General features: G+C 33.7%; 1 long non-coding RNA gene across 1 annotated transcript; it reads left to right on the plus strand.

The window, feature by feature from the left end:
• The first annotated feature begins 567 nt into the window (after positions 1-567).
• LOC144322565 (uncharacterized) lies at positions 568-28,775 on the plus strand. Its single transcript, XR_013388179.1, has 4 exons — positions 568-705; positions 6,217-6,266; positions 25,681-25,829; positions 28,434-28,775. It is a non-coding gene; the product is annotated as an uncharacterized LOC144322565 (long non-coding RNA).
• The last annotated feature ends 43,314 nt before the right edge of the window (positions 28,776-72,089 follow it).

Below are 72,089 nucleotides of genomic sequence, written 5' to 3' on the forward strand. Positions count from 1 at the left end.
ACGAAAACAATGGGAAAATGTGTCATTTATCCCTATTAGTTCTTAAATGTGATACAACCAAAAAAATCACCTGAAATAGTACCAAACAATTTACAGTACTGTCCCCAGATCCTCCTTTTTATATATTAAAATTCTATCACTAGATCTAACATTATGTAGCTCTAAATATGCATATATAATTATACAATACAATATACATTTCTAATTACAGACATTTAAAATAATGTCAAATAGTTTTTATATTTAGTTTTTAGTAATCTTCATGATGCTTCAGGACTATAAAAAATGTAGTTCGTTTTTTAAGTTTCTAAAAATGTATTTATTTTAGTAATCTCTATACCCAACCTGGGGCTCAAACCCATAATCAAGAGATCAAGAGTCACATACTCCTCTGGCTGGGCTAGCCAGGTACCCCCAAATACAGTTCTTAAGCAGAGTTTTTGAAGGATAACAGTAAAGTGCTAGAAATCTTACAATTTAATCAGAATCTTTATGATTATATTATAATGTATAATTGTGATATCAGAACAAAAATTTGGGCACCATCTCTTAGCTAAGTCACTTTACCCAGGAGAGAAAAAACTTCTTGTGTCTTTATTTCCAGAGGTAGTTTTACAACTTGAAGCATGGTGTCTACCGAAGTTAGGCTTGGGCCTTGTTGCAGAAACTGTGAGATAGGTGTGCTATCTCCCTTGATGTTTACAGGTAAAAAATAACGTAAAGATATTTACATTCAAAGAAGTAGTTCTTAGGCCCTGAGAAAGACATTTCTGGGTCATAAAGCTGACAAAATGCCTATTTGGTTTTCAAAGGGACTTATATTGATTTTGAAGAGGGAAAAGTACTAGAATTATAAGTTTTCTACAGTAAATGGTCTAAGAAAATGGGTGGGGGAAAATCTCCTTTCTTTTTCAACAGGGAAATTTAACTTATTTTTAATTTATAAAAGCTGAAGGCGATGCTAAACCACTGAGCCACCGGGGCTGCCCTCACATCTTCTCTTCTACTGTCGACATCAATATATATATATATATATATATATATATATATATATATATATATAATTTCCTTTGCTTTAAATGAAATGTGCTGACTTAAGTGATTCAGCTTATTAAGTCACATATTAATAAAGTCGATGAATAAATTTTACACATGCTATCATAAATAAATATTTAGGGATTTTATTTTTTTTAATTTTTATTTATTTATGATAGTCACAGAGAGAGAGAGAGAGAGGCAGAGACACAGGCAGAGGGAGAAGCAGGCTCCATGCACCGGGAGCCCGAAGTGGGATTCGATCCCGGGTCTCCAGGATCACGCCCTGGGCCAAAGGCAGGCGCTAAACCGCTGCACCACCCAGGGATCCCGGATTTTATTTTTTTAATTAAAGATTTATTTATATTAGAGAGCATGAATGAGGGGAGGGGCAGAGAGAGAAAATCTTCAAGCCAACTCACTGCTGAGCCCAGAGCCACACTGACGGCTTGAGTTTATGACCCATGAGGTCAGGACCTGAGACGAAACCAAGAATCAGAGGCTTACCCGACTGAGTCATCCAGGTGCCCCATAAATACTTAGAAATTTAAAAAACATCTTAAAATAAACCCTTTTATTGCCATTATCTGAAGTTTATACATGATCTTGTTGAGTTCAGGGATCCTGTCTCTCCTAAAAATCTGGCTAGGAATAAATCCACATTTAGCAGTATTTATGTGTAATCACATGCTGTTAATTAATGAGAAGACAATCACCTCCTACAAACTAACTTCTTATGCTTCTCAAAATGTAATTTTCCATCCCAGAGTAAGTACAGAAGGCTGAGGTAAAAAACAAACAGACAAACAAAAAACAAAAACAACAACAACAAAAAACTAGAGCCAATTATCCAATTATCCTTACCTTTAGGAATCCTACCTTTCCTTTGCTAGAGGTTTTATTCCTTATTGCTTTGTCAGTTTTTTGTGGATCTTTCCTCTATCAAATATTATATTTGTTTGAAAATTAACAGAATAACACATCTCATATATTAATAACGAATATATTTTAAGGTCATTTTGTAATTCGGGTCTGATACGTGATTAGAACTCCTAAACTAGGGCTTACCTGAGTGACTCAGTGGTTAAGTGTCTGCCTTTGGCTCAGGTCATAAACCCAGGGTCCTGGGATGGAGTCCCACATTTGGCTCCCTGTGGGGAGCCAGCTTCTCCCTCTGCCTATGTCTCTGCCTCTCTGTGTTTCACGTGAATAAATAAAATTTAAAAAAAAGAATTCCTAAATTATACACTCCCCAATCAAATATAGTTGAAATAGAAATTTTGCGATTTAAGTTTATTTCCCTATTATTAGTCCTGAAGCAGAACAGGCATTCCATAAATATATTGACTAAAAGAATGATGATAATACCTCAAATCTAAAATGTCATAACATTTTTCAGCCCTATAACATAAAATTACCAGAATATTTCCAGCCTAGCAGCTATAATATTTATATTAATAGAAGATCAAAAACAAATGCCAATTTTATACTAAGAGATTTGAAATAACAACCATGTTTTCCAATGTTTAAAAATTATATAATTTTTAAGTGTATACTTTTAAGAAGACTAAGCATGAGATTGTCTGAATGTCTAAATATCTTCACATACCAAAAACAACTTAAGACCAAGGACAAGGATGTTTTAGTTAAGATTATGACTAGTTCCTCATTGCTTGGTAAACTCCCTAAGTAATCAGGTTCTCTGATGCCTCTCATTTGGTTGTTTACCAAGATGCTTAAAGAGAGCGGATTCTTCAAAGTCAATTACTTCCTGTCCTGAGTATCAACTCCCTAATACCATTAACTCCTCCTAATTCTTTCAAGAAGTAGAGAGAGACTATTGAGCTAATTGAACCATATTTCTAATGGTTGCTAATGATTTAATGTGCTCATCCTCCCAGATAATATATTTGCATTTTAACAGGAAAATAAAATGTCTAAGTGGAAGGAATGACTACTGTGACGATTTCCAGATAGATTATGAATATTAATGTACTTTAAGTGAAGTTCCCTGGAAAGATGATTGTGTTTGTTGAACAGGAAAATGTAACTGAAAACTATTTCAAAAATATGTTTGGGGAAATCAATTCCTTTGTTCAGCCATTTTAATAAAAAATGTAGTCCAAACAAGTAGGCAAAGATTGTCCATTTAAAATCTGGGTGAAATAATATACAGTAAGTAAAAATTGGGGGGAATAAAACTTTAAACAATTACTATTGAGATGAAATTATGAGTTATACGGTTAAATCTTTAGCTCTTTGAGTTTTATCAGCTCCTTAGTTTTACTTTTTATAGATTTATGAGGAGTATAACTAACATAATAAATTTCACATATTTAGGGATCTCTGGGTGGCGCAGCGGTTTAGCGCCTGCCTTTGGCCCAGGGCGTGATCCTGGAGACCCGGGATCGAGTCCCACGTCGGGCTCCCGGTGCATGGAGCCTGCTTCTCCCTCTGCCTGTGTCTCTGCCTCTCTCTCTCTCTCTGTGACTATCATAAATAAAATAAAAATGAAAAAAATAAAAAAATAAAATAATTAAGACTATGGAAGGGTACCAGTCAGATATTTTGCAGCATGCCCTCTATTGGGATTTTTCTTACGCTATCTCATAACTAGCCTGGGTTTTATATTTTGAGAAGGAAAAGCAGATAATTAAACTGCTGTTTAAAAACATATCAGAAGCACATTCCGTCACCATGATTTATCTTTACGCTGACCCTAATCACCTGATTGAGGTAATGTCTGTCTGTGAGGTTACACTTTCTTCCCTTTCCCTACTGCACTCTTTAGAACAAAGTCAGTAGAGATGCCTGGGTAGCTCAGTGGTTGAGCATCTGCCTTCAGCTCAGGAATGAATCTGGGGTTCTGAGATCAAGTTATGCAGGGAGCCCACTTCTCCCTCTGTCTATTTCTTGGCCTCTCTCTCTCTCTTTCTGTGTGTATGTGTGTGTGTTTCATGAATAAATAAGAAAATCATAAAAAAATAGAATGAAGTCAATATAGTACTACCCACATTTGAGGAATGGGGAATTAAATTCCGCCTCTCTGAGGAAGAGATATCAACAAATTATTTAGGATTCTTTGCATGGAGATTTGTCTGTTTCCCTCTATTTTGAATAAGCAGCAAATCATAGATTTATATTAGCACAGACTCAAAGATATGTATTTTCTATTTTGAGGTCCTTACATATTCTCAATGCAAATCATTTGTAAGATACATGATTTGTAAATATTTTCTCCTAGTCTGTTGTTTGTCTTGCATTCTCTAATGGTGACTTACAAAGAGCAGAAGATTTTAATCTTGATGAAATTCTGTTTATCATTGTATTTCTCTTGTACGGTACATGGAGTTGGTATCATATCTAAGAAATCTTTGCCTATCCAAGGTCTCAATGATTTATTTCTGTGATTTCTTTTACAATGGATATCTTTAATATTTAGATCTATGAACCATTTTGAGCTAATCTTAGTATATGCTGCATGGTGTGGTCGAAGTTCAGTTTTATCTTAGAGTAGGCATTAGAGTGTGATGTACAATTCTGGCAATCCCCTAAGAGATTGCAATGACAAAGAAACCTTATCCTTGTATATTGCCAAGCAGATACAACTCATTACACACATATTCAAAAAGTACATGATAGCTAGTCCTCAGGTAAGAGAACTTGACAGCTCTGTTTTGTTACATAGAGTTTATCCTAATTTCATCTGGCAATTGGGGTGGTCATGTATGTTTGCTAATTGACTCTCCAAAGGAAAAATAAACTTCTCATATCTTTAGGATAAGATGTAGTTTTGCAAGTTCTGGTGAAGTACCTACCTAATTAGATTCCTTGTCTTTCACAGAAACTGAGAGATAGGGGCACTATCTTTTTGATGATTACATTTCAAAGAGATGGTTCTCTGGTCCTACAGAAAGACATTATGGGGCTGTTAAAATGCTACCAACCTTCCAGCAGGAAGAGATCAAGCTGAGGACCTTTTCCCTAGACAGGGGCTCACTGTGGTTTGGTAGTGAAATCTAGAGTCTCTGGCAAAAGGCTTATTTAGCCTTTAAAAAGATTTATATACATTTCAAAAATCAAAGAGTTTGCAAGTTTTCTAAAATAGATGTTCTAAGAAAAGGAAAGAGGCAGGGAATCTTTTCCCTTATTTTTAACAGTGAGAATTAAACCTCTCATTTTTAATTTGTATTTTCCCTTACAAACCTTATTGATATTCTGTCCCCAGTTCTATATTTTTTCAAGAGGAATGCTGAAATCTACAATGGTGATGGATTTGTCTATTGCTCTTTGAAATCAGTTTTGTTACACGTATATTGAAATTCTCTGATGAGGTGCATTAATGCTTAGGAGTTTTATGTCGTCTTCATGAATTGACCTTTTTTTCAATAAGAAATGACCTTGGTAATAATCTTTCTCTTAAATCTACTTTAATCTATTGTTAATATAGCCACCTTAGCTTTCATTTGATTAATATCAGCATGGTACAGTTAAAAAATCTATTTCCTTTAATTCATTTGTTTCTTTATATTTAATAAAGGTTTTTTGTAAGCACCATTTATTTGGAGCTTGCACTTTTACTCAACCCAATATAATCTCTTTTTCAGTTATGATGTTTGGTCCATTGACCTTTTTAATATGATCAGTGACATATTTTAAAATTCCCTAAATTGCCAACTTTTCTATTTGTTCCATCTGATCTTGTTACCTTCCTCTTTTTTTGTTTACCTCTTCTAAAAAACTAATTATATTTTTAAAAAAATACTTTATCTCCTTTGTTATCTATTAGCTAGTTTTTTTGTTTTTTTTTTTTTTTTTTTTGATTCTTTGTTTTTACTCAGTTTACGGCAAACACCTTTAACCTACTTTAGGACATTTTGAGTCACCTTATACTACTTTATGTGTTATATACAAAACTTAAAATAATATACTTCTACACTAAAACTCCTGGCCCTTTCTTGGCCTTTGATCTATTATTTTCATTTATTTTATTTCTATTTTTTCATTTATTTTATTTCTAGATAAATAACAGAACCCCACATTATATTGTTATTGATTTTGCTTTAAGTAGTTTAAGTAGCTAATTATCTTCAAAAGATTTTTAAAATTGGAAAAATAGATTGCTAGAAAACATTTCCACAGATATTCATCATTTTTCCTCTTCTTCATTCCTTTGTGTAGATCCAGATGTCCCTACATTATTTGCCTAAAAGACTTCTTTTCACATATCTGTAAGTGAGAGGCTGCTGGAGATAAAATCTTTTAGCCTTCTTATCCCTGATGTATATTCTCATTAATATTTAAAGATCTTTTGAAACAAATTTAAATAGTATTCTTGTTTATTTTTGGTTGGAGTATTTTGACCTTTGTATACCTGTAGATTTATGCCTTTAATAAAATTGGGAAAAATTTTTCATTAGTTATTCAAATAGTTTTTCCCTGTCTTCCCTTTCCTAAAGGAACTCCAGTAACACTTATGTTAGACAATTTGAAATTGCCTCACAATTTACTGATACTCAGTTCACTTTTTTGTTGTTGGAGTTCTTTTCCCTCGGTGTGTTTCATTTTGGATAGGTTCCATTGCAATGCCTTCAAATTAACTTTTCCTGCTGCAATGTCCAATCTCTTAGTTCCATCTAGCATGTTTTTTATCTCAAATATTTTTGTTTTCATCTCTAGGTGTTTATTTGGGCCTTTTTATTTCTCCCATATTTCTACTTGATATACAATCCTCTCTCAACCTTTGTGAACATAGAAACTATATTTTTATAACATTCTGGTGCCTTGTGAACTAGTTATATTATGAATGCACTTGAAGGATTATTAATATAGTTTTTTTACCCATAATGCATCCAACTTTCCTGTATCTTTGAATTCCTGATATTTTTCTTAATTTCTTAATATTTGATACTAAGAATTTTATCTTCTTGGAAGCTAGTTATATTGTATTTTTATAAATAATCTTTACCTTTAGTTTGAAGTTAAGTTAAATTGCTTAGAAATTCCTTTTCTGGTTTTACTGTTGAGACCAATGGTCTTTGGATAATTTTAGGTAAAATTGGCCAATTATTCTACTCAATGTCCCATGAATAATGATATTTTCCACTCTAATTAGTGGGAAATGAAGTTCTCCTATCTCTGTTTGAGCTTTGGGATTGTTCTCTGTTCCTTTTGCCCACTTCTTTTCCCAGTCTCAGAAAGTTTTCCTACTTCTATCCATTGATTAATACTCAGCTGAAAAATAGGATGGGGCCCTTGCAGGTCTCTGAAGTTCTCTCTGAGGAGGTTTCTCCTCTCAGGTATTCTGTTTTGCAATCTCTAACTGCCATGGATCACTGCATTCCCAACCATTACCTTAACTCAACAAGTCCTGGATTTCGCCAGATTTTTCTATCTCTATAATGTAGCTTAGGAATCCCCTCCAATCAGGAAGCCTATACAGTCCTAAAGATGTGAACACATGATTTTCTGGTAAAGGTAAAACCGATTCAATTCCACCCCAACCACCCTGGAATTTTTATCAACAAATTTATTTCAGCATTTGTGACTGTCCATGTATGTGTCTATTTCTTGGATTCCCCTCTGAATTATTTTTTTAAATATTTTATTTATTTATTCATGAGAGAAACAGAGAGAGAGGCAGAGACACAGGCAGAGGGAGAAGCAGGCTCCATCCAGCAAGCCTGGTATGGGACTCAATCCCTGAACCCAGGATCACACCCTGAGCCGAAGGCAGATGCTCAGCCACTGAGCCACCCAGGCATCCCTCCTCTGAATTATTTTTTAACCCATTATTGCCTCCTTTATTAATTAATAGGTCAAATCAAATAACTAGCACTTGTTCATTTTGTATTTGAGAACTAACGATTATACTTATTTTAAAAATTACTTTTTAAAAAAGTAGGTATAATAGTGCATTAGGCGGGATTTTCTTAATGCCCAGTTGATGGATATTTGGATATTTTTTTATATTTACCAATGTAAGTTTATCAATTAATACCACACATATAGCTCATTTATTCTTCTATTTAAAAACTCTTAAGAAAAATCCAAAGTATACACAGATAAGTCAAACAGGACTACCGTTTTCAAAGACGATGATACAAATCACTTAATTGGGACTTTAGTTGTGACTAGTCACCTACAGGTATGCATGGCCATCTCTAATTAGATTGTTAGTAGCAGCAATTTTGACTAGAAAAATTCAGTAACCCTGTTATTGGGCTTCTGAGATAAAACTTTAAGATGCATAGCAGGATTTTTATTATGTTTTTGTTGATAATACCTGATAATAATTAGAAAAATGAAGTTCAAGTTTTGCAGTTTAAGATGTTTAAAGTTGGTCCTTCTGTAGACCCTACAAGCACTAATTTATAGTCTCCTGCTGTAGGCACTTTCTTTCTTTATAACCTCATTTAAGATGATGTAAAGTCACCAAGGGCATGTATAGCATAAAGACTCATTTCTGAGGTTAAAAATAAATAGTAAGTACTGCCAAGTGAGTTCCTGTGCATATATGTTTTAGTGTGTGCATTTTTCATTTAGTAATGCTTCTTTAAATAAGAAGTAATTCTTTAACTTTTATTCCTAATAGTAGGTCAGAGAAGTTCATGAGAAAAAAAATTATCTTCAGTGTCTTTCATTTCACCTATTGATGTGAAATAATACAAGTCAGACACTAATCCCCTCTCACAATATTTTAAATGTACTTTTACTAATATTTCTAAGAATGTGTTTAAGTCTAATTGAAGCCTCATGATTGCAGTATTGTCATTTTTACTAGGCTGAAACCCAAATCAAGTTGAGCAGAACTGATAATCAGGCTCTTAATATAAACTTTAAAAATTGAGGCTTGAACTTTGCCAAAATTTACAAATGGGGAGTATAACATTGGATTGTAGTCTAATGCTTGAAAACAGATTTACCTATAAACCTGAGAAGGGACAGCTAAATTATGTATTTATGTATTTGAGAGTGAGAGAGAGAGAGAGGGGGTTTATGTGAGTCAGAGGGAGGGGCAGAGGAAGAGAATCCTCAAGCAAGCTCCCTGCTGAACATGGAGCTGATGTAGGCTGGATCTCATGACCCATGAGATCGTGACCTGATTGAAATCAAGAGTTGGACACTTACCCACCTGAGCCACCCAAGCACCCCTCCATTTGTTTACCCTTATGTTTACATTACTCTCATTGAGACAATTATTGGGTAACTGTTTTGTGTCAAGCTAAATATTGGAATGTGGAAATAAAAATAAAAGTAATATGTTGTCCCTGCTTTGAAGATAGTTTAGAAATGCTGTGCAAAACAGTCTCACAGAATCAGAAGATGGAGGGATGGGATCCAACTCTCTGGAGGCATCAGAGAAAGATTCATTAAGTAAGCATATATTTTAGTTGGCCTGAAAAATGCGTAGATTAACATTTCTGAAGAGAGGGAATGAATGCCAAGCAAAAGAAATATGCAGTAGTGGAAAATTTTACCCTATGGTTAGAGAAGAATTCCAGGCACAGTCTATATGAGTTGTGGAGAAATAAGTACAGAGGGATAGAATTTATGGAGGAGAATTAAGTTGGAATCAAATAATGCAAGATTAGTATAGATATTACAGTATTTTGACCTTTTCAAATTAGGGAAGTTTAGAGTATTGAAGGAAAATAATTATATCTGCAGGACTGAGTGCAAGAAGAAGCTAAATCAGATCAATTAGAAGGATCTTAAAACAATCTTTTTAAAAATTATTTATTTATTTATTTATTTATTTATTTTTTTTTTTTTTTTTAAGATCTATTTATTTATTCAGGAGAGACATAGATTGGCAGAGATACAAGAAGAGGGAGATGTGGGAGTCTATCCCAGGACTCCAGGATCACAACCTGAACCAAAGGTAGACACTCGCCCACTGAGCCACCCAGGTGCCCCTCTTAAAATAATCTTAATAAATACTGGAGTAGTTAGAATTAAAATAACCAGATGGCTCAAAGAACTTTCACAGAGAGAATTTTAGAATAAAGGGGAAGAATAATTCTCCAAAAGTTTGGTAATGACTGCCAGGTCCTGATTTTCATATTGCTTTATCAAGTACACCTCCATAAAATTTTTAATTCCAACTCTAATTATTATTATTATTATTATTATTATTATTATTATAGTATTGTGATAGATGAGACTCCTATTTAAAGCATTTCAACCTTTCTATTTTGAAGGTTCAAAATACTTGTAATAGCTAATGTTAGACATTGAAATGGTCTTTCTCAAATTCTCATATAGCATCTAGTTGAGATTTTAGAAAATTACAAACCACACTTCCCAGATTCCTTTGCAACTATTAATCTGAATATTCTGCTAATAGAAAAACTCTTTTGAAACTTACAGAGAAGAAATGAGAAGCAAATAATGTTGCTGTTTTCTGGTTATTATTACTGGTTACAGAGGTTTTAGCAATGTGTTCTAGTGTTTCTTGGTGGCCAGGGATGTTAGTAATATTACTCCTATATCATGATAAATCTAATGGTTGCCCAGAGTTAGTAGCTTCCTCAAATCTCAGGATCTGTTTGTTTAGGGAGTCATATGATAAGCTTACAGCATAATTTGGTTCTTAACATATTAATACACATTAACATGGACAGTGTAGATTTTTTAGTATATTCACAAAGTTGCACAACCATCACCACTAATTCCAGAATACCATCACCCCAAAAAGAAACCCTGCACCCATTAAAAGTCACTTCCCATTTCCCTCTTTCTTCGTATCTTGCTAATAACCAATAATCTAGTTTCTGTCTCCATGAATTTATTTAATATGAAGATTTTATATGATTGGAATCGTACAATAAGTGACCTGGTTTATTATACTTAACATAATTTTTTCAAAGTTCATTCATGTATAACATCAGTTTTTTACTCCTTTTTATGTCTAATATTCCATTAAACATATATATCATGTTTATCCATTCATGAGATGATTAGCATTTGGGTTATTTCCGTACTTTGGCATTTACAAATCATGCTACAATGAACATGTTTTTCTGAGGACATATTTTTTCATTCTTTTGGTAATATATCTAAGAGTGGAATCACTGGGTCGTATGGTAACTCAGTTGTTTAACATTTGAAGAGCTACCAAACTGTTTTCCATAGCAGCTGTATCATTTTACATTCCCATCAGTAATGCATGAAGTTTCCAATTTCTCCACATCTTTACCATCACTTGCTATTAGCCATTTCCATACAGAAACTTTGTGGCAGACGTGAACTTTAATTCTAACAGAAGGAGCTTTGTGATAGATTGATGGGTATTTGATAAAAGTGAAGAATGATGACTGAAAGGCAATGACATAAAATAGAGTATAGAAAAGCCAGACTTAGAACACTAGAAATTGTGGATTCCTAGTAGTAATTGATTAGGTAATTACTATTATATTACATTTGCCTCCCAATTTGGTAAGCATATTTTCCAAACACAAAGATAATTTGAAAAAATTTACTTTTTTCAATGAATAAAATTATAAAAATCTAAACACTATAAAAACATTTAGGTTATATTTTTATACTTGGATTTTTCTCAGAAATAATCATACACAGAGAAGAAAGAATTAGTTATACTCTTCCTAGGATCCTTTTTTCTCTATTTATTAACTACCATGTCAGTATAGAAATTTCATAGTGTTTGCTTACAAAAATCTTTAAATTTCTCTTAATAGCACAACCTAGAAGCAGACATTGTAATTATTTTAATTAACATTTTTAAGAACATGGAGTTTGGAGTCAAAAAGGATTAAATACTGACTCTGGCACTTAAAGCCATGATTTGGACATTAACTTATATTTATTTAATATCCAAATTGTAAATAGAAATCCAATTTCTAAATATGGGATATTATATTTTATATACAAATGATTACTTGAGACAAAAAAGAAATATTGGAAATGACATGGGCTTTAGAATAAAAGCTAGAAAATATGAAGTCCATAATACATTATGGCTATTGTACATATCATCCATTTATCTAAAAAGGGTTTTAATCCTATACTTATTTCAGCATGTGTTACATACTTAATATTGCAGTAAAATTATTCTTTACTTAACATTTCATCATAGATACATTCCTGAATCATTAAAAACTTCCTTAAACACAATTTGGTTATCTGGCTAACAGTCTCTACTGGGTAAATAATATCACTAAATATATAAATGATGGTGTGCATTTAACTTATCCATTAAAATTATATAATAAATATTTCTGATTTTTTTTCATTTTTTTTGAACTTTTTTCTAAAAAAGAGGAATTCACCAGAAGTTGACTTGCCATAAAGCATACAGATGCATTCAATGTTCTTCCTATATATCATCAAATTTAAACATAAAGATTTTAAACAATCATTTTTAAATAAATTAATATATTTGTATTTAGAACAGTTTTAAATTTACAGAAAAACTTAGTAAATAGTACAGAGATTGCTATGTATTGTTCTTCCCTCATATACATTTCCCCTAGTAACAACATCTTGTATTTGACTAATACATTTTGTATTAATACTATTAATACCTTATATTTGATACAATTAATGAACTACTGTTGTTTTAATCTTGTCAACTGCAGTTCATTCCTACTATTGATTTGTACATTAGAATATTTTAAAAAAGCCAAAAAATTTATAGATACAGCTTTGGTTGTACATCTGTCTATGGCAGGGATGTCTTTTAACCTCTCTCTGCCATGGAAAAATAATCCCATTCTTAAGATATCCATATAAATAAATCAGTAGATTATTTATACATTTTAGTGCAATAATTACAATCAATTAATGAATATAAACTATTTTGCCACTATATTAAGTGTATTAAATAAGCCAAGGCAAAATCTAATCAGTGGCCATTCATTAAAACAAAAATGCAAATCATAGCATTTGTAATAACAGTAATTTAAAAAATAACTATAGACCTAATAATAATTGTACCTAATTTTTTGAGAACTTACTTGTTACCAGCTACTTGTACTTTATACACATTGCTTTATTTGAGTCTCTTAGTATCATAAAGAAATAGCATTTGTTACTCTATTTTATAGATAAATAAAATCATACTTACAGGTATTAAGTAAAAGAGCGTGAGCATCACACAGCTAGTATACTGCAGAATTGGGATTTGAAATAAAACCATGTGATTCCAAAGACCATTATACTATAACCACAAATTTATACTTGCTATTTCCCTTGTATCCACTCCCTACAAACTTTCTAAATTCTGAAAACAGAAAATGCACTAAAAGTTTACTTTTTATAACTTGTGAAAGAAATGTGATAATATTGAATAATAAAGACTTTAAATGAGCAAAATGAATGCAGAATGTTATTCACTGGCTACTAAATATTGTTTACTTTCCATATTAATGGAACTTTAGAGAGAGCATATGTCAAGCACACCATCCTTGATCCTCATTTACTGTGAATTTATCTTTTTTTTAAAATCACTTAAAATTGTTTATAAAATTATAGTGGATGTATGCCTGTGCTAGAAAGGATGAAATCTTCCACAACAGAAAACACCATTTGTTTATATACAGGTCATTTATTTCAGCTGCCCAGACATGACTGCTTGTATTGTTTGTCTGTAAACAACTGAAAATAATTTATCAGTCTCAGAAAAAGTGGCTAATCTTTAGTAATTAGTGTTGGGTTTCTGCAGCATGATGAATTGTCTTTTCTTATCATATGTCTATAAATAATTTAAAACACCTTTTAACAACATAAGGAGAAAAATGATTACTGTTTTTTAATTTGTAGGCTAGCAAACTGGAGTCTGGAGAGCATGTAAAAATATTTTAGGGAAAATTTTTTCAGTCACAAAATTAAAATAAGAGTTTATGTAAGAGTTTCAAATCCAAAAAAAAAATGAGTTTCAAATCCTCAACTATCTAATAAAAATAATTAATTTCTGTAATTTATAAAATAAAACCAGCCTCATTAGAAGACATTATGAGTGTAATTGTCAAAGGAAGTATCTTAGGGATATAAATGTTGTTGATTCTTCAATAAGGTACATGAACATATGGAACATATGGTAGAAGGCAACTGCATTATAAAAGCATCTCAATCTCAGTTCTACTTCAATTGGTATTTAATTTTTTCCTAAACTAGTCCTTGATAAAATTTTAAACATATTATAAAAATAGATTTTAAAAGATAAAATTAAATAATTTGTAGATTATACTCATCTATATTATAAAGGTTCTGAGAAATAATAATGGCTATAATTTATTAAGAAGTTATTTCACTGATTATGCTAAGGATTTTGGTTATTAAGAATTAATAATATAAGATCTCACTTTTTAGAAAAAGAACCAGAGGAAATAAAATATAAGACAAAACAACTTATTATTGCTTACATAAACAAAGTAAAATTATTAAAGGAATCCTAGGAGAATTCATGTCTGAGACAAGTCTTAAAGGCTAAGAATTTCAAGAGTGGCACTAGGTATGAGTAGAACATTTTGTGGATAAGAAAAAAAAAGAGAGCATTGTGTACATGTAAGAGCATAGAAATATTTGAATATTATTGAAGAAATGGTTGGAAAGGAAGAAAAATCAACTAAGAAGTTATTTTGAAAACATGAACAGGTAGCATTCTTTGGGGAACAAATAATGCAAAAATTATAATCATTCATTCCTTCATGAAAAAATAGTTGTCTCGGCAAGTGTGAGGCATTGAAGTTACCAAGAAAACTATAGTTTATTGGGAAATGTAGACTAATAAACAGGGCATTAAATTCTACTCTGGTAAATTCCACATTAAGGGTAAGTTATTTGGGAGGACACACAAACACATAGTAGAGTCACCATTGTAAGTTACCCAGAGGTTAAATAAGTTAAGACTAAGCTGGTTAATAGCTGGGGAAGCAGTATTCAAAAGAGCAGAAATAGCACATGCAAAACATAGAAACTAACAACAATCATGCTGCATTCAAGTCCTTCCAAATGCCCAGAAAACTGAGAATAAAGAATACAGATTACTTTTTTCCAAAGAAAAGTAAGGGTCATGGACTCTGGTATTTAATATATAGTGGCTCAAGTCCTAAGATTTAATAAATAGTTGTTAAGCCTTAGTAAAGTTCATTGACTTCTTTTGACTAAAGTTTTTTCCTCTGTGAAATGTAGATAATAATAGTGGCTTTCACAAGGAACATTACAGGAATTACAGGGAATCATATAATTAATTCTCAGCTTCTTGCTCAGAGTAAGTGCTAGATGAAAAAAAAAATGGTGGTAGTGGTTGTTATGAGGTACCCAAGCACAAAAAACTGACCTATTGGGCAATGCATGCTTAGTTTTTAGAACAGAATCTGACACACAGTAAGTCACTAATTAATGTTTCTGAATGCATGAATGTTATTTGAATTATCACAGAATCCAAAGGGGGAAAAAAGATTTTGGTTTAGTGGGATGCTATGACTTTTAATTGCATCCATACAAGAACAATCCTGAAATATTATTTTTTGGTTCAAGAAACCAAAGACTTTAACCAAGACTTTAAGTCACTGGTGATTTTATAGAATATCATCAATTCAGTAATAGGTGAGTATGAATTAGTGAGATATGGATAGAGAGAAACCTGTATAAAAACATATTTAGAGCAATTTGACAATAAATAAAGAAGATGGAAATAGGATTGTGGTTGAAGGAAGAACATAGAGAATTTTCTCAGTTTTTTGGGGGTATTTTGTTTTGTTTTGTTTCTGAATTGGACTTGAGAAGAAGTAGTGAAGAAAGAGAAGTTAAAGGAACAGAGATATCATGGACAAATGAAGTCTGTGATAAGAAGAAAGCAAGAGAGAATATAGATGGAGAATTAGGTCACACACCAGCAGAACTTCCACTTACTCCATAAGGAAGAAGATGCAGAGATAAGTAGGAGAGTTGACTCAGTTGGCCTGAGTTATTCAATCTTTGAATATTTAAAAGCTAGACTACTCTTCGGACAGGCCTAGGAGATCATTTCTGAACTCTTAAATTATTCTGCTTAATAAGAGTGTTTCTATATGTTTGAGGGCTTGACACATTCTGTACCTGTTTAACCAAATAAACTTATTTATTAATGTACTTCATAAAACTTCCCATATCCTATATATAACGCTTTGATTTTTCCATGACCACAACCAAGAAAGCTGGCAAATAAAGTCTTTACTCAAAGCAATACATGTCTAGGTGAAAGACATAAATTCTGTAACTATTGCAGAAAGAAAGACATGAAATTGGGTAATGGACCAATAAGAAAGATGCTATATGTGCATTTTACATAGGCTCTATCATCTAGTTTATACCATAGTTTAATGAAAAAGAGTCCTAGATAGGTTAAACAAATTTCCTAAACCCACACAAGCAGTAAATGGCAGATCCAGGACACAAATCCAGCTAAATATGATCTCAAAGGCCATATAGTTTTCACTAGAGGAATGATTTTTAAATATCTAGACATTTTCAAGATGACTTGAGAATATCACAAAAGTTATAGTCCATAGAAAAACATACTAACAAGACTCCTCTTAAACTTCTGAGGGTAGTCTGTGAAGCCAAAAGTAGAACATTATAGTAGTAATTCTCAACAACATTATGAAGGATAACTTGTTCCCTAGAGCTTGATCAGAATTTATGTTAACTTAGGAGAGATGGATATAAACATGCACCTAAAATATATTACCTGCATCTACATCCTAGGCTGCCAGGCCACAGTTACAATGCATCAGAAGGCACATGGGCCTATTAAGTTAAACTCTCTAAGACCCCTTGAAATATACCTTGTTCTTCAAAATTTTCTTAGCTGCAAAGGATTTAAAAATAGAACCTCAGATTCTAATGTACCTTATTTCTCAGATTTTAAGCAATTTTTAAAATTGTCTCAAAAATAATATTTTAGAGGTGGGTAGGTATGTGTCTGCCTGTATGTTTGGAATGTAAAAGGACACATAGCATTCTTACCTTAAAAAATTTCTGAGAATTATAGGTTCTAATTACTAACCTTTAAAAAAAAAAAAGATTAGGAAATTGAATAAGGTATGGGTGGGAAGAAACAGCTCTCCTTAGATCTCAGAAACAAGTGAACCAATACTAATTACAAGAAGGTCAAATCCTAAATTGTTACACTTTCTCCAAGGTAACAAATTCTTTATTTAGACGGCATTCAAAAAAGCATGTAAATAGTTAACATTAGTTAATAATCTAGGGAAAAATTGTAAATGCAAATAAGATATTTAGAGAGATACTTTGATTATAAATACTGTAATTATCTTGGTAACATTCTATTATATCCATTTTAAAACTGGGTCATAATTTTTCACTAAGGAATGAAAGCATTACTTCTTTTTCCTTCCTTTAGGATACAGATTAGTTCAATCATCATTTTTTGACATTGCACTTACCCGGAGAAAATTATGGGGAATTAAATGTAAAAGCTTGCCTGTCCACCCACTGACTGCCCCAGTCCCTGGAGTTCCTCCCTTTCAGAGAAAATCATTTAGAATTAAATAATATTGGGGTTAGAAGGAGCCTTAATGGTTACCTACTTAAACCAACTGTGTGAAGCATGAATTGGATACTTGATTGTAAGGTGTGACCGTTATAGCAGATGTAATTTCTTTTTTTTTAATTTATTTTTTATTGGTGTTGAATTTACCAACATACAGAATAACCCCCAGTGCCTGTCACCCATTCACTCCCACCCCCTGCAGATGTAATTTCAAGAGAAAAATAGTTAAGGCTCTAAGAAAGGTCCTGTTTATAACAATAAAAGTGGAGAAACTTTCACAAAAACTTTTAATCTGTGCAGGCTGGGACAGGATCACAGCATTCCTCTCACATCTAAAACTACAGAGAGATGCTGGTATACAGAAAAGGACAATGATAAAAAGAGAAAGACAAGAATCCTTGAGAAGCAGCTACCACACAATTAAGAGGGAATGATTTGAGAACCTCAAAGAAAATACCCATGTTACACAGCTTGCTCCTGTGGGTGACTTATATATATTGTTCATTTACTTATTTTTGGAGTGGTGGTGGTAATAGAGGAGAAGCTACAAGGGAAGGAAAATCAGGACATTGACAAAGTTGAAACCAAGAAAGGTAGATGAGCACTTTTGTGCTGATATAGTATAGGAGGGCAGTTTTTTCTTTCTTGTAGGGAAGTAAATCTTATAATTTAGATCTTGTAATTAAATTTTGTAATATCATAGTCCCACACCTATATCCTAGAGACATTTAAATGAGAAGTAAATATATTTAAAGAGTGTTGAAAATATGTTTATTAAAGGAAGAAGACATGCAAGTTTTTTATTGCTTCCTGTCCTCAGACACCTGCCTTCTGCACAGAGTACAACAGTACAACCTGAACAGAGTAAATATCACATTCACCTGGAAGATTTGTATGACAATCCTTCCAGTTTGAAGGGTAAAATTCATAATTTTTAAAATTCTTATGTTGTACTATTCAAATTCATGATGCCTCTGTTTCTGTATAGTTGTGATTTGTGTCTGGGTTTGACTCCTTCAATGGATCAGTAAGTATAGGAACCTCATTTCATATAATAAGGCACCATCCTCACAGCATAAAGTATAAAGAGCAGAGCAATGCTGGGAATGCCACAGGCACCAAAAGACCTCTGAAGAAACACATGCAACTTGATTGTAAGACATTTTGACAGATATGGGAAAACTGATAGTTATGAGAATTAAGAGGATTTTATTGCACTACTTTTCTGGTACCAAACTTACCTGACTCATCCCTCCCATTAGATGTTCTATCTTAAAATGTCAAGGAATCTCAAAGTTTTAGATAACCAGTGAATTTTTGCTAAAATCCAATAAATTTATTATTTAGTCTATTTCATATCAGTTGCATGCTGAAATGAGTAATACAGTAAAGTTTCCTAAGTTTAACACAAACAAGAAAGTGTTTGGTATTACATTCTTTCTTTCCTTTGCTCCCCAACTAACTCCCCAACCATGACTCATGCAGGTGTCTACAACCTGAGCCTATACCCATTATCAGTTAATTCTGTGTGGAATTTTATTGTGTTGGATTCTTCCTTCTACTTGGGCAAAAATTTTAATCTCTTTTAATACCAGCTATTTCATCTATATATAACAAGGTTGCTATAAGGATTAAATTACACTTTCTATACGAATACTTAGACAAGTACTTGGAATATAAGAAGAATCCACTAGAAGTAAGCTATTAGTATTCTAACTATCAGTAATGCTGCTGGTGGTAGTGTTGCTGCTGCTATTACAACCACTACTACTAGTAGCAATTTCTAAACCAGAAAATAAGTGCTTTCTTAGTCTCTTGGTTTAGATTCACAATGCTGTAATATTGTTTATTTTAGCATGTTTCTTCTCTAAACCCTTGTATCTCTTTTCTGCTTCCTCCATTTGAACCACCAAGATCCATAAAATGAATCTTGGCTTCATAAGGGCTCGATACAGAAGTATTGTTCCATGGAGTCTTTTATGCCTCCCTTAGTCACTTAGTCAAACTGCTTACACTAGGCGAAAATCAGCAGTAATCAAAGCAACCCTGATAGTATCACTTTTAAGGTATTTTTAAAGATATTTTGGGCAGTATTGCATAGGGGACAGGTATCTAGATCTAAGTCAAGTGTTCTGAAACAATCATGATTTTGCCATCCAAAAACATCTGACAGTATTTTAAGATTCTGATGGTTGTTTTAGGGAAGAAGGGAGGTGTGCCTGTTATCTAGTGTGTAGAAACCAGAGATGAGGCTAAACATACTATATTTTGCAAAAACAGTCCTGAAGCAAAAAGCAATATGTAACCAATCCAAAGCATCAATAGTGACAATGTTTAGAAACTGATCTAAGTTGATGCATGTCAAAACAAAACATTATGTGGGGAAGCTAGAGTAGAGAGCAGAGGAGGCTCCAGGCAGAAATCAATATGTTAGCAAATTTTCTTGGGGAAAAAATGCATTTTCAAGGACAATAAAATTATTGCATCAGTAGAGTAGCCAACAAATATTTCCTCATTAGAATGAAATAAACAGAACAGTACAAAAACGTTGTAATGTACAAAGAAAGGATAGACTTGAGAAAAAAGGCACAGGGAAGGTAGAGAATTAGAGGCTGGCAGGAGTAGCACCAAAGGAGAAAAATAGTTGGTGAGATGGGATAGATAATGATTCACTTTCCTCATTGTGTATCCCATTTCTAAACCTCAAGCATGTTTTGTGATTGTTCCAATGTCCTGTAATGTGGCACCAGAAATCTGGGCTAGAATGTGTTTTCTCTATGGTTAATTGCCTTAAGCAGCACTCCAGATAATGTAAAACCATTTCTTTAGTCACATCCAAACTCAAACTCTACTCCTTGGAACATTGATTCTTTTCTACTTCCTCTTGTGTATAGTGGATCCCTTGTTTCTGTTTAATCACTGCCAACAGAGAAATCAAATATTATTGGCACTGATGAAACATCTATACAGCAATGAGGTAAGAGACCCTTAGAACCTGTTCTACTTCCCACTTTTCTACAATCCATTTTGTTGGCCAGGCCAACTCATATTGCATAGCATGAAATCCAATCATATAGCCCCTCAAAAATGAAAGAAAGGAAGATAAAGGTAGCCTAGCTATAGTCCAAGAAGAAAGAGGAATAATGGTTGGTGATTATTTAGTAAACAAACTGGTAAAATATTCAGTGAGAATTGAATCTGTCATGGGATGTGCATGGAAGAGTTGCTCATCAAAAGTATAATCTTTCACTTATAATCTCTGCCCAAGTACCAAAGGATTTGGCTTCAGTATTATCATCTTAATTATCTTAATTAGTTTTTCCATGTGTATATGTGCATTCAACTTTACTCTTTATTTACTTGTTAGAAGGAAAATAAACTACAATTACAAAATCAGAGCTCTTTTTGTTATTAACCAAAAAGATACAATGTTTCAAAAAATATGGCTTAGTGGACCACTTTTTACACCATACATAAACTCAAAATAAACTAAAGGCCCAAAGTAAGACCTGAAACCACAAAACTCCTAAGAGAAAACATGGGAAATAATCTCTTTTACATCAGCCTTAGCAACATTTTAAGGCAAGGGGAAGAAAGACAAAATAAACTATTGGGACAAGAACAAAATAAAAAGCTTTCTCACAGTGAAAAAAAGCCATCAACAAAATGAAAAAGTAACCTATTCAATGGGAAAAGACATTTATAAATGATATTCCCATCAAGTGGTTAATATCCAAAATATATAAAGAACTCATATAATTCACTATCAAAAATACAAATAATCTGATTTTTAAAAATGGTTCTGAATAGATATTTCTTTTTCCAAAGAAGACACACCAATGGCCAACAGACACATGAAAAGATCTTTAACATCAATTATCATCAGGGCAATGAAAATCAAAACTACAGTGAGATATCATCTTATACATGTCAGAATGCCTAGTATCAAAAAGATAAGTAACAAGTGTTGGCAAGGATGTGGAGGAAGAGGAACTCTTGTACAGTGTTGAAGGGAATGTTAATTGGTACAGCCACTATGGAAAACATTATGGAAGTCCTTAAAAAATTAAAAATAGAAATACCATACAACCCAGTAATTCCATTACTGGGTATTTACTCAAAGGAAATAAAAAAAAGTAATTTGAAAAGATGTTTCTGCAGCATTATTTACTCTAGCCAAGATATCAAAGCAATTTAATGTCCATCCATAGACGAATGGATAAAGAAGACATGGTGTACACACAAACACACACACACAAACACACACACACACACACACACACTATATAGCCATAAAAAAGGACGAGACTTGCCATTTGTGACAACATGGATGGACCTTGAAGACATCACACTAAGTGAAACAAGTCAGAGAAAGACAAATACCATATGATTTCACTTATATGTGGAATCTAAAAAACAAAACAAACAAAAGCAGAAACATACACATAAACAAACTGGTGGTTGCCAGAGGAGAGGGGAATAACAGGATGGGCAAAAAATATGAAGGGGAGTGGGAGATGGAGGCTTCCAGTTATAAAATGAGTAAGTCCCAAGGATGAAGACACAACAAGGGAATATAGTCAATGGTACTGTAATAGTGTTGTATGGTAATAGATAATAGTTATACTTGTGGTGGCATAGCATAACTATAGAGTTGTCAAATCACTATGCTTTATATCTGAAATTAATCTAATATTGTATGTCAATTATACTTCATTTAAAAGAAAAGGAAAAAAATATTAGTGAGGTCCTACCAGAGCTCATTTTCACATTTTCAACCCTGAATCCTTTCCTTCAAAAAAAAAAAAAAATATTGTTTGGTCTTACCAAAAGATTTTCGGATTCCAGCCAGCACAAAATGGCCTCTCTCAGAAGTGCCTCTTTTGCTACTGTGAAGACATGAGTCTGGTTCCCACCTTCAAGTGTAGTCAAGAAAAGTGGAATGATGTATGGCTATAATGACCACCACATGAAACTTTCAGTGCATTCATTTGCACAAATCTCTATTGCATTTTCTAATCTCTGCAAATGTCAAGGTGACTCCAAAATCACTGATTCGGCAGATAAGCTCTAAACTAAAGATTAATATGTGGGAACCAAAAGTAAATTATTACTACAGTTCTCTCCAATTGTTTGACATGATTTAAATGAATACAGAATACACAAAACAAGTTCTGGAAGTCCAAGATAATCCTAATAATTCATAAACTAGAGAGCAAGCTTTTCAATATTTTCCTCATTTCAGAAATTTTGCTCCAAAAGTCTGGCTGTTATACATAATTTCAAAATCATTATTAGGTAAGCTTTGAAATGCAATTCATAGCTTTATTCAGAAAAATTCCTTATACTATATATTATTGTGGAGGGAAAAATACCCAACACCTGAACATCTTGTAAATTAAATGGAAAAACATTCCTAATGGTAGTTATTGATTTTAAGGGAATATAGTCAGTTTTTTAGAATATATATATAAAATGTCAACTGTGAGATAGTTGAAGAACATGAATCATATACACAGACCATGCTTTAAACCATTACTTTGGCTCATAAATATTTGTTCATTCATTCAGTAAATATGTCCCGCCTAATTTGCTGCAAAACTATAGGTAGATGGTTTAATAGTTTGACTTCTGCAAGTTTCATTTCATTACTCAAAAATAATATTAATATTATCTATCTTCAGGATGATTGTGAAACCTATATTAATACTCGTAAAAGGGCAAACAAAATGAATATAAGATCTCTACTTCTCTTTAAATATGTGATCAAATGTCCAAATCTCAGGTGCACGGTGGCTCAGTTGTTGAGCATCTGCCTTCAGCTCAGTGATCCCAATGTCCTGGGATCGAGTACCGTATCAGGCTCCCCATTGGGAGCCTTTTTCTCCCTCTGCCTATGTCTCTGCCTCTCTGTGTGTGTCTCTCATGAATAAATAAATAAAATATTTTTTAAAAGTCCAAATCTCAGATGAGAAGCAATATGCTATCTTTAAAATGAAGGAGTCAGAAGTGAAGATCTTAAAATAGTTCCCATTAGCAGATTTCTTTTATAAATTCAAGAACAATATAATTCTGACAGAATGAATGCCATTACTTTGGTATAAGAAAATGGTTTAACTAATCTTAATCTTTCCACACTGGTTACAGAAGTGCCTCTTATCTGTGCTTCTTTTGTATTTTGTTTTGTTTTTGAGTTCTATCTTTACCTTCATAAACCAGCTAATTTTCCAAACCTATGACACTATACAAAAAAGCTTTTGTGAAGTAACTTTGACCCTCAGCCATAGGCTGGGTCAGAACAGACCCACTTCAACTATTCTCAGGCTCTCAGGTGGAGTAAAGACATAAGTCTAGACTCCTAAGCCCTACATTGCAATTCCTATTGATGAATAAAGGGATTTTTATTTTCTTTCTTTCTTCTTTCTTTCTTTCTTTCTTTCTTTCTTTCTTTCTTTCTTTCTTTCTTTCTTTCTTCCTTCCTTCCTTCCTTCCTTCCTTCCTTCCTTCCTTCCTTCCTTTCTTTCTTTCTTTCTTTTCTTTCTTTCTCTTTCTAACCAGTGGAAGTTCTTTTAAAAATAGCATATCACTTGAGAAACAAAAAAGTACCTGTTTATAACTTTTTCTCTTAAAAATCTTCTTGACCCCAAAGTAATTTTTCACTACATTCTTCCTAAACCCCATCTCTGCTCACTACTGGGCCCATTCATACACATTTATTCAAGAAGAGTGATGCCTATCTCTCCTACATTTCATAATTAATTCTTCCTGGAGCAAAAAATATCTTTTTGAAAGGTAATTTTTAAAATTGAATATGCAGAATTCGAGAGAGTAACGTGGAATTTAAGAAAACATGTAAGAATAGGGGGAAAAAAAGGAGAGGCAAACCAAAAAACAAACTCTTAACTATAGAGAACAAACAGATGGTTACAACCAGAGAGGAGGTGGGTGGGAGAATGGATTAAATAGGTGATTGGGACTAATGAGGGTGCTTGTGATGAGCACCAGGTGATGTATGGAAGTGTTGAATCACTATATTGTACACTAGAACTAATATTACACAGTATGTTAATTAATTGGAATTTAAATAAAAACTTCAATTTTTTTTTAAATAAAGGGAGAGAAATTCCAAATCACCTATGATTTGACTACTAATTAGATGTTATCACACGTGCTTCACATCACACACACCCGACTACCACCGCTACCACCACAGATATAATTAAAACCTCCTTTGTTCTATTTTATTTTGTTATTTCCATTCCTTTTCTAGAGTATTTTTCAGGAACATATTTTTATTATTTTCTATTAAATACAAGTTCACAAAAATATAGTATTGTTTTAATGATAGTCATATATCATTTTTCAAAGTACGTTAGTCGCTTGATATATATAATTCATTCTAATTTTATGCAATGTTCAATTTGTTAAAATTCCACAACATCTTTATTCAATTTACTACTGATGGGGTATATAGGTTATTTCCATTATTCTTGATATTAAATTCAGTTCTGCAATGAATCCTGGTGCCCGTGTATCAGACTTTCTCTAGGGTATCTAACTAGAAGTGGATTTATTGAGTCATAAATAATTCACACTTTCACCTTCATAAGATATTGTTAAATGCTCTGCAGCATGATTTTTCCAATGTAGACACTCACAGGAATGGCTTTTTTTCCCCCAGTTGATATTGCCAAACTTTCTAATTTTTTTGCTCTCTGATAGATTTGAAATAGTAGCTTATTGTGGTTTTAATTTTTCTTGTTCATATTTCATGAGTTGAGTATTTTTAAAATGTTTATTGATCCTTCTGGCTTCCTCTTTCTCCATAATTCTTATATTTTTCCTTTTTTATATTAATTTTCTTCTCATGTAGTTTCAAAAAACTATTCTCAATATATATCATCTACAGTCATATATATGTTAATATACATTATCACCTCCCACTTTATGACTTGTCCTTTAGCATTGTTATATGGCACCCTACAGAAATTGTTTTTGATATAGTAAAACATGCCAGTATTTTATTTCTTAAATCATGCTTTTTATAAAACATCTTTAAAAGTTTTCTACTTTAAGGCATTTACATTCTCTTATAGTTTTACAATAAAGTATTATTTCACATTTAGGTCTTTAATCATCTGGAAAATCGTGACGAGTTTTAATACCCACCAGGTAGAAGAAGCAGCTGGAAGCTTTTCTCCTTATAAAAAAAAAAAAAAATCTGCCATGTACTAAGTGTCTGGATAAAGAATATACTGGAACATCCTATTACTGGGTTAGTCAAAATTAAATTTTATATTAAGATTAAATTCTAAAATAAACACACAAAGCAATAACCACCTACTGTCAAACCTGTTATTAAAAATTCTTTAAGAATGCATAATATTGGACTTCAATATACTACCTTTCTATCCATGTACTCAGATATTTCCCTTTACGTTTTTGAGTCAAATTATTTACTGAGCACAAGTTTCAGGGGGTATGTATTTTACTTCTTGGAATTATGGTCAGTACACTGAGACACATTGTTGGGATACAGCTGAGGATTGAAATATACTGTAGAAAATTATCTCTGTGGTATCTGTATCATATGATTATTGACCACAATTTCTATTACTTTGATATTAAAGGGTAAAAGATTTTGGGGGACACCTATACAGATCCTGGCTCTGGTAGAAGTCATTGCTTATTAAATTAATAATTATCATGTATGGTAAAGAAGAGCTCACTCAACTGAACATATGCAATTATTTCTTATACAGCTTTTTCTTGTGTAAGATGTTTCAATAACAGACATCCACTAAAGGAATCAGTGTAGAGAAGGGGATGTAGACTTTAGACCACAGCAGCAGAGCACATCAAGGGTGACTGAATGATGATCGGTGACATACAATGTGGCCTAGAATAAAAGGCAATGCCTAGCTAATAGTTACTAGTGATATACTTTTGCTGGGTTTGAATTGGGAGGAAAGATAGGACTTGCTTGTTGACAACATGCCAGGAAAGCACACAAAATGTAGCTGAATCATGTCAATGGCAAAACACATGAATGAAGGTCCTCAGACTACAACTGAAGTTTCTAGAGTCACTTCTGACTTTAGAATCATCAATACTGAGAACACTGAATAAAATAATAGAACACTACCTCATTATGCCAAGAGAGAGAGAACATTAGTGATAAAAAGCACATATAATGTTTGTGATGTGTTTCTATAAAACCGTCCATGGTGGGCTGAATGGAAGTCAGAGTTAGCAGGGATAAATGAAACACAGTCTATGGGAGGACTTCTAGGTTATGCCAACTGTCCTTTTGAAGGTTAGTGCAAGATTTATTCCTCAAAAAGGCTTAGATAAACTTGGCATTTATGATTCATGAAAGATCTTAGAAACAAGCAGGAATTCTGGGGTGGAAATGGCTCTTTCCCCAATATATCACAGATACAATTTTTATGATAAGGAGAGACCTGTAACTTTTCAGATTACAGATTACTACTGTGAGGCAGATTTAATTTTTAGAATATTTTATCTCATTTTAACTTTAAATCTGTCTCCCTTTTACCATTTCTCCATCCTTTCCTCTCATGAAGTTTCCTGACTACTAATTAAGTTTACCACATGCATCCTAAGCCAACTCTGTACGTTCCTGGGTATTTTCATGAGGATATATATTTCTGTCATTTTTGTACATCGAAGCAAGACCAAATAAAATGATGGTTTGCTTTAAGGAAAAAAAAAGTATCTACTCATCATGACTAAGGTCAATGGTGAAGAAATGCAAAATTTTTCCATTTAGCTTCTCAGAGTTCATTGAAATTGTTGATAACTAAATTACACAGAAATATAAAAACCCTATAGATTTGCCCCAGTCAGCAGATAATGGGTAGCTCTCCCCTTTGCTATACTTATAAAATAATTCTCTTAGTGCCAACAGGAGTTCACAAAATTCTAGTGCATTTACAAACAAATACAGGCAGGGGAAATTTGAAGTATGCTACATACATCACAGTTTAAGTAGCCTGAAATAATAATTTAATTGCTCTAAATTTATCTATACAAACACAGAAATGAAATCTCCTGATTACGGAAAAGAAATCTGAGATTCTGAGAGGTAAAACACTGTACAAAGACACACAGTGGGTAGATCTAAAGCTAGACTTTGAATTTAGATTTTTTAAAAGATTTATTTATGAGAGAGAGAGAGAGAGGGAGGGAGGTGGGGAAAGTGGCAGATGGAGAAGGAGAAGCAGGTGACCCAGTGAGCAGGGAGCCCGATGTGGGGCTGTGTCACAAGACCCAGGGCTCTTGACCTGAGTCAAAGATACACATTTAGCTGAGTCACCCAGATGCCCTGATTTCTAGTTTTTTTTTTTTTTTCTTTTTTTTCCACACCCTAGTATCCCTGCCTTTGTGTAATTTCTTTTCCTTGAGTTTGGGTAGGCCATGTAACTTCAAGTTATTCAAAAGGGAGATAGATTGTTCTTGGTGGATGTCACCCAATCAGAGAAGCCCCTCAAAACAGGGTGTAGAGAACAGAGACTCAAATCAGCAGGGATAAACACCTGTTTTCTTTGTTGCTGGCTTAGAATATACAAGTTGAAATGCATCTGACAACTCCAAAGAAATAGATTCTGGCTATGTCTCAGGATGCCTGGAATAGGTTCTTCCCTACACCAGCTTCCAGATGAATATACAGCCTGGTTTCAGCACTGATACCATTAGCAGAGAACCCAGAGAAATAGCAAGGAAAGGACTCAAAGAATAGGGGCTAGAGTAATGTAAAGAGAATTCCCTTATGTGACTGGAGGATGATGTTAAGTATTAGATGGGTTCCTCAGTTCTAAAAATGAGTTTTTCCATTTTGTCTCTCCACATAATACAGTATGGACTTCTTCAGGATCTGATGGCTGGGTTCCAAGTGTGAATATCACGAGCGTGAGTGTGAGAACATGCAAGAATACACAATCATGCAAGGGAGAAGCCTTATGCTGTTTTCCCTTTAAAATGTAGCCTCATAACATGTAACCTAATGTTCACCACACTCGATTGTGTGGAAGAATCACAAACTTACCCAATTCACAGGGAAGGAAAAGGAGACTCAATCTATTGATGGAGGACTGCCATTGTTCCAGAAGAGCAAGTAGGACCATAAATATTTCTACAGCCATTTTGAAAAATACAATCTCTCACCTGTGTATTTCCTCTTCCCTCTAATATGTTTGGATCTAGGTTGACAAATAAGAAGTAAAGGACTACAGTCACTTATATATTATAGAATTCACTAAAATATTAATTTTAGCTATTCTGCATATTTTTAATTTAGACAAGATTCTGTAAAAATATGTGTATTTTTTAAACCAGGTACCTTCAAATCCTTATGATTTACAGGGACTCCCTTTTCTGCTGTTTCCTTTATAAATCTGTTTTGCTTCCCAGAAGTTTATGCTCCTAAGCTACAATCATCTTTACCTCTCAAGAGGTATAGTTTACTTTAAGAGCTGCTTCCCAAAGGATAATTTGCAAGTTTAAAACCTGAAACCGAATTAAAGATTTTTTTTTAGAAAGTTCTCCATACTTTTAGTTGAATTATCCTTCCAAACTTGGCTTTCACCAACTTCCTTATGTTTCAAGGTCATCTAAGTAGTGTTCTCTAAACATAAGACAAACTTGTCTCATTATCGATCCTTTCGCTAATCTCTCTTTATGAAAAATCTTTCACTTTATCTCTATATTGAAAATACTATATATATATATATATATATATATATATATATATATATATATATATTTTGGTTCCCACGTTAGACTTTCCCACATAAGATTCATTTTTCGATGTGTGGAGCAGAGATGAAGTATTACCTGAATCTCCAGAGCTTATTACAGTATAATATAGTATAACATAACAATTAAAATTTTAGGTAGTCATCTGCTTAAATATCTGGTCACAAGATAACATAGCTTGACTCTCCCTAAAGCTCTGGGATTTTGTTCTACAGCAGATTTACCTATGGTTTAGAACTTTTTTCTCAGATTTGGGGGAATTCAAAATAACTTCATTTCAAGTGTGCACATGCAGGTGCACATGCATATACACATGCACACGTGAGCACACATACATCATCAGAAGTAGTTATAATGATGCATAGATCCTTTGTTCAGTCTTTCCAATATCTGAAACAGTAGTAAATATTGTCTGATGCCTGTAAAATACAAGCAGAATCTGTGTAGTCACTGAACTTCAGTGGCCTAACATCTCATACATGTACAGATACAACAAAATCATTTCTTCTAATAAAACCCTACTGAGAAAATAACCAAGTTTGGACTCCATACATCCACATTTTCATTCAGGCATCTAAGTTGACACACTCTGCCATCTTCAATGCACAGATTTCAAGATCAATTGGGGAGTGCACACTGACATTGGCCAGAAAGAAAATGTTCATGGGAGAATGAAAAGGAATTGTTTGTTCCAAGACTGTAATTGATGCACATTACTACTATTTAGATTCCATTCACTATAACTCAGTCACATGAAAATTTCTAAGTACAAGAGAGACAGAACATAGGCATCCATCCAGTAATAACACTGTGTGATAGAGGGGGGTACACAGATTTCTGGTGGTCAGTTCTACTAGAATGATCAATCAGGTATTCCTGGACAATAGCTAAGTGAGGACCAAATCCTACTCAATTACTTTATTTGAAGAATTACTACTATTTATTAAATCAAAGTGTTTTATGCATTCCACATACTTAAATGAATATGATGATACGGAAATTATGAAAAAGCAAAGATAACTCCCTACTATGTTCTTCCACATAGCATCTAGTTCCATAATACTCTAAACTGACTTTTAACACCAGTTAAATAACCCCATTAAACAATTGTTGGAGAGGATGCGGAGAAAAGGGAACCCTCTTACACTGTTGGTGGGAATGTGAACTGGTGCAGCCACTCTGGAAAACTGTGTGGAGGTTCCTCAAACAGTTAAAAATATACCTGCCCTACGACCCAGCAATTGCACTGCTGGGGATTTACCCCAATGATACAGATGCAATGAAACGCCGGGACACCTGCACCCCGATGTTTATAGCAGCAATGGCCACGATAGCCAAACTGTTGAAGGAGCCTCGGTGTCCAACGAAAGATGAGTGGATAAAGAAGATGTGGTTTATGTATACAATGGAATATTACTCAGCTATTAGAAATGACAAATACCCACCATTTGCTTCAACGTGGATGGAACTGGAGGGTATTATGCTGAGTGAAGTAAGTCAGTCGGTGAAGGACAAACATTATATGTTCTCATTCATTTGGGGAATATAAATAATAGTGAAAGGGAATATAAGGGAAGGGAGAAGAAATGTGTGGGAAATATCAGAAAGGGAGACAGAACGTAAAGACTGCTAACTCTGGGAAACGAACTAGGGGTGGTGGAAGGGGAGAAGGGCGGGGGGTGGGAGTGAATGGGTGACGGGCACGGGGGGTTATTCTGTATGTTAGTAAATTGAACACCAATAAAAAATAAATTTAAAAAAAATAACCCCATTAAATTCATTTATATACTATTGGTTTAAAAGAGTAGTATATTCTGAATTGCAAAATAAATTGAAACCTCAAAAATCATATTTTAATATCATTTTTACCACAAATTAGGGACTTTCCCAGAAATCAAATATCCACAAGGTATATTTTTTTTACAGTTTTTTAAATTTAACTTTAATTAATTAACATATAGTGCATCCTTAGGTTTCAGATGTAGTTTTCAATAATCCATCAATTGTGTAGAACACCCAGTGCTCATCTCATCATGTGCCCTCCTTAATGCCCATCACCCAGTTACAATGTTAAACTTGTTCATCTGATAAACTAACCCTGTATAATGTAAGGTGTTTGTTAATAAATTATTTCAGTGTGTACTTCTTTATTGAAATCATGTACCAAAAAAGTGGTAGAAAAACCTCACCCACTATGTAATAAGAATAACAGACTACCTTATTAATCTGATTTATGAGCACTAACTAAATATGGTTACCTTGAGATCAGGGTAAAAACCAAATTGAAATGCCAGATAATCTAAACTCAAGAGAATTTTAGGTCATGCTTTCCTATAAATCATGTCTTGTTTCCTTCAAAATCTAAGACTAGATAGACACTATTAGGTATTATTCATAAATGAAATATATATATATATATATATATATATATGCTAATTAATAGGATCCAGAGATCTAGGGTTTAAAAATATTTTAGCCCATGCTATTCTTATGGAAAAAAAATGTACACTTTACACCAAGAGTACAGCTTTTCCTTTTCTCTTACAGACTTAGTCTCTAACAACAACCTGAACTGAATCTTACATGATCAGTGTTCTTCGTTCTCAGGCCTTCAAACCCAGACTGATTCTATCACCATGTCTCCCGGTACTCCAGCTTGCTGACTTCAGATCTTGGGACTTTTCGGCCTCCATAATCAAGAGAGTCAATTCTTTATAAGTATATACATATAATAGGACATATTGGCTCTTATTGGTTCTGTTTCTCAGACTAACATATCACTATAATAGAAATATTTACTAGAGTTTCTTCTAGTTATGACTTCATGTTTTAATATTTATCTTTTTAGTATATCTAAAAATTTTTGGTATATGAATATTTTTGTAGCATTTCAAAGTGGTCTGAGTCAAGTAAATTTTTGAGTCTTTTTAAATCACTATCAAACTTTAGAATAAGAGTTCCAAAAAAGAAAAAAAAGAATGAGTTCCATATTGAAATCATATTATATATGCAATATTATATCACACTTTAACTCTGCTTCACATAAAGTATTATTCTGTTTCTTTAGAAATATATGATGATCTAAGTACACAAGGCTGCTTATTAATCCATTTAGTGTAAAAAAGTGGGTTTAGTTAAATATTCTTTTATTGTTGCTCATTTAGAATGTTTCCAATAATCTGTCATTTATATGTGAGGCACTTTTTTCATATTCATGGTCATATATAATTCTCATAATTATTTCTTTTTTACAAATGAGAAAATGGAAGCACACAGAGGTTAAGAAACCTATACAAGATAAATAGAAAATAAATGGCCAACTAAATATCTGAATTCAGGCTTTCTATACATACCATATTGTGTCTTGTTCTCTGACTAAATAATTTTACTTTTAATTTGTTGGTACCACGTAACAAATTTCCTTTCGGAGGAGTAGTGTTGTTTATGTTCACTATACTCAATGCATTACCACTCCCCGACCTTTTCAGAATTAGTTACGTTACTTTTTATATTTGGTTAATTTAAAACATCAAATAAAATTCCTCTCCATTCCACTTAAACATCTTAAATTACTAGGTTAAAACATATTAAATTATCAATATAGACTGATTTTTATACACAAGAATGGCAATTTGATATGATTCGAGTTACTATAAATAAGGTTGAAATATTTTCCCATCTTTAATATTTTAAAATCCCCTGTGAATTTTCTACTGAAGTTGTTTTTCCTGATAATGCCAAAGTAGTATTCCTATCAATTTGTATGAGCTTTGCACGTAAGAACATTAACTTTTCAACCTAATAATTTGATGAACAAACAAGGGTATTAAAATAAAACGTAACCACATTATGGTCAATATTTCAATATAAAAGATTAATGTTGTAGAGTTATTTTGATATTATCTAAAGACAATCAACCATAGAAACACATGTAGATATATAAATGATATTGTTAAGGTAAACAGAGATAACTGATAATGTTTTATTTTGAATAAAAATACCAGGAGTTGCATATGAAAAGCTTAAGTGCATACATTTATCATTTATTAGCATTATCTTAACTCAAAATAACCTTGGTGCAAAACCAAAGCAACTGAACTAGTTAGTAACTTCATTTAGTATATTTATTCACATCCAGAATATCAAGTTTCTGTGGGAAGGGGAAAGGAGGAGGAGGAGGGAAGAAATGGAGGATATTATCTGGTTTCCAACTAGTATTCAAAATAGGTATTACATATTTTTAATCTTTAATCTCATAAGCACAGAACCTAAAATTAAGAATTACATATATATATATATATATATATATATATATATATATATATATATACACACACACAAAGAATTTGTTTTAGAAATTATGTAATTATGTATGCAAACTGAATCAACTTTTTTTTCTTTCTTATTCTTAATAATTCCATAGAAGTCTTTCTTGACTTCATCTTTCAAATATACTCATTGTATATATTTATTTTTGGTAGTAATTAAAAGCTTTTAATTGCTATCATTTTTTTGACTCTTAGTAAAGGCAGTCAATGAAATGACTGATATAAGATAGGAGGAAATTATCACATAAAGTATTAGTATCTGTAGATAGAAGGAAAAGATTTATTATTACTAAAACAATTACTGAAATACTTAAGTATATACTTTGCATATTGCACAAATTTTGTGCTTTTAATGGCACTCTAATTTTATTAGCTTTAAATTTTATATGAACTAAAAATAAATAAATCTTAGAAGTTGCTAAAGGACAAATAGATACTGTGTGGTGGCTCTGTAAAGTATTAGCTAGATTAGACTGAATTGCATTTCCCCAAATGCCTTTTTCTGTATGTTTCCATCTATGGGAGGTTTCTATGGAAGGCAGAATTGAAATAGCAGCCATTTAGTAGCTCACACACATTTTAGCATACCTGCTGGCTCATCCTTTTGGCAGGAGGTAGTTGCAGAGCCTTCCTCTGGATTCTTCTCTTCTCTGACTCCAGGGCCAGGTCTATGGGTTTAGCCCCATAAGAAAGGTCCTGGGGTATCATCAAGATCAGAGGCAACAAGAACTGACATGAGTTTCTATTCATAGTCACGGACTCTATCTTGTGTTTGGAGGTCCAAATTCTTCTGGTTCTACTTTTCTGACAGAATCCTGACTAATACAGATGCAAAATTATCAAACAGTAGATGTCAATCCCTGTGCCATGCTGGTGCTTACTTGGTGAATATCAGCTCAAGGCTTAGCCAGTGTTGGAACCTGGTGTTTTTAAACACAACTATTCTGTCTCTTTCCACTGCCAACATACTGACCGAATATGTTAAAGTGCTTTAAGAAATTGTGAGGTATCATACAAATTTAGGTTAATATTGCTATTATTATTATCAAGATTATTATTAAATTTTGCCTGATGAATAGGTAAAGCATGCTTTCAAATGCAAATTGTATCAGAGGTATATTTATATTGATATTAAATATTAGCATTTGGTTACCCATGGTACATGTTTCCATTTTTATTGGACTTTGAAAAATCAAAGGCATTATGTTCTGTTTAATTACTGAGCTAAGAAACAGCTAAAAAAGTCATGAAGTCAAATAATCTTTCAATTGAACCCACTGGCTCAACCCAGAATTCCAATGTACTTCGCACCTGTTACTGTTGACATCTGTTATACAGCTAGCAGTTATTGCCCTCATTTCTGCCATAACTTAACAAAATGAATATATAGAGATACACAGTTGACCCTTGAACAACGCTGGTTTGAAGTTTATGGGTCCACTTATACACAGGTTTGTTTTTCAATGAAGTACAGTACTGTAAATTTATTTTCCTTATGAATTTCAAAATAATATTTTTCTCTAGCTTACTTTATTATAAGAACACAGTATATAATAAAAAATGTCTTGATCAACTATTTATTATAAGTAACCTGTTCAACAATAGACTATTAGTAGTTAAGTCTGGAGGGGGAGGTCAAAAGTGACACACAGATTTTTTGACTGAATGGGGGTCAATACCCTAAACCCCTGCATTGTTCAAGGGTCAAATGTACATTACATTTATAAAAAATAAATACATATATTGTAGAAAATGAAAGCCAGGTTTCTTGCTGATGGAAGAAGTTAGAAATAAAGAGAGAATGATATAATATATCTTGAAGTGTTGGATTAGATTTGGAGCTATCAGGTATTTTGAGTTATTAGTTATTCAGAGTTCGGTATGATTTCACAGGTTTTAAAAATATGTGTGTATATAAAAGAAATACAGAAATGTGAAACATTTCCTGTTTATATCTAATGAGAGGACCTAGAGCAGTGATACCCATGTAGTACCTGGGAAAGTAGTGAACTAGTGCACAGATTTAGTTTCTAAATACCAGCCTCAATAAGAACGACCAGGAACTCTTGGAGAAGTAGTTGAATCCAAGGCAAAGATAAAGAAAATGCAATATAAACCAGGATAACCTCAACATACCAAGAGATGAAGTTGATGGCAATGGTGATGGCCTACTAAAGGTTCACAGAAGCCAATGTGAAAGAGCTCCCAGTGGCCAAAGCTAACACAAATTGAGAAACAATAATAGTTTTGTATTAAAACTCAGAGATTAGAACAAATATTCATGAGTCCATAGATATAAAGAAATCTCTTCATTAAAGAAGAATTTCATTTAATAAATATAACTAAGTGAGAAAGATTAGAACCTCACTGTAATAATTGTTGTAGGCCAAAATTAGTGGGTAAAACAATGAAGACAAAAATATTTTGTAGAACTTCAAATTATTTTCCCTCAGGTTCTACTTAATTACCTGAAGGAAAATTGTAACTATACACTGGAGAAACCAGGTAGACACCACCTTAACCAAAAGATCTAGGTTAATAACCGGGTAATAAGCTAGAATGACATCATGTAGCTGTTGATGTGATTCATTCATATCAGCAGGGCCCATCTCTTCTTTGTATTTTTTCCCAAAATTCAAAATTTCCACATAGTCATGAGAAAACATTAGACAGACATCAGATCCAAATTGAATGATATTCTACAAAATAGTTTCAAAAATGTCAAATGCTCTTCAGAAATGTCAACGTCATGAGAGACAAAGACTGAAAAACTGTTTCCAACCAGAGACAACTAAGACAGGACTACTAAATATAATGCAGTCTTCTGATTTACAATCTGTAAGACTATATATATATATACAGATATAATAACATATATGATATAATCATATATATGTATATGTGTATATATATATAAAAGAGAAGAAAGATAGGAAATCTAAATAAATTACATATTTTGGTTAATAGTATTTTACCAATGTTAATAGCATTATCCCAATTATCTTAATTTTGAGAATAGTATCATGACTACACATGTTAACTTTGAAGCTGGATAAAGGGTATCCAAGATTTTGATTTTACTTTAGGGTGGAATTGATATGAGGTTAAGAAAAGACCCCAAGTTGGCATTGTTTTTTGGTAAAATAAGGTGTTGAATTTTGAAGCAGTCTTCAATCTTGATTAGAAATCAGAATAACAAAATTGCTTCTAAAATTATGTGGAATCTGATACAAATACTGTGCTGTACTCAGTCATGCAACTATCAATGAGGATATAAACGTTTCAGTCAGGAAAAAGTTAACACTATTAGAATATAAATATTTTTTCAAATAGTAAAGCAGTTTTAAGCTATTAACATCATTAGATAAGTCTTCCGAACCATCTATTTATGAATATTACACAAAAACTATGTGCTAAAATACAAGTATGCATCTAATATTATGCTTTCAATAATTTTTTAAAGATTTTATTTGAGAGAAAAAGAGAGAGATCAAGGGGAGGAACAGAGGGAGAGGAAGAAACAGACTCTGCACTGAGCTCCAAGCCTAACTTGGCATTCGATCTCAGGATCCTGAGATCATGACTTATGCCAAAACTAAGAATCTGACTGAGCCACCCAGGAACCCTGTTATGCTTTCATTTATGATCTGCCTTTTTACATAAAGGATTTAAAGTAGATATGCAATAACATACCTATTAATAATAATGGACCATAAATTTAATTTTTTAATTTTCCCATAGATCTGAGAAAATTTCTTAGCTAAGGGAAAGACAAAATTGAATTATCTATGGAAATATTACTTCCAAGCTAATAAGGGTCAAGCTAAGTTGGGTCATATACTAATGACTTAAAGAATATTCTATGAAATCATTTAGTAGATACAAGTACCATTTACATTTTGCAAAAGAATGATTATTTTAGATCATATGATTTTGGTTCCAATGATAATGATAAATTAGTACTACATTAAAGCTTGAATGACCATAGCCAGACCAATCTTTTCACTCTTTAAGTGCAGAAACTAAACACCAATTATGGGTTCTCTATCAGAATACTAAATTTCACTTTTTCACAACAGGTTTGCCACCAACACAGGTGTCATGAAAACTACCACTAAACCTAAACCAAAATGGGAAAGGAAAAGACTTATATGAACATTGTCATCATTGGGAATGTAGATTTGGGCAAGTCTACCACTACTGGTCATCTGATCTATAAATGTGGAGAGATCAACAAAAGAACTATCGAAAAATTGAGAAAGAGATTGCTGAGATAAGAAAGGGCTCCTTCAGGTATGCCTAGGTCTTGATAAACTGAAAGCTGAGGATGAACACAGTATCGCCATTGATTTCTTCCTGTGGAAATTTGAGACCGTCAAGTATTAAGTGACAATCACTGATACCCCAATACACAGAGACTTTATCAAAAACTTGATTACAGGCATATCTCAGGCTGACTGTGCTGTCCTGATTGTTGCTGCTGTTGGTGGTAATTTTTTTTAAGATTTTATTTATTTATTCATGATAGACATAGAGAGAGAGAGAGAGAGGCAGAGAGAGAAGCAGACTCATGCCGGGAGCCCGACGGGACTCGATCCTGGGACTCCAGAATCATACCCTGGACCAAAGGCAGGTGCCAAACTGCTGAGCCACCCAGGGATCCCTGTTGATGGTAAATTTTAAGCAGGTATCTCCAAGAATGGTCAGACCCATGACTATGCCCTTCTGGTTTACACACTGGGTGTGAAACAACTAACTGTCAGTGTTAACAAAATGGAGTTCACTGGGCTGTCCTACAGCCAGAAGAGATACAAAGAAATCCTTAAGGAAGTCAGCCCCTAGGCTAAGAAAATTGGCTAGAACCCCAACAAAGTAGCATTTATGCCTATTTCTGGTTGGAATGGTGACAACATGCTAGACCCAAGTGCTAACATGCCTTGGTTCAAGGGATGGACGGTCACCCACGAGGATGGCAAGGCCAGTATAACCAGGCTGCTTGAAGCTCTGCACTGCATTCTGCTACCGACTCATTCAACTTACAAGCCACTGCTTCCACTCCTTAGGATATTCACAAAATTGGTGGCATTGGTACTGTCCCTGTGGGCCGACTGAGGACTGGTGTTCTTAAATTCAGCATGTTGGTCACCTTTACACCAATGTTACAATTGAAGAAATGTCTGTTGAGATGCACCTTGAAGCTTTGAGTGAGACTCTTCCTGGGGACAATGGGGTCTTCAATGTCAAGAACATATCTGTCAAAGATATTTGTCATGGTAATGTGACTGGTGAGAGCAAAAATGACCCACCAATGGAAGTAGCTGGCTTCATAGCTCGGGTGATTATCCTGAACCAACCGACTAAACCAGTGTTGGATATGCATCTGTGCTGGACTGTCACAGAATTCACATTGCTTGTAAATTTGCTGAGCTAAAGATTAATCATCATTCTGGATAAACGTGGAATGGCCCCAAGTTCTTGAAATCTGGTGATGTTGCCGTAATTGATATGGTTCCTCGCACACCTATTGTATTGAGAGCTTCTCTGACTATCCTCCTCCAGGTTGTTTTGCTGTTTGTGACATGAGACAGACAGTTGCTCTGGATATCATCAAAGCAGTGGATAAGAAGGTGGCAAGATCACCAAATCTGCCCAGAAAGTTCAGAAGCCTAAGTGAATATTATCCCCAATACCTGCCATCCCAGTGTTAATCAGTGGTGGAAGAACATCCTAGTGTTAATCAGTGGTGGAAGAATCAGTGGTGGAAGAACAGTCCGAACTGTTTGTGTCTGGGCAGCCTGGGGGCTCAGCGGTTTAGCGCCACCTTCTGCCCATGGCCTGATCCTGGAGACCGGTTCGGTCCTGTGTCTGGCTCCCTGCATGGAGCCTGCTTCTCCCTCTCCCTCTACCTGTGTCTCTGTGCCTCTCTGTGTGTGTGTGTCTCTCATGAATAAATAAATAAAATCTTAAAAAAAAAAAGAACTGTTTGTGTCAATTGGCCATTTAAGTTTTATTAAACTTAATAAAACTTTTACTATTGTAAAAGACTGGTTAATGCATTGCAAAACATTCAGAAGAAAAGGAGAATATTGTGTGGACCATTGTGGGGTTTCGTGCATAATCAGTGATTTTAGGTTATTAATTTCTATAATCAGTACCTTTTTGTGTAGTTTCAAGTTTTTATTTAAGTTCTAGTTAACTTATTATAATATTAGTTTCAGAAACAGAATTTAGTGATTCATCACTTTCATACAACACCCAGCGCTCATCAGAAGTGCCTTGCTTAATACCCATCACCCATTTAACCTATCCACCCACCCACCTCCCCTCCAGCAACTCTCAGTATGTTCTCTGTGCTTAAGAGTCTCTTTTATGATTTCTCTCTCTTTTTTCTATGTTCACCTGTTCATCTCTTAAATTCCACATAAGGGTGAAATAATTTTGGTCAAGTTGTTTCCATTAAAAAAGTACTAACTTATTAGTACTAAATATATCACTGAAATTTGAGACCCATTAAAACAAGTTTAATGAGAAAAAAGCATATTGAACTTCGTATTTGTCTTCAGCTACCAATTAATTTTTTATCACTTATGGAAAAAAATCCCACTCTTTGAAAACATTCAAAACTAAGCTAATATATTTTCCAATAATTTTATGAACATATCTGTCACTCTTCCTTTTGTATTCTTTCCCAACTAGACTCCATGCTATCCCCCAAAATACATGTGTTCTATTTTTTAAATCTGCTTGGTCTATTTCCTCTACCCAGAAGAATTTCTCTTTCAGCTTTACCTAATATATGCATTCTCATTCCTTAAGAACCAGTTCAAGTAACATCTAATCTAAAAAAAAAATTTCCAGGAAGAATTAATTGCTTTCTTTTCTGCACTATCCAAAACACTCTTTTTCTCCTAACTACATTCACTTATTAATTCATCTATCAATTTTTTCAACAAATATATATTGAATTCTTACTATGTGTTAGTTCTAAGGACAAGCTGTATATTGGTAAACAAGCAGACATGATTCTCAGGTTGAAAACACAGTAGCAGCAGGACATGTAAATATGAGTGTGTGTATCTTTTATAGATATATAAATTTTCTAAATATATAAATTGATAGATGATGGATAGATATAAGCATTTCTAAATACATAACTGATATATATATCATAGTTATATATATTATATATAGTTATATATAGTATAATATATAGTATAATATATATATAACATATATATATATTACTTAGAGTCTCTGAGTTGTTATATTTCCTATATTGGAATCAGTATTATCATTCTATGACCATCCTATAAAACAATAGAGTAGCTTTTTTTCCTAAAACCACTGTGTTATCCTAGGATTTAAAGCACATTTTACCACAGAAGTAATAAAATATAAATTAAAGATAACTTGTAAGGGATGTTTACAGTTAGAACAAAATACAAAAAGGCAAATGTTTCTAATTGGTTTATCTGGAACGAGTCAATGTTTTCTGTACATTTAAGACTTTACTAATAAGTTGACGTACAGAATCACACTAGTATGATATATATAGATAGCGCTCATTATTATCTTGAATTTTCATACAACACATTTTCAACATAAATGAAATAGTAAGGTTAAAGTGAACTTTAGTGGTTATCATATCTATTTTCCTAACAGACATGCAGAAAAACAATGTATTAACCATGAAAAATGCATTAGCTCCTAAAGGAAAATGTAATTAACTATTACGGATGACTAATTAAAAATATGAGGCAATTACGGTGCAAGGTTTTCTATGTATGTCCTTTCTTTGAACCCACAACAGCAACACTGAAACCAAAATAACAACAAAGAAGAGGACTGTCTCCTGTGCTTATAATCACAAAAATACCATGATAACACTCCAATTGGTGTTTGTTGAATTGACTTGAATTTTACAAAGAAAATGCAACCAAGATAACCTAGCCATTAAGCATTAGAAGTGGAATTCTGACTTCTTTTTTTTTTTAAGATTTTATTTATTTATTTGAGAAAAAGAGAAAGAGAGCACAAGCAGGAGTGTAGGTGGGGGTGGGGAGGAGCAGTGGGAGAGGGAGAAGCTGACTCCTTGCTGAGTAGGTAGCTGGAAGTGGGGCTTGATCACCGGACCCTGAGATCTTGACCTGAACCGAAGTCCGGACTGAGCCACCTAGGCGCCCCTCTAACTTCAGTTCTGATTGAGTTCAAGATATTTCCAATGTGAATTTATTTACTGCACTAACAAAAAAGAAAGGCAATCAAAGTGACCTTTTCAGCAAGAAGCACCACACACTGTGAGCATACAGTGTGATAAAGTCAAAAGTTTTAGTGGTTTGATCTGGAACAGTGGAAATATCAGGTGCCAATAATGTTCCCATTTTCTTGGAGGGTCAGAGATGCTTCAAAAATCCAGAGAAAGTAGAAACTTTTTATCTAAATGACCATTTGCATGAATTTTTTTTTTTTTCCTGACAGAAACCCTTGGTGATTACATAACTCTACAAAAAACCTAAAGGATAAAACAAACAAACAAACACACCTAAAGGACAAAATAGCTTTCCTCTCTCTCTCAATCTCTCTCTCTCTCTCTTTTTTACCAAAGATGATCCTTTTAAAAAAGATAAACCTCAGATTTCATTATAAAATAAGAGAATGAAAATCAAAACCGGAATGCTCATTTCATTCTATCATTCATGGAAAGATCATTCTACACAATACAAATTCAAAAATTTGCCACTAGAATTTTTAGGGCATCAGTCAAAATTCTCAAAGACAAATAAAAAAAAGTGCTTTTGATGGTACAGTGAGTTGGTAACAAAAATAATCTATATTCTAATTTAATATATAATATTTTAAATCATTATTAAATTTCTTAAAAATGATAATCCAGTACACATTGTTGAACTTTAATTGTAGATGTCACCTATTCCTTCTGGAATGGTAAAGGATGATGTAGTGAAACTAGCAATACCTCTGTTAGAAGGAATTAGGGAGATTAAATTTAAAATCCACCAACAGGTTCTTTCAAAGAATTAATAAGATAGATAAGCCACTAGCCAGCCTTATTAAAAAGAAGAGAGAGAAGACTCAAATTAATAAAATCATGAATGAGAGAGGAGAGATCACTGCCAACACCAAGGAAATACAAACGATTTTAAAAACATATTATGAACAGCTTTATGCCAATATATTAGGCAATCTTGAAGAAATGGACGTATTTCTGGAAAGCTACAAACTACCAAAACTGGAACAGGAAGAAATAGAACCTGAACAGGCCAATAACCAGGGAGGAAATTGAAGCAGTCATCAAAAACCTCCCAAGACACAAAAGTCCAGGGCCAGATGGCTTCCCAGAGGAATTCTATCAAACGTTTAAAGAACGTTTTCTACTAAAGCTGTTTGGAAAGATAGAAAGAGATGGAGTACTTCCAAATTCATTCTATGAGGCCAGCATCACCTTAATTCCAAAACCAGACAAAGATCCCACCAAAAAGGAGAATTACAGACCAATATCCCTGATGAACATGGAAGCAAAAATTCTCAACAAGATACTAGCCAATAGGATCCAACAATACATTAAGAAAATTATTCACCATGACCAAGTAGGATTTATCCCCGGGAAACAAGGCTGGTTCAACACCCGTAAAACAATCAATGTGATTCATCATATCAGCAAGAGAAAAACCAAGAACCATATGATCCTCTCATTAGATGCAGAGAAAGCTTTTGACAAAAAACAGCATCCATTCCTGATCAAAACTCTTCAGAGTGTAGGGATAGAGGGAACATTCCTCAACATCTTAGAAGCCATCTACGAAAAGCACACAGCCAGTGTCATTCTCAATGGGGAAGCACTGGGAGCCTTTCCCCTAAGATCAGGAACAAGACAGAGATGTCCACTATCACCACTACTATTCAACATAGTACTGGAAGTCCTAGCCTCAGCAATCAGACAACAAAAAGACATTAAAGGCATTCAAATTGGCAAAGAAGAAGTCAAACTCTCCCTCTTTGCTGATGACATGATACTCTACATAGAAAACCCAAAAGCCTCCACCCCAAGATTGCTAGAACTCATACAGCAATTTGGTAGCATGGCAGGATACAAAATCAATACCCAGAAATCAGTGGCATTTCTATACACTAACAATGAGACTGAAGAAAGAGAAATTAAGGAGTCAATCCCATTTACAATTGCACCCAAAAGCATAAGATACCTAGGAATAAACCTAACCAAAGAGGTAAAGGATCTATACCCTAAAAACTATAAAACACTTCTGAAAGAAATTGAGGAAGACACAAAGAGATGGAAAAATATTCCATGCTCATGGATTGGCAGAATTAATATTGTGAAAATGTCAATGTTACCCAGGGCAATATACATGTTTAATGCAATCCCTATCAAAATACCATGGACTTTCTTCAGAGAGTTAGAAAAAATTATTTTAAGATTTGTGTGGAATCAGAAAAGATCCCGAATAGCCAGGGGAATTTTAAAAAAGAAAACCATATCTGGGGGCATCACAATGCCAGATTTCAGGTTGTACTACAAAGCTGTGGTCATCAAGACCGTGTGGTACTGGCACAAAAACAGACACATAGATCAATGGAACAGAATAGAGAACCCAGAAGTGGACCCTGAACTTTATGGTCAACTAATATTTGATAAAGGAGGAAAGACTATCCACTGGAAGAAAGGCAGTCTCTTCAATAAATGGTGCTGGGAAAATTGGACATCCACATGCAGAAGAATGAAACTAGACCACTCTCTTGCACCATATACAAAGATAAACTCAAAATGGATGAAAGATCTAAATTTGATATAAGATTCCATCAAAATCCTAGAGGAGAACCAGGCAACACCCTTTTTGAACTCGGCCACAGTAACTTCTTGCAAGATACATCCACGAAGGCAAAAGAAACAAAAGCAAAAATGAACTATTGGGACTTCATCAAGATAAGAAGCTTTTGCACAGCAAAGGATACAGTCAACAAAACTCAAAGACAACCTACAGAATGGGAGAAGATATTTGCAAATGACATATCAGATAAAGGGTTAGTTTCCAAGATCTATAAAGAACTTATTAAACTCAACACCAAAGAAACAAACAATCCAATCATGAAATGGGCAAAAGACATGAACAGAAATCTCACAGAGGAAGACATAGACATGGCCAACATGCACATGAGAAAATGCTCTGCATCACTTGCCATCAGGGAAATACCAATCAAAACCACAATGAGATCCCACCTCACACCAGTGAGAATGGGGAAAATTAACAAGGCAGGAAACCACAAATGTTGGAGAGGATGCGGAGAAAAGGGAACCCTCTTACACTGTTGGTGGGAATGTGAACTTGTGCAGCCACTCTGGGAAATTGTGTGGAGGTTCCTCAAAGAGTTAAAAATAGACCTGCCCTATGACCCAGCAATTGCACTGTTGGGGATTTACCCCAAAGATACAGATGCAATGAAACGCCGGGACACCTGCACCCCGATGTTTCTGGCAGCAATGTCCACAATAGCCCAACTGTGGAAGGAGCCTCGGTGTCCATCAAAAGATGAATGGATAAAGAAGCTGTGGTTTATGTATACAATGGAATATTACTCAGCCATTAGAAACGACAAATACCCACCATTTGCTTCAACGTGGATGGAACTGGAGGGTATTATGATGAGTGAAGTAAGTCAATCGGAGAAGGACAAACAGTGTATGTTCTCATTCATTTGGGGAATATAAATAATAGTGAAAGGGAATATAAGGGAAGGGAGAAGAAATGTGTGGGAAATATCAGAAAGGGAGACAGAACATAAAGACTCCTAACTCTGGGAAACGAACTAGGGGTGGTGGAAGGGGAGGATGGTCGGGGGTGGGGGGGAATGGGTGTTGGGCACTGAGGGGGCCACTTGACAGGATGAGCACTGGGTGTTATTCTGTATGTTGGCAAATTGAACACCAATAAAAAATAAATGTAGTATTAAAAAAATAAAATAAAATCCACCAACACTATCATTCCAGACCAACTATTTGCCTTTCTGAGTTTCAATTCTTTATCTATAAAATAAGGCTAAATATTATACAAAAAGCACTTATTACAAAATTGAGACATAGCAAGTACACTCAGGTGTGTGTCAATGCTTAAATAAAATATTTGAACTTTGGGGCACCTGGGTGGCTCAGTTGGTTAAACATTTACCTTTGGCTCAGGTCATGATCCTGGGGTCCTGGGACTGAGCCCCCCACTGGGCTCCCCACAAAGCCTCCTACTCCCTCTACCTGTTTGTGTGCTCTAACTCTCTCACATGCTCTCTCTCTGTATCAAATAAATAAATAGAAATCTTTTTAAAAATTGAGCCTCTATGAAATCTTGGAAACATGCAGACATATTTATAAATGCCTACAATACCATTTTTCAAAATGTGGTCTGTAGACTCTTGTGAGTGTCTAGGACAAAGAAGTTCTTGTCATTAAAACTTTTTTCATAATACTAAGGCATGGTTTGTCTTTTCTAATCTTTTTCTCTCATACATGGACAAAAGAGATTTCCAGAGGTTATATGATATGTGATATTATCACCCTGGAAACTAATGGAATATTTATTTGTATAGTATTGTATTTTAAGTATTTATCAGATTTAACTTCTAATATGATAAATATTGATAGATATAACCCACACATATAAAGTCTCATGTGTTCCTCAATAATTTGTAAATGTCCTGATATCAAAAATTTGAGAAATGTTGCCATAGAGATATACTGAGTACCACAGTAATTTAGGCCATAATGATCTCAGAAAAATAAAATCCTAGATGATTTTAATCTTCTACCCTTAAAATCTGAAAACAAACGTTTCAAGGGGTGCCTATGTGGCTTAGTCAGTTAGGCACTGACTTTTGGTTTTGGCTCAGCTCATGATCTCTGGGTCGTGAGATCAAGCCCCACCACAGGTTCCAAGCTCAGCACAGTCTGCTTGAGATTCTCTCTCCCACCCTCCCCTTTCCCTTACCCTCTGCCCCTCTCCCCACTCATGCTCTCTCTCTCTCTCAAATAAATGAAATCATAAAGAAAGGAGAAAGAAAACATTTCAGTAAGACAAAAACTATCTAAAAACCTTCCAGGAAATAATTATCAGATTGAACTATCACAGCCTAAATATGGTCCTCATCTTACTTTTCTAGAAAGTGACTGCTTTCAGTAGATTCAGAGCTGAACAGTGTTTCAGTTACCGATAAATGTACCTATGCAGAAATGTGCATAAAATAAAATAAATCAAAATCTCAATTTTTATGTAAATTATGATGGCTATCCCTGTGAATGAACCATGCCATTTATCTGAGGAGTTCCTTTTTCTACACTCAGGAACCTGAAGGACGATCTTAGCCATACCGCTCATCCAAAGTGCACAGGATTAGAGCAAAGTGATCTGAAATATATTATGATATGCTTTGCTTAAGTCATGGTAAAACTTTTGGAAATATGGACCTGGGGCAAAATATAACCTAACAATTGTCATGTTATTTAAATTAAATTTACCTCTACCCATATAAAAGACTCTGCATAATATAAAACAAAAAAACCCACATATTTTATTGAAAGAATACCACAGGATTAACAGCATCTATGGAAAGACTGGAGAAACAGTACTGATATAAATGTAAAATCCTAAAAGGAAGGTATGGTGCCAAGCATGAACACAAACAATGTGGTTAAGATACTATTGCCGCGGAAGAAAGAATATTGCCTCTGGTAGTGATATCTTTCTTTTCCAACACGAATAAGCTCTCAAACACCCTGGTTCTTTTGTGTCTTTCACTCCAAGTTAAAAATTCCAAATGGGAGCTTCAGATTGATCAAGTTTAATTTAGATGTCCTTGCCCCATGTGGTTATTTGCCTCTGTTGATTTAGTCTGTCCTCAAACAGCATCATGGAGACAGAAAATGAAATCATCCATATTCCTGGAGACCTTACCCAAAATCTCGTTTGTTAACTACATTGACCAGTTCCAAGCCAAGCTCTCCAGGTGAAATAAATACTTTCTCTAGTTTGAGCACCTTCTACTTTCATATCCCATGACATATAGACACACACACACACACACACACACACACACACATTTCACTACCACGAGTCCCTATTTAAAAAAGAAGCAAAAGAATAGGAAACTAGACATAAAATCAGTTCTAATAAATTATATGTATGATTCCCCAAATAAAAAGAGCTAGATAGAGGCTGCAGTATTCATTTTTACAACTAGCTACATGCTTGTAATTCGTATTTCAAATTCCTTTTTTTTTAATCCAACAATTTGGTTTTTTTTTTAATATAAAAAGCTGTACAAATCTGATGTATACAACCTGTTGAGTTTGGAGTTAAGTACATAATGTGAGACCATCACCACAACCTATGCCATAAACATACCCATCACCTCCAAACGTTTCTTTTTTTTGTTGGCATTCCAAGTTTCCTTTCCCTTCAACCAATATCAGTTTTAAAGTTTTCAACCAAATAGCATGCTTTGGTTTTCTATTGTTGATATAACTTTGTGGCTTAAAACAACACGCATAAACATTCTTTTATAGTCCTTAAATATGTCTTACTCTAATAAAATCAAGGTGCATTTCTGCGGTAGACTTTAGGAGACAGCCAATTCTGTTTTTATTTTATTTTATTTTATTTTATTTTATTTTATTTTATTTTATTTTATTTATTTTCTAGAGGAATCTTGATTCCTTGGCTTGTGTTCCCTTTCTTCAATCTTAAAGTCAGGTTTAGAACATCTTCAAAACTCTCTCTTATGCTCCTACCTCTCTTTTAAAGGACACCCATGATTATCTTGGGAAAACCTGGGTATTCCTTACCTTAACAGCACCTGTAATGTACTTTTTGGAGGTAAATAATTACAGAGTCTGAGAATTAGCATGTGACATATTGGGGGGACCATTATTATACCTTCCATAAGATTAAACCAAATCTGCATTCCTGTGTACAGACCTATTTTTTTTTTGTCCCTGTATTTTAAAATAGTTTTAGTAGTCTCTGTTAACATTTACCTCAGCTGTGGCAGTATTAGAAGAAAACCATGGAATGATTTTCTATGTTCCATCTCTACTCCGCCCCTGGCCCACTATCAAGCCCAGTCACACAGTTTGATATATAGAAGTAACATCTCCAATTTATTTGAAACTTTTTTGTATCCCTTGGTAGAATTATTTCTTCTGTTAAGTTAATCAATAGACTCCAGAGTGCAATTGCTGGGTCATAGGGTAGCTCTATTTTTAACTTCTTGAGAAACCTCCACACTGTTTTCCAGAGTGGCTGCACCAGTTTGCATCCCCACCAATAGTGAAAGAGGATTCCCCTTTCTCCACATTCTCTTCAAAATTTATTGTTTCCTGACTTGTCAATTTTAGCCATTCTCACTGGAGTAAAGTGATATCTCATTGTGGTTTTGATTTATTGTTCCCTGATGGCAAGTGATGTGGAGCATTTTTTCACATGCTATTGGTCATGTATAGGTGTTCCTTGGAGAAATGTCTGTTCATGTCTTCTGCCCATTTCTTGACTGGATTGTTTGTTTTTTGGGTGTTGAGTTTGATTAAGTTATTTGTAGATCTTGGATACTAGCCTTTTATCTGTTATATTATTTGCAAACATCTTATCCCATTCTGTAAAACTCCTTTGAGTTTTGTTGACTGTTTCCTTTGCTGTGCAGAATCTTTTTATCTTGATGAAGTCCCAATAGTTCATCATTGCTTTTGTTTCCCTTGCCTTTACAGATATGTCTTACAAGAAGCTTCTGTGGCTGAGTTCAAAAAGGCTGCTGCCTGTGCTCTCTTCTAGAATTTTGATGGGTTCTTTTCTCACATTTAGATCTTTCAATCATTTTGAGTTTATATTTTTATATGGTGTAAGAGAATGGTCCAGTTTCATTCTTCTGCATGTGGCTGTCCAATTTTCCCAGCACCATTTATTGAAGAGACTCAGAAATTTCACTATTGAGTATTTACCCCCAAAGATACAGAGGTAGTGAAACAACAACATTGTATCCCAATGTTCATAGAGCTAATGTCCACAATAGCCAAACTGTGGAAGGAGCCATGATGTCTGTCAACAGACGAATGGATAAAGAAGATGTAGCATATATATACAATGGAATATTACTCAGCCATCAGAAAGGATGAATACCTACTATTTACATTGATGTGGCTGGAACTGGAGAGTATTATGGTGAGTGAAATAAGTCAACCAGAAAAAGATAATTATCTTACGATTTCACTCATATGTGCAATATAAGAAATAGTAAAAGATGCCATAAGGGAAGGGTGGGACTAAGTGTCAAAAAATTAGAGAGGACAAACCATGAAAGACTCCTAACTCTGGGAAACAAACAAAGGGTTGCAGAAGGGGAAGAGGGTGGGAGCTGAGGTAAGTGGATGACAGGCACTAAGGAGGGCACACGATGACATGAGTCCTGGGTGTTATACTATATGTTGGAAATTGAATTTAAATAAAAGAAAAAAAATAGACTCCAGAAAGTATAGGTTAGAAACTTATGTATAAGTGATTGGATACAATGGTAACAGAAGTCATCCAAGTCTGTTAGCCTCATGGTTCCCAGACCTGAGTACTTTGGCTAAGGGAAGAAATAAGTTATATATGAACAGATGAATAAGAGCATATATCTTAATACTGATGTTACCTTAATCATCTTATTCTTGCAAACTGCTATAAGACATAGCTATAGTGTAGGATAAGCAAGCCTTTGCAATGGGTGTATCCATGTTGTTGATTCTACACATATATCTGTCTCTGCCAAAATAGTTTTTTTTTTTTTCAAGGTACTAATCAAGCCAAAGGATGGCAAACAAAACAGGTTGTCACAGGACTGCTGTTTTCCACTGACTATACCTTTGCTTTTTCATCCTTAAGAATAGAATCCGTATTTTATCTAGAGCAGCAAAACACTCGCTGAAAGACTTTCTTTGTCCCTCATCCAGGTAAAAGTACATGCTTAATATCTGATCAGGAATATAAAAATAAAAGTACTGTGAAAGATTTCCAAAACATGCCTTAGTTGATATTTGGGTCCTTTTGTACTCCAGCTGACCCTCATTCCTGTCCCTTGGCATGCAAAAATTGATGGCGAGAGCTCAAGTAACAATTTTTTTTAAATTTATTTATTCATGATAGTCACATAGAGAGAGAGAGAGAGAGAGGCAGAGACACAGGCAGAGGGAGAAGCAGGCTCCATGCACAGGGAGCCCGATGTGGGATTCGATTCCGGGTCTCCAGGATCGCACCCTGGGCCAAAGGCAGGCGCCTAACCACTGCGCCACCCAGGGATCCCTCAAGTAACAATTCTTCACCATGAGCTGAACCTTAAAGTGGAAGAAACATTAATAAGACAGTGAGACAGAAAATAGACGGAAAGTAGTTCACTCATGAAAATGAAGCCCCCATAAGTCATGGACTGCATAGCTCAAGGTGTTTTCTGTTTGAGAAAAATACAATTCTTTTTTTTTTTTTAAATTTCTGGTCTTTTATTTTTTTCTGTTATATGGAGCAATACTTGATTTTAAGCTACTCAGATATGGATATTTATACAAGCAGATGTTCTTATCCATCTAACATTAAGAACCACTTCCAGAGTAGGACATTTAATGAATATGTATATAAAACACATATTTTACAATTTTTGTGAGGTCCAGTCACAAAGACTTCTTTTTTGAAACATCTTTATCACTAATTCTCCAGTTTTGTTCCTCCCAAATCTCTGATCATCAGCTCAAAAAACTACTTACTGTCCATGAATTCCTGAAGATTCTTATTACAAGCCATCTCATCTTCTAGGCAGAGGCAATGCTATTTCCTGCTTAAAGGTTTTTTTGTTTGTTTGTTTTTTGTTTTTTTTGTTTTTTTTTTCACAAATAAAAGAACTTCCTTGTATATGTTTAGGACACTTCTGGATGAGATTCTAATGGCACAGCAGTGAACTTTTTGCTGTTACAATCAATAAAGTCATTTATAAATCAGGCTCATATTTTCTAACTCATTCAATTATTTATAAGTCATCCACATGAATCCTTTACTGTAAGTTAAGGGCAGAGGAAAAGTGAAGGCAAAGTGTTGGAGATATAAGAAGTTTTTTTACCCTCAACTAATTTATGCTTTCAGAACATCCTTGGGTCTGGTGTCATAAAAAGTAAGCTCACTTGAAGAAAGGAATGCTTCAAGGCACAATTGCCTTAAGGCCAAGCAGACAGATACCATCTCCTTGATAATGGATGGCTTGGTAGGGGGAAGGTTCTCTTGTCCCAGGGTCAGATGTTCAAACTTTAAGGGTTTAGTAGCAGATAAAAGGCCTTTCTTAAAAGGAGAATCACTATTAAAGAGGGAATGACTTTAATGAAAGAAAGAAACTAGGGCCATTAAGGTGAGTCTCTCTGATTAGGTTTTGTCATAGTTTAAATAAAACACCCCCTTCTGCTACAGGAATTGTGAGCATCAGTAGATCTGCTGAATCATAAAGCTGAACACCAAATTGCTCAATCTGAAACATAACAGGTAAAGGAATTAAATGTTAAAGCTTTTCAATAACAGCTAAATGGAGTAGCATATTTGAAAGCAATTTGAATTGCATCTATTTTTTTTTTCATTCTTGTTTTATAAAAGTATAACAGAAAATGCAACAATACATTAGTTTTGGGTATCTAACCCAATTTGATATTTACAAATATTGTAAATTGATCAAAGCCGTAAGTCTAGTTAACATATATATAGTCACAATTTTTTTCTGTGATGAGAACTTTTAAGAACTTCTAAGTTGTTACTCCTAACAACTTTCACATATACAATACAGAATTATTAACTATAGCTGTCATGCTGTACATTGCATCCCCATTATATCCAAATGTTTATTAAACTCACCAGGTGTTATAACTCATTTTTACTGAAACTGGTTCTACGATGCATTTATCTGTACCTTTGAAGGGGATATCCCAGTATGCTGCAAATCACTGTACTTGAAGAAAGTTTGGCAGGGAGAAAATCTCTGTATTTTCATCACCTGTCACATATTCTTAGATAAGAACTTTTCTTTAATAAAGAGAACTATTTCCTGTTTTCAAGATTTTTTAAAAAAACTTGATGGTGGCTTAAGATTTGGAAGTACCCTACTGAGCTGCTGTCCCTGCCAGGTGAAAGCAGAAAGCTTTTTATGTTTGCTGTTTACTGGTTCAGAGGGGGAAACGTTATCTCTGAATCAATAACAACCTACCAGATGGATGCCAGGGGCTGTATTGATTTGCTTTAGTAAGGAAAGTACATTTGGGATAGTAGTTGTAATTGGAAAACTACCTAATTAAGTTCATGATAAAGCTCTGTAATTCCCAAGGACAAATTTATGTTTTATCTAAGCCAAAAAATGAGGAGTTAAATGGTAATGTAATAAGGATTATCACTTCTGGAATTTGCTAATTTTATGACGTGTGATTTCCACAGCAACGTAGTGTTGCTTCTGACTCAATACCGACATGCAGAACTATTCCAGGAATCTCCATTTGATCTTTCTCATAGTCATGAGTTTCCAAGAGAAAATTAAATATGAAGATGTGGTTAGTTGAGAAGATGTATCCTTACTATTTACTCATAAATGGAACACATTTTAATGGACAGATTCCACTAGGCCTAATGTATGATTGACTAGTTTAAAAATTGTATCATTTTATTTATCATGAGCCTCTTCCACATTTCCTGGTGGGTTTGAGTGACAAATTTGTACCAAAGGAACCATTACTATCTCAGAACAAGTTTATTAGTCAGAGTTCAATTAAAACAACACACACACACACACACACACACACACACACATACACACACCAAGGATTATAAGAATACAGGCTCTAATATGGAATTTAAAATATATATGAATAAAAGAGTAAGTAAAGATGTGCCTCTACCACAGCAATGTCCAAAATTCCCCCAAATAAACTCTTTATTTTCTTTTATGCTGTACCTTGGATACAGAGGTACAGATCACTTTAGGGCATGGTAAGAAGGAGAGTCATAGTATCTATTATTTGATTACAATATGCTTCTTTAGATGAACCCAGTCTCCCTTTATTTACAAAAAATACCTTGAATTGATAACTACTGAAAGTTTGTAGCTTACTATTTTGATGGTTAAATAATCAGATTCACTGCAACTGAAAATATTTTGCCTATTTTGATTATGAATTCCAAGGAGCACCTCACCTGTTCATTTCTTTTATTCCTTAGGACACCATGAACAATGGTAATGAAAAAAAAAAAAAAGATCCTTCAGGGTTAGATTGTTTTAGATTGTTTTGTTTACCATGTTTATCCTTTTGTTTATTGAGGTAAACCATAACCATTTGGCCTTTGAACAAGTAGAAACTTGGTGCTTCCACTTCTCATCTGGTACCCTGCGATCCTCTCACCTTCATTTGAAATTAGAGGTCTATATTATAGAATCTTAATCAGAAAACAAGACTACAGAACAGAGACACTTAAGCATTTTTCAAAAATGCTGTTGTCTCATTAACTGAGCAGCAAAAAGTTAACATAGCAGGCCTGAGACTGCCTTCCTTAGAAAGACCTACATGTAAAGTTGGAACTTGGCTAGATTCCAGGGACTTGGATTTCAGACGGGTTCACCCAATTCCTAGAACTGATAAAAATGCCTCACTATGCCTAGATGGTTTGTATAAACAATATGGTTTTTGCTGAACACCTTTACTTCTGAAGTCTGAAATGTTGGTACTTGCTAAGAAGAGGGTGCCTATGCGACCAGGTACCAGTAAAAACATTGAGTAGTGAATCTAATGAGCTTCCCTGATAGTATTTCTCACATGCTGACATAACTCCTTGCTAGAGAAACTAAACATGTCCTTTGGGCCTCCACCAGGAGAAGACTCTTGGAAGCTTGAGCTTGGTTTTCTCCAGACTTTCCTCCCATACATATTTTCCCTTTGCTGATTTTGTTTTGTATCCCTTCTCTCTAATAAATCATAGCCTTGGGTACAACCACATCATGAATCCTGTGAGTTCTCATAGTGAATCATTGAATCTGGGAAGGATCTTGGATACTCCCTACACACCAATATATTTCTTCAGGGTTTGGTAGAGGAATTGTTTATGGAGTTCTCTAGGATGAGAGGGGCAATAGGTGAGTTATATACTTAAAGTCTGCTACATCATTTCTATTTCCCCAATTCACTGGATTCACTTCTCCATATAAAATAAAGGAAATTCTGGTACTTCAACTTTGTCTTTGCATCCAATATTCAACCAGTATGTGCACAAAAATTACAATGCCCCACTGCTAGTGTTAGCAAAACTAACTCAAAGATTCTGATAAATGTACTTTCATTAATAAATTCAGCTTGATTAAAAATGTTATTCTTTTCTTAATCAAGCATGACAAAATCTAGCCCCACACACATTTTCAATATTATATATATATATAGAAAAATATATCAGAAAAATCATATCAGAAAAATATATCAGAAAAATATATCAGAAAAATATATCAGAAAAATAAATATATCAGAAAAATATATCAGAAAAATATATCAGAAAAATAAAATCAGAAAAATCTTCCAGCTACTTTTATGTATTCTTTTATATTCTGGAACTACTCCTTCACTCCCAACAAACATGTCTGAATTTAATTCTAGATACAGTTGCATAGATAAAGAAGAGTAAATATAATGCAAAAACAAGAGAAGAATTTGCCTCATCTCCCTTATAATTCCCTACATTCAAGGACATTACAATTTATTTAATAGAGAGAAAAATCAGTCTCATCAACAGAAAGGGCACTTTAGTTAGTAAGAACTTTCTGTAACATTTTTTTCCTATTTTTCTTTTTCTTTTTTTTTTTAAATTTCAGTAATGTTCTTGGGATTTTGAGAGAGGTAAAAATCCTTAAATTCTAACTTATTTCCATTTCTTGGTATCCCACAGTTAAAACAATAAATCCCCATATTTTATGGAACAGCCCAAGCAAGTTTGCAAAACAAGTAACATTTTAATTTAGTAACCTGAAAGATAAAATTTCACATTAGCCTTTCAGTTACTTCCACTTCCAGCATTAGAGTGTAAGAGATCAATTTTGGATAGAAATAGAAAGTCTGAATTGTTCATCTGGTGTCTCAGATTATTAATTGCCTGAATTGTTTTGGGTTTGTATTTTGGTTTCTTTGTTCAGTTTTTTTGCCTTTGTTTTTGCTTTATAAGCTATCCAAGTTTAATATTTATGGATATCTAATTCTGATATTCCTTCTGCCTCTCTTATGCTTGTATGGAATTGGCAATTCTCTCCCCAATGATTTATTTTTATTGGGAAATTATTTATAAATATACATGATTACTTGGCTATTTATCTACTGTGTAGTACATATCCTTTTATTCAAACTCTGATTATTAAATTTGTGCTACCTCTAGCTTCAAATATGCAAGATAACCATCCCACTCAAATTCCTTCCATCTAGGTGTCACTATCTATAACAAAGTTTTTGGATGTCAGTAGTAACCGACTCTGAAATGGAATTTATTGGACAGCTATCGAATCACTCATAGAAACAAGTGCTAGAAAATGCATCTGTGAAAACTATCAAGAATCAGGAGTATGCAGGCAACTGAAGTCATGAATTTCATGAATTCCAAGAATATAACTCAGGAACAATTTGATTCTATGACTCTACCACTGGACACGAAGTATGGCATACTTACTGAAACATCATTGTCAGCAGCAGAAGAATTAATTTTAAGATGTTTCTGTTTATTTTTACACTGATTTATTAAAATCTTTGTTGGGGGGGATCAAATTGGTCAAGTTAGGTTACCTGACCACATTCATGCTGTATTCGGCCTTCCGAGCTTTGGCAATAGAGTAGTCTAGAATGTGGAAGACGCTGCATCTGGAGGGACCCATGTTCTGATGGATTCCCAAAACATACTGCCCATCATCTGAATTCCATTCCTACTTGCAGTTTATAAGCTATACTTCCTCCAACTCTAGAAACTTAAATAAATAACTATTTCCTATGGTTCTAGGTTGTATCACACTTTAGAAACAGATATTAAACACTATTAAAGATTATCTATACTTACTTAATATAGTGTAAAAGTGAATCAGATTTGCATTACTGGTTTTGGCTTAATGACAAAATGTTTCCCATAGCACACAGATTATTTGAGGGTACTTTGCTGGATACAAATGGAAAGTGACACAAATATAAAGAATTGCAGCAAGCCGTTAAAGTAAGGAAAATATATTATCAGAAATGGTTCACAAAGCATACATTTAATGATGGTGCCCTTGCCAACACTTTTCTGTGAGAAAAGGATTACTATCAATTAGGCTTTATTTTCTAATAAAGAGAAAATCCCTCTTTCTCCCTGCTTTTTTTCCTTAGAAAGTCTTGGATTTATGATATAAATTGATTATATTTTTAGCTATGCCTAGGCTTTAATATTACTACTATATCTGCTACTAGCTAATGTGCTCTCAGGCTCAGTATGCCATAACCAGTTCTAAGGGCTTTGCAAGCAATATTTCATATTTTCCCTGCCCTCTCTAAAATCCTGTGAGTTGCTGATTATGATTTCCTACACTGATGAATGCACAAGACAATGGCTTTTCTTTATCTAAAAACACAAATTAAAAGAACTTTGGATCTAAAACAGCTGGGTTTCGATCAGTATTTTGACAGAAATATGATTAATTAGATATTCTTTCTCAAAAGCTTATTTTTGATAACTACATTGTAAAGACCACTCTGTTTTATGTATACCCATTGAATCGTTCTCAGTGAGTCTCTAGAGAAGTTTCTCTGAAATCATACTTATTGCATTTGCATAAAACTTTCAGCTTGCTGAGGATAAAAATAATATTCCTAAATTCTGATACTCAATAATGCTATATTACTTAAGAGAATTAAGCTGGATTTTAAGCAGTTTGGGCATGAGGTGTTTTTTTTTTTAATTTTTATTTATTTATGATAGTCACAGAGAGAGAGAGAGGCAGAGACACGGGCAGAGGGAGAAGCAGGCTCCATGCACCGGGAGCCCGACGCAGGATTCGATCCCGGGTCTCCAGGATCGTGCCCTGGGCCAAAGGCAGGCGCCAAACCGCTGCGCCACACAGGGATCCCGGGCATGAGGTTTTTAATCTGCTTTTCAAAAAATTCTTTGTACCACCTTGCCTTTCCTGGATTTTATGTTTACTTGTGAAATATGTTCTAATCTGTAATAGCTGCTCTTTACATACTACTGTGCAAATCAGTCAGACTTCAAGCTTATATGGTATTTCTGGAGAGGAACTGTTTTCCCACTATTTTCTCTTCCTCTGATCACCAGCACATTAACATATCAAGACATATGTTTGAAAGTTACTGTGTTGGGTCAGCCTTACACCACTGGAAAAAAATATTTGTTTTTTCTGCAGGGAACAGAAAACAAACTGTGACAAAACTTCCAATTTTCCCGATACTCATGTTACCAAATTCACTTGCAATACAGTGAATTGTCAGTTCCCATTTTAAAACCTAAAGTTGGTGCTTAATTTTAAGCCTACTATGTATTCATTTACTCTTTTGCTCATTCTGTTATTTTAAAAATATATTACTTATAGTTTTCCAGATACTGTATTTTCCTTTGATCACTGTTGATAATTGTTTTCTTATATTTCATCTTATATTTCATTTGTTTTTTTCCCACTTAATCAGAATTGTGTTCAAATTGATCTTTCTGACAAATATTATTTGAGGGCCTTCTTTGAACTCTGGATTATGGTAAGTGCTAAGGGGTCACACTGGTCAGCAATATACAAAGAAATGCAATCTGGATTCATATTGGATAGGTCACCTAGCAAGTGAAAGAGATAAATAAATCCTAGGGGCGCCATGAGGTAGTAGTGAAAATGAAGAGTTTCTAGACAGCACATACAAGAAATAGCATGACAAATCACAGGAACTGAGGAATTGAACTTCTGCTATCAGGAAAAACAAAATAAAACAATAATTCATTACTCCCTAGTTGGCTTCAGATATTCTGCAGTGCTTTGTACATTCAAAGGACAAATGTGAGAAATAATTAACACTTAAGGCAAGATTTTGAGTTTTGATTCCCTGCATGACTTATACTCCAAAAACTTCTGAGAAATGTAAAATTAAATGGATTCATAATTTTTATTGAATTACATTTCACAATCTATAAAATTAAAAATCTCAAGAAGTCCTAAATACATAGATGCTTAAAATATTACTATATACCGTGGTTCAGGTAATCTTTGGGAACCTTCCCAATTGGTAACAAGAAACCATTAATGTAATAATAAAAACTTAAGAATTGCTACATGGGAGCAGAAATGAGAGATGAAGGACTGAAAGAGCAATTAGTTCCTTTAATAAGCTAAACAGTTGGGTTTGATATTTTTATAGCAAAGCAAATAAAAGAACATGGGCATTGTAAATCATTTTTTAATTGGGAAAAAAATAAATTCTGAATATGCATAATCTTCCTGCTGAGGACTATAATAACAGCAACTGTATTAGTAATTATGTCTACCCGTGATTTTCAGGATTTGTTGTGTAACATTTCAATATGAATTAAATATGTTAAGGGAGATATGGTTTTATTTCATAATATATTTCAATTCAACATGTAAAATTAGATTCCACTACAATCTTTTAGAGCTTACAACATTTTTTCACCAAATTTGTTCTCATTAGATTTTACAACAAACCCCTGTTGTTGGTAGAGCACATTATTGTTTCCACTTACCTGACACTCGAAGATACTAAATAACTAACTTAATATGAAAAAAAAAATAAAGCCACATGTCTCATCCTCTAATTCAGAACCCATCAACCATTCTTCCTTGTAATTTCCACAGCTTCCTTTTTTTTATTAAAAAAGTTGAAAAGAAAAATTAAGTGGAAAAGTTTTTTACACTACATATCTTCAATATACCTAAATAATGTGCCTTTTCTTACAGTTCTTCCTTTCATAGTTGGTACTGCATATTTCCAAGTAGGTTTTTGCATCAAACAGGATCTTATCTGGTTGAATAAAAACTCTCTACCTTGGCAATGGCAGAATGAAGTTGGCAGTATTAACAGACAGGAAAGTGCCTTTTAGACAAACCCATTTAGCCACTAGTAAACTAGGATGCAATGTCTCAAATATAGCACTGAAGAAATATTTTTGAACAAGTAATTATCCTGATGATACCCTCAATCCATTACATACGATATCATTTGTGTAAAAAATCATTTGTATTCCCAAAGACAATGTTTGTCTAACGTCTTCATTCAAGCTCTTAAGCACAATGTAAAATTCTCTTTTAGAGAGTAGAGAATGTTATGTGTTTAGGATTAAAAAGGGTAACTTTGAATTAGAACTTTTATGATACAAATACTGATTAAATATAAAGAAACATGGTAAAGTAATTAACATCTTAGTATGCTATTGTTCTCAGTCTCACAGCTTGCTCTTTCTGTGAAGAGGCGTTGTTTTGGGCATTGCACACTTTTCCACATGATTACCATGGGCTCCTTAATTTCACAAACATGGCTACCTACCCAGAGAGAAGACTCTTTCCAGTTCCTCCTTTAAAATCTTGGGATTCTAATAGACCTGGGTTGGACTAAGGACCACACAGAAGCAAGTGAGTATGGATAGAGAGAAGGAGCAGTATTCTTAGGGGGCCTTCTAGAGCTAAATCTTTGCAACAAATAGCTAGAGACAAAACAGTAGAATCTTATAATACAGACCTCTTCATATTCTCAGAGAGAAGAAAATATTTTAGAGCAGCAGAGTAAATTCAGGATTTCCTGAATTATGAATAGTATCTAATTTAATGTTTGTGAAAATAAATAACATAAACACTTATCACAAAATTTAAGACTTACATAGAAAACAAAACTAAGAATATTTACTAATATTTACTAAGAATATTTTATCAGGAAGAACTGATAATAAATGTTTGTAACTAAAAATAACCATTAGTTTCACATCATTAGTAAAATTCATATTAGGAGAGAATATATTTAATATTGAATTAGTAATTATATATATTCTTATTTCATATTAATATAAGAATTTATTGCATTATTTCCAAAGTAACCAGTAGTGTGAAATATTTCGGGATGTCATATTCCCATTTATCAGAGGTACTAAGAATATCTGAACTATGTGATCACTATTGAGTCCAGGTTATACTGAGTTTAATCAACATCAGATGTCATGCATAGAGCTGATATGAAATGTGTAGAATGAACAAATGCACCAGACATTTCTGAGATGTTTTCACATTCAAAATTCATTCACTAATAGGTAAACATTTGTTACCTAGAACAGACTGTAATTTTGTGATTTTTTTTTTCAATTCAAAGATACCTAAAATTTCCTTTGATCCTGCCAATCCACAACCCTACTAATAAAAAGTATCCATTTTATTGAATTAACCTGGAACACAATGTTCACGATTTAAGGTTAGTTCAAAACATGTTTCTGATCTACCTCAATATTATTAGCTCCTTGCCATTTTTTAGGAAATCATACAATCTTGCACTTGTGCCTGGTTGTCTGTCATGCTCTTTACATGGTTTTGGACCATCATTTGCTGATTCTGCTAACAGAGAGGAAACTTCATTTTACTATAGTTTTTCTTCCCTTTAATTCTACTTCAGAAGTTCTTAATTCACTCTCTTTATAATTCTTCTTGTAGTTTATATCTTCTTGTTTCGATTCCTCTTTCACCACTAATTTAAATAATAATGACATAAGAATGGCAATTAGTAGCAATACCTATCTAAAAATTAAGGCAAGAAAAACTAGTATTTATCTAAAAGTATGGGGTTGAGGTTAAGCAAATAACAATGTTTTTCATCCCTTCCTTCCTTCCTTCCTCCCTTCCTTCCTTCTTTGTGAAGAATTATTCAAAATATTATTCTAATACTTTCATTTTATTAGTTAAATGAAGCAAACAGCTAAAAATCAAAACCTGATTTCTCCTAGAAATATATGTTATCCACATACTTCATTATTTTAGATGAGTATGTTACTACATATTTCTATACTTCTTAAAAATAACAGATTAAAGTAGTTCTGGGTACAGAGTTGGTCCTTCTAAAGAATTTATTAAAACAACTGATAAATTAATTTCTGGCTATCAGAATATGGCAGGTAATACATTTTGATGAAAGTGAAAGGAATGCTTTGGTGACTTTTCATAGGATCTTCCATTTGAAATGAAATAGAATTCAAATATAGTCAATTGGGAGATAGATGAATGCAAAATATACCCATCATAGTAGGTAGGTATCCTTGTTCAAATCCAATCAATATTTTAAATTTAAAAAATAAATAATAAACTCTGATAAATATTTAAAGTTTTACTATTGACAGTAAAAGAACAGAGTAGATTGGTGCATGTCATTTCTAATAGCCACCAATGAAGAGAGGTGGAATGAGAAATATCCTAGTGTTCAGTGAAGAGTTTTAGATATAAAGTGTAGAAAAAATCAGGATAGAAATTTAAAAATGGGGTACAGAACCTATAGAGGATTGAAAACAGCTTCCCCATCAGTAGGTAGACAGCACTGCAGAGGAAAGAAATGGTTTGTGTGGTAGTTAAATAATTACATCACTTTTAGCATTAATTTCCTGCTTTTTAAAATAAGAAGTAAAAAGTATATTTGGACATTATATATCATTTTAGTTCTGCATTGACCTTGAAAGATTCCTGCCTGACCACTGTTTTCATTTCTTATGTGGATTAAATGATAACCTAGTCACAAAACATGAAGTATATGCATAGCAGTTATTAAACTAGCAGCCTTGGAGTCAAACCAGATTCAAATCTCATTTCCACCACTTATTGGTCATTTATTTAATTTCCTAAGGAGTCTTTGACATCAGTAGTGATAATTATTCTCCTATTGCCTTTGAAGCAACTGGGGAAATTTTTGAATTATGAGCATAATAATTTACCTTCAATCTGGGTTAGGTAGCATTTGGTTCTATCAAAAATAAAACTCATTTCTTCTTGCCCTTGATTTCAGGAATTGTATTGTATACAACTCTGGTTTCACACATGATAGGGAGTTTTAAAAAGGAGAGGGACAAATTCCATGCCATTATTCATTTCAGAACTTATACGAATCATTTTACTTCTCTTAAGTGCCCGGGGTTACCTATAGCTTTTAGTTTTATTTTGTTTTAAAGATTAATGTTAGTCTTCCCACCATATCTGTTATGAAAGAGAGAAACAGATTTGGCAAAGGAAAGAGTTAGAGTACATGGAATGACCTATGGTGATTATTACTAAGTGGAGTTTAAAATAATTCACCCAGAGAAAACAAAAAATACTAATTCAGAAAGATATATGCACTTCTGTGTTTATTGAAGCATTGTTTATAATAGCCAGGATATGGAAGTAACCTAAGTATCCCTCAATAGATAAATGGATATAGAAGATGTGTTGTATAGCACACACATACACAATGGAATTTACTTAGCCATTAAAAAAATAAGAACCTGTTATTTGTAACACATGAGTGAACCTACAAAGATGAATATTATGTTATTCACTTATATGTGAATCTAAAAATAGAATAAGCAAACAGAAAGACAAAACAGATACATAAATACACAGAACAAACTGATGGCTGCCAGAGGGAAGGGGTTGGAAGGATGGGCAAAATGGGTGAAGAGGAGTGGAAGGTATGGGCTTCTGGTTTTGGAATGAATAAGTCATGAGGATAAAAGACACAGCATAGGGAACTTACTCAATGGTATTGTAATAGTGTTGCATGGTGAGCACAGCATAATGTATGGAGAATCTGAATCACTATGTTATACATCTGAAATTAATATCATATCGTAATATTGTATGTCAATGACAATTCAAAAAATTATAAAAGGTGAAAAATAATTTTAATTAAAGGAAGGACTATAATAACAATGGATACAACTATGGACAACAAGGCCTGAGAGGGCTTTGGTATGTCTAAGTCCTTAATTTTATAAGACTAATCATCCTAACTGTGTCTGATCCTGATTATAGACCAAGAGGCCCAGATCAGCCTAGTCTTGGCCAGGGTACAGTAAATATCCTAGACAGATGACTCCACTGTCTCTGTCAGCTGTGGAATATAAACCTGAGACAGCAATACAGAAGAAACATTTCAAGAAAGTGTTCAGTCACAACCCAGGAATTCTGTGTGAGCAAGGAATCCAAGACTTTGAAGGTTCATGTGCTCTGTTTTTATAAAATTCCATCATATTCCTATTGACTTCAGTTCTTTATGACATCTTAATATAAATATTTTACAAAGGTTTGGGAGTTTCGTTGCTATTGTTGTTTATTTAAAAATTAATCAGCAGCTCTTATTTTCATTATTAATCTATTCAACTAAGTGCCTCACCATGTTCTTTGTTCACGGAAAGGGCTTGATGAATGACAAATTAAACTGACTGTAACTTTTACATTTTACCTAAACTTCTTATACTACTCTTCTACTCAGTGCTCTGATGCCTTTTTAATGTCCAGGTGATATTTGCTCTGCTTCTGGAATATGCAGCCTATCAAAGATGTAGACAGGATGAATGCAAGCTTCAATTCTTGGTTTCTTTGGAAAAAATCTCTTGTCCCCCTTAGAAGACAAATTGAGTTTTCTTTACCAAGAGTCTTGGCTATAATGCAATCTGTATTGCATCTGCCTGATACAGTTATGTTTAACAACCCCTCTATATGATTGCAATCCTGGTACATCACATTTCTGCAGATATGGCTTTGGTTAAGTCTTTCAAATTAATCATTCTTCCTTTACTGCACTCTGTTTTTGCTGGGAAAGACTTCTAGATGTCAGTATAGAATAATATCTTCCATTATATTAGAGGCATGAAAACAGGAAAACAAATATTGTATAGAATTAAGACAAAGTCATGCCAAGTACTAAGTCACTTCTCTGTCTACAGTTTGTAAATGGCACAATAGTTAAGTTATGTTCTTTGGCATTTGTAACTAAAGGACAGAACAGATGGTAAAGTCTAATTTAAAATTAAAAGAGGGAAAATATTTATTTAAAGGAATGCACTGCCAAGATGTAATTTATTCTGTGTAGGGGGCAGGCATGTGTTCAATGAAGCTTGGTCTTAACTAGAGTGAGATAATATACTACAAATTGATAGGCCCTCACTTAAGTGAATTTCCATTACGAAATCCACAGTGATGGAAAAAGATTCTTCACTGCATTTGCCATGTATCACCCTGAAATGTTAAGCACAGCACTTTAAACTCCATTATTGTCTTTGGTTTTCAAGAAACAATCCATATAAGAGACTGATGACTAGATATTAATTATTGGATTTATGTTAGAAAGAAAAGACAATCTGATTTCATTTGAAGTCTACAGGGATAAGATATTGAACTTGATATTCCTCAGTGGAAAAAAAAAAAAAGAAAGAAAGAAAGAAGAAAGAAAGAAAGAAAGAAAGAAAGAAAGAAAGAAAGAAAGAAAGAAAAGAAAGAAAGAAAGAAAAAAGCCTAGATAGTAAGTCAAGTGATTTGGGAAACAGTTTAAGTTTCTTAGGTCATTAAATACTGTATAGCTACTTCTTAATTTTCTATGAAAGATAAATTCCTCTGACATTCCTAACTTGAAAATTGGGTTAAACTGTTGAACCTCACTTCTACTGTTAAGTAGCATTACAACTCATTATAATATAGAAAATGATATTCAGAAGCATTTATAGAAATTGGATATGAGAGACACAGAGAGAGAGGAGAGACACAGGCAGAGGGAGAAGCAAGCTGTATGCAGGGAGCCCGATGTGGGACTCGATCCGGAGAGTCCAGGATCATGCCCTGAGCCAAGGCAGATGCTCAACCGCTGAGCCACCCAGGCCTCCCAAGAGACTTTTAAATATTGTTTTTAGCTATTCAATAACAAGGAATTAACTAACTACTGAGTAAAACTACTCAGAAAAGTAAAACTTATCACTAACATGATGGCTACCTTTCTATGCCGTCTATAAAATGTAAATTATATTAGTACTAACCTCATAGATTTGTAAAGATTAAGTGAGAGAATATGTAAAACTTTTAGATCCTGGTGTGGCATAGAAAGCATTTAATAAATGTTAGTTATCAATATAAATTTATACATTTTAATGGCCATTTTACTTCTCATAGATAAGATGTAAATGAAGAATTTCCAGTACACAGGACCATTCCCTCAATTTCTCATTAAAATGGAAAAAAATGTGTTGACTTTCTAATAATCTATACTCAGCAAAGAAAATAACAAACATTTACAAAAGAAACTAATGATTTATATTTGAGAAACAGACTAATATAAAAACCAACCTGATAGTTGTAAATGTGAAACCAAAGGCAATTAAACATTCATTAGAATAAGAAACTGTAAAGTCAGGTATAGTAAATATCTGAGTCATAAATGTAAACTAAGAGATCATGAATTGGCCCTTGCAATTGAGACAGAAGAATAATAAGTAATAGTGGAGTTATTAACATCTTATAGGTAGAAAGTTAAATTACTAGTCAAATGAATAAAAATAGAAGACTAAGGAAATTACATAACCTGTCAAAGTTACAAAGTGACAAGAACGTAAGAATGGGAATTCAAATGCACAACTCTCACACTCAAAAAAGCATGCTCTTTCATTGCTGCCTTTTCCTTCCAGAAGTAAGAGTGTTTTTACTTAATAATCACTAAGAAACAATTGTTTGAACAAACAAATGTTTAGGTGGAAAGCAAGAATTTTCACACAAGCACACTATACTAATTTACCAACTGGTAAGGGACATTAGCCACTTGTTCATAGGCATTATCCAGTTGCTGGGATTATTTGTAACATATTTAAGGTCAGACATGGAGTTGGGAATAAAACAAATGGTTTCTATTTCAATCATATGCTGGGATCTTAAGGTTCACTGAGAGATACTCCTTTTTAAATAGCCACAAGCGTATCAAAACTACATCATCGGTTACATTTTACTTTGACAATAAAAATGAAATTGCTTTCATTAGCCTGGTTATATTCAGACTAATAATGACAGCCACAGAAGGAACATGCAAGTCTATTTCATCCACTTATCTATACTGAGAGATCATAGATAGTGTAAATAAAAAGACAGGCCTAACAAATGGATTAAGGATTCTCTTCCTGGGTGACTAAAATGTAACAGTTTCACAAACTCTGCAAATTATATTGTAAAAAATGTTTGAGTCCATTTAAATGTTATATTTTCTCTGCTTGTCACAGATGGACGTTTCAAAGCCTTTCCTACTGAATGAATATAAATGTACATTATTAAAACATTCTTCATTCCAAATAGGCCATGATAATTCACTTTTAAGTGCTACAAGAATAACTCAGTAAGTGATGTGGTTGGAGTATGTCTAGCTCAGTGCTTTGTTTACCTGAATTCTATTATGTGGACTATGTAAAAATCATGCCTAACCCCTCAATTTTTTCCAATAAAACTCTTCCAAATAAGTGTATCCTACCAATAGCCAATAACTAATTTTTAAAGTGTAATCATTAATCTGCTGGAAGTGTTCACTTCTGACTTACTATATAACCACTATATCAACATATAAATAGACATTATAGAAGTATTTCAGCAACTTGATACAAAAGCTTTATGGAAGGTGCATACAGTGATTAACAAACTGGATTAACAAGTCATTGTTAAATAAACAAATGAATCAATAAATCTTGTGCTATATGTAGTACAACTATGAAGGATATCTGGCCCTCACTTTTAAGACCTCTTAAATTCAAAGAAAAAAATTCAATGCAATAAATGCCAAAACAGATCCTCTCTTGAGTGATGCAGGAATGCTAAAAATACGGCACGGATTTATTTGGTTGTTAAAAATCCAATGATCTTATTTAGGTAAGAACATTTTGGGGATCCCTGGGTGGCTCAGTAGTTTAGCACCTGCCTTTGCCCCAGGGCGCGATCCTGGAGTCTCGGGATCGAGTCCCGCGTCAGGCTCCTGGCATGGAGCCTGCTTCTCCCTCCTCCTGTGTCTCTGCCTCTCTCTCTCTCTCTCTCTCTATGTCTATCATAAATAATAAATAAATAAATATTAAAAAAAAGAACATTTTACTCTCCTTTGTGTGAACCCCTTTGTTGGCAGCATGCAAGATGTCCTATTCTCAATAACAACAAAAACAAAACAATTAAAATATGGACAAAAGATTTGAAAAGACATTTCTCCAAAGAAGATACAGAAAAAAAAAATGGTCAACAAGCACATAAGACTTCATCAGTCCTTAGGGAAATACAAATTAAAATCACTAGATACTATTTCACAGCTTTAACAAAAACAGAAACAAAAACAAAAATCACTCAGATAGTAACAAGTATGTGGATAAGCTAGAATCACACCTTAGTTGGTGTCTTCCTCATTTCTTACTTCAGTTACTGAAATAGTCTCCAGTTGTGGACCTTATCTATAAGTTTCTGTATGCCTCAAAGTAGATCTTTGCAGAAGGTAAATATGATCAGATATAATTTGCATTTAAACATTCCATAATTTATTACATTTATCATTTTAAGTTCAATATTCTTAAAATATATTTCCTGCTGTAACTGTCCATCATCATTTTTTAATTATTTATTTTTTTAATTTTTTTTCCATCATCATTTTAACTCCTTTCATATTTATATATCCACATGCCTTTATTTAGCCCCAAGCCTCTGATTTATTGTGTTTCTTTTGCCTTATGGGCTCTTCACCCAATCTTGTTTTGATGCTCATCCTAAAGAAATCAGCTCTGGTTAAACACTACCTCCTAGTTTTATTCTCTCTGCCACATGGCTACCAATTATATACACACTTATTATTGTCATATCATCTATGTATCTTTCTTATTGCAATTACCAAGTTATTTTGTACTTAAAATGCTTAGTATAATATTGAACAGTACATAATCATTACAGATCTGTGAATGCATAAAAAGCTTTATAGTATGAACAAATTATATCTGTTTCCTGTTGGAAATGTTTGCAACTAGAATTGCAGTTGTAGATAAGAGAGTACTGGTTTTTTTCTTTGAAGATGTAACATTGACTTATAGGGAAAGAAAACAATAAAAGGTAAACCAAAATTACACAAAATTCCTTATAAGTGTAGTATGTATTAGGAAAAATAAATTAGAGTGACATAAAATGGAGTAATTGCTTTTGGAGAAGGTGTTTTGTTTCAGATAATAAAAGGCCTTTTAGAAGGGATATCATTTTAACTAAGATATGAATAATAAATGGGGGTCAGCATAATAGTAGTCCAGACAGAAATGTATAAGATGATAGATGATAGGCTAAAGGCTCTGAGATAGGAATTATTTGGCATTTTTATGGAAATGAAAACAAGACAGTGTGATTGAAAATTAGAAAATGACGCTGAGGAGATGTTCATATGTTTAGTCATAGAAGGCAGTCTTTGATTTTACTATGCTATCCCATAAGGACAGTGAGAAAACCTCAATAGTTTTTAAACAGGGAAGTTACATAATCTGAGCTATTTTCAAAAGTCATTCTAGATGATCTAAATCAATTCTAAGGAGACAATGGATTGTGCCAAAAATAGGGGCCAGGAGACCAATAAAAAAAGTGATTATAGGGGTGCGGAGGGGGGGATTGTCAGTTAAGAAGATTGTGTCTCTACTTTTGGCACAATCCACCGTCTCCTTAGAATTGACTATAGGGGTGCGGGAGTGGGGGGGGAACAGTCAGTTAAGTGCTGGACTCCTGGTTTCAGCTCAGGTCGTGATCTCAAAATCGTGAGATCAAGCCTTGTGTAGGATCTGTGCTCAGTGTATAGTCTGCTTGGGATCCTCTCTTCCTCTCTTCCTCTCTCTTTGCTCCTCTTGCTCATGCTCTCTCTCTAAAATAAACAAATAAATGTTTTTTTTTTAAAGTTATTATAGTCTTTTAATGAAGCACTGAAAGAGAACTAAGGTAAAAGCACTGCTGATGGAGAAGTGGGTAGATTTCATTACATCTTTTTAAGATAGTCTGAATAAGAATTGCTGATAGGTTACACAGCAAATGGGTTACAGGAAGAAGAATATAGACTGTTACCTGAAGTCATTTGCTTCACAATTAGATAAATGGGACATGTAAATATGTACTGGAGTTTGGAAGAAAGAGGAAGTGCAAATTACCTGCCTTCATATGAATTTGGATGTGCCTAACATCACTCAAATGCAGACATTAAGTAGATCTATGTTATCACAATAGAATGTTAAAATTTGAAACTGGAATAAGATACAAATTCTCAGCAGATACCAAATTCCAAAGCAACTCAATGGCAGATCTCCCTGAGGGCTGACAAAAGAAAGTATTGGGGGAGTTATTTAGATTATTTACTTTCATGAACATTTACATTGTGTGGCTAGAAAATGAGAAAGTTGTCGAAGAAGAAAAAAGTTGTAAAAAAAACCTGTTCTTTTTTAGCAATTCCCACTCTGTCCTATTCATGCTCTGCAAACTAGCTAAAGGCTGACATGGTCATGAGAAGGAAAAGATGCCTACCGAATGTATGGCTATGAGAAAGGAGTAAGCAACTGTAACACTGGACATGATTTGCCAACAAAAGACTGGATAGGTGTGTTTTGGAGAGGGTGGAGGTTCTCAAAAATACCAACAAAATTCCCCATTTGGGTGACAGTGAGATTTAAACAACTGCTAAACCTGGACATAGGAAAGCATTGTTCAACAACATTAATAAAGAAATTCTCTGCCTTTTTAACTTCTATTTCCTTCCCATTTCCCCATAAACACTAAGGAAGGAGAGAATTATATACTTACTAGTATATAATTATATACTTAACTAGTAAGGGTACTAATTATACCCTTACTAATTGACAACATATACTGTCAATTAATAAGAAGTCTAGCCTGCAGCAGGACTGTGCTGAGAAGTTCAGAGTTTTTATTACATAAGTAAAACATTTTTATTACTAAATTGAGATCATGTTGGCAATTTATAATAATTACACAACTTTCTGGTACTCAAGAATCACTAGGAAAAGTATGTGGCCTCACAAGCTTTTATCCATTTGAAGGGAAGAATGATGAATGGAGATACAAATTGGAAGCCAAAATATATTTAAAGGCACAAAAGTGAATGAGTTAACTTAAAGACTGAGCCTCAAAGATGCAAATGCATGCTGTTCTTACCTCAGTGGTTCTGAAGAGCCATGTGTGTATATCAGAAAAGGATTAAATAATAAAGAATGATGTAATTTAAGACTATATTTTCTAATGGCAGAAATATCAAGCCACCTAGCAAATGTCTGGATCTAAATATTTTTCTAGATATTTTTTTAAATATTTTTCCAAATATACTTCTAAATATTTTTTCTTTGAATTTTGTTAACCTTCTATTTATTTTTTTGTTAACCTTCTATTTAGAGGAAATAACTATTCAAATGAAAAAAGAATTATTTAGCAATAATCAAAAAGATCATTAAGTATATCCTTAAAATATTAAGTCTCACTTAAAATTCAGTATAATCTTAACAAATACATACAGTATTATAAAGAAGGAAAAAACTGGAAGCTAAAGCTATGGGATATAATGGGGAAAATCTAAAATATTGGATTCATACAATATAGTATTGAACCCAGGCTTCAGCACTTCTAACCTAGAAATTATTCTAAATGACAAAATATATCAGTCTCTTGTGATTATTATATAGATTTTGTGGAGTGATTCAGGCAAAGTACCTTGTATAACTCTCAAAAAATGTTAGTTTTCTTTCCTTTCATAATATTTTCTAAAGAACTTATTTTTTCAGGTCATACTTTCTAAATATTGCATTGCTAGCTATATACAAGCACACAAATTTTTAAAACCTACCCTTTAATTAAATCTCAAATATGGCTTGTGAACTACTTACAAAAAGCTTTCCTCAGTCATGAAGGTATTTTCTGATTCTTTTGCACTGCTATTTCTTCAAATTATTAATAGGCTTTGAAGACAGATTTCATTTCATTTAAGAGATTTCACTCTCACAGGCTCTGGTGCTCACCCCCAGGGCATCCTCTTCCCATAGCCAATTGATTCATTGCACAGTTGTTACAGTTCATTAAAAGAATGAGGGATGCTGATAATTCAGAAGATGAAATTCATTGGCCTCTCTGGGTCAGCTACCACTGTGAGTTTTGCCTTGTGGAAAGGGGCCACACGATGTGGAATAGTAAAATGAAAAACAAAAACAAAAACTTCCTTTAAAGCCTGTAGGTTTGGCTTAGTACATCCTTTGTAAATAAAATCAATAAATGTCCCCCAAGAATACCAAGTTCTGGGTTTATTTCTTTTTTCAAAATTATTTTGACCATTATTGTTT

Source organism: Canis aureus, chromosome 10 (assembly GCF_053574225.1).
Source record: "Canis aureus isolate CA01 chromosome 10, VMU_Caureus_v.1.0, whole genome shotgun sequence".
NCBI classification, from domain to species: Eukaryota; Metazoa; Chordata; class Mammalia; order Carnivora; family Canidae; genus Canis; species Canis aureus.